Raw genomic sequence first — 72,089 nt, 5'->3', positions numbered from 1 at the left:
CCGAGGTTCTACAATAATATTTACGTATCCTCAAAATAATGCATACACATGTTCAGGAATAACAGCTTACATTTAAAATTTATTTATCTTCATCTATACAGAGAGTTTAAATACAAATTTGTTCGTTTTTATTAAATGTGACATGTAATGGAGGGTATTCGCGAAAAAAACAGTCTTGGGTCAGAAATATCCTCGCAAAGCGCCTCCATAACATGATACATCATTTCAATAAGAAAAAAAATAAAATTAGAATAAGAAAAAACGATTTCGGTGATCAACGCTACAAGTAAGAAAGTCCTATCACTTGTGCCACTAAGATCGATATTCAGAGTGTTGCTAGACTTCAACTAAACGAAGTGGTTGAAAAAATGGGTGGTAAAGAATGAATCAGAAGACAATAATACAGGATAAATCGCAAGAAATTTTTTTTCACTAACCTAATGAAGAAACATTAACTTTACCTTGTTTGAATACAACACTGGTGTCCTAAGTTATTATAGAAAAACAATGCCAAGTATATGAAAGTTACAAGGAAGCAAATAATTGTATAATATCGTCTATACACAATTAAACAGTTTTTTTCTTCACAGATATGTCTCACACCCTTATATACCGTATGAAATAATAGATTTCATGCCTATTGACTGTGTAAATATATATTCATGGGTGATTCAAAGTATATATTTTTTAAATGTGTTTGTATTTTCATTGCAAGTCGAAAATTATTATTATTTGGTCCTATTTGCAGTGTTTAGAATCGCTTCACTTAGTGAATTTAAAATCCATTCTTACAACATGAATAACATGTAGTTATTCAAATAATGATATTTGTTTAAGTTTTCAAAGATTGCAAGGTCATGATAGGGGAGATATATTTACACCTCAAAATACAAAATGTCTTAACGGTATACAATTTTTGTTTTGGAATAAATGACAACAGTCGTTGTTCAAGATATTGATATAATGAATTTCCAAAGGACTTTTTAAAAGCAATTAAACGTAAAAATCTTTCTATGTTAACAAATAACAAGAAATAAATGATATATAAAGGAGGGCCGACATATACCAAAGAAACAATTAAAATTAGACTGACAACGCCATGGCTAAACTATAAAAAAAGAAATAATAGTATACAAGCACACCATAGAACACTAAGGATTAAGCAACACAAGCCCCACAATAATTTGGGGGTGATCTCATGTGCTCCAGAAGGGTGAGCAGATCCTGCTCAAATTGTGAAATGATAACACAGATACATTGTTAATATATTTTATAGCCGCTATTTGTTGTTTATTTTCTGCATGTTTGTAATAATAACGATAATAAATAAGTTTAACATTTATATCATTTTAATTTTAAAGCTACAATATGCTTAGGACTTTTTGTTTATTCACAGTTTAAATCACGAGAAAAACCGACATTAGAAAAAGGAAACCAATTTTGGAACGTACGTACATACGTACAGACGGACAAAGGTCAAACTTAATGGCCCCTCCGTTATGGCCGGAGGGTGATTAGAAATAAATCGTCCTTTAACAGCTAACAAGGAATAAGACAATAACGCCTAACTGAAAACATATATTTTGAATAACAAAGAGTTCAATTGCCCAAAAAGCATAACAGATTAACCCGTTGTCCCCCCTTTACGTGTATCATTTAAGAAGTTGATAAGGAATAGTTATCAACAAGTTCTTGGTATCTTCCGATATTCATTTTTAGAAAACGGATTAGACCATCACATACTTTCTGTTATATTGTGAACGGACTGATCTAACATTCACGTAAAAGTAACGTTTTCCGGATATCTTTTTACTTAATGCTAGCGCAGCCACGAAATAACCAAATAAACCCAGGTTCTTTACATAAACTATATGGACCAGTTCTGCCCTGGACACTTTGTCACACTAGGGGACAAGTGTCTACAACAACCAACTAAACTTAAACTCAAATCTTTTATAACCTGCTATTTTTATATTTTGTTTTGTTAAATTGTGTACAATTGTTTCAAATGTGATCGGTAATTTTTCTATAAAGTCAACAACAATCTGAGTGCTATAAGAAAAAAAAAAAAAAAAAAAAAAACAACAACCAACATAACGGACAATTCTCTGGGAGGACAAAGCTAATATTTGACCGGATAATTATTTGGACAAGTATAAGCCAGCATTCTAGGAAAGGAAGTCTTAAAGAAATAATAACTAAATTATCATATTTATTTCATACCAAAATACACAATAAATATTCTAATAGTATGACAGTAAGTTGTACAACAATACTGAAGTTAAATAAAAGGGGAAAATGTCTTACTGTAAGTAGGGCTTTTAAATTGTACCATTTAAACCATTTTAGTCCAAAGTCCTAACGTTTAAACCCTAAATAGTGCCAAACAATTTAAGAGACGAATTAGTACAGAACAGTATTAGTAAACAGCATGAATACTGATAATTACCTTCGAGGAAAGTATGAATTCTGGACAATGTATTAAATGTGAATTCAGTATATAATTAATAACAAAATGACTTAACAAATGGTACTTTCTTGAAATAAGATTTGCAATTTAACCAACACAATATTACCTTCAACTATTAATAACCGGTTTAGAAAAGGAGTAAAGTTATTGTGTACATAAACACAGGTGAAAGTTTCCATGTAAACAATATTTATTACATAAAATGTAAATATGCTCAAACTTAAAAGGGAGCTAATAAATAACTCTTAATTCCAATATTGCCACAATATTATATTGGTCTCCACTTTAGTTTTGGATGACTGAAAAGAGACAACTCTGGGTATTGTGTTAATATACAACAGGACATTAATCAATGACCTGGGAGAAATAGTTATAATTCATCTATGGGTGTATGCGGATATCTTTTGTAAAATATTTCCTAACCTGTCTACTGTATGTTAAATTCATGATTATCATTTAGGTAATGATGGCATCAGAAAATGTATTTATAACACTAAGACTTTGTATTTACAATGTGCAACAGAAATCTCTCAGATTTAACAAAATGGATGTATCAAAATGTATTTACCAATACTCATATTTTAGGTTTGTTTTTTCTCAAAAAATAGGGTACATATATATAATCTGTCAGAGGCAAATAAAATTTGAATAAAAACTAGACTTTTTGGCTTTAAACTTGGATTGCTCTTGAGAGGAAACAAACCCGAGTTACATACTTAAACAACAGAAACACTGAAGTGCAACAAAAAATAAAACGACAAAAAACACACACAGAAAAGAACTATAAGATAACAACTGCCATTTTCCTATTGCTTATCGTATATACGAAACAAAATTAACCAATGCAAACTTGACACCAAAATGAGGTCAAGGTCAGATGATCCATTCTAGACATCTTACAATCATTCTATGCATTTGATAACGTTGACTTGTTTCTTATAGTATCAAAGAAAACACTTAACCATAAACACTTCTCATTGATCAATGAAACAGAAAAAGTGGGTAATATAAAAAAGAAGATGTGGTATGATTGCCAATGAGACAACTATCCACACAAGACCAAAATGACACAAACATTAACGACTATAGGTCACCGTACGGCCTGAGATCAGATGATACATGCCAGACAGACATATGCAGCTTACAATCCTTCATATATATAGGAAGATGTGGTGTGAGTGCCAATGAGACAACTCTCCATCCAAATAACAATTTAAAAAGTAAACCATTATAGGTTTAAGTACGGCCTTCAACACGGAGCCTTTGCTCACACCGAACAACAAGCTATAATGGGTCCCAAAATGTCATGTGAAAACTGTCTGATTGGCATGAGGAGATAGCAAGGTAGGCAAGTACCAAATATTGGTATCCTATTACTCATAATACGAAACTCATGCATGTACCGCTACATTTAAAGTCAATCTTTAAATGGGGTAGAAAACCCTTAGGGCTTAGTTAATTCAACTTTGAATAGACACTTAATTTGTTGACCCTGAACATATCACATGTATCAAACTTATTTCATGTCATTAAAAAACACAGATGACGATACACTTTGCATTATGCAGATTACAATATAAAAAGACTTCTTACTATATTTATCATGAAAATAATTCTTAAAGTATTGAGCTATGATTACAATATTGATTTCTGAATACAACAGATGTAAACACTGCAGGTTACATATGTCTTTCTGTATCATCTGTCAAGGTCAAAGCCAACGAAAGAGTCTCTGAAAAAAATTGAAACAACACGTTAAATAATTTTAATGCGTCCGAAACGCTTTTCTGGATTTACCACCATCAGGAACGCTTAAAGCCAAAAATTTGAAATCCGAGGATGTGTAAGTACCGAAACTGTTGACAAGCTATATGACAAAAATACCTTAAATTGATAACCAAATGAAATGTGTATAAAAGTTCAATAATTGAGATATGTATTCCGAATAGAAGGTTCATATGTAGATCATAGTAAAATAAATAACTAAGGTTTCATTTAAAAGCACGTCTTTCATATTATTTCACTCCTGAAGTGTATATTTCTAGCAGATCCTAGTACTTGAGATCCCCCGATTTTTTGTAGGATTGTGTTGTTCAGTCTTTAGTTCTCTATTTGATGTGCTGTGTTTATTGTTGCTTGTCTTTTGATCGGTTTTGCCATGGAATTGTCAGGGTTTTTTTTTTACTTGTGAGTTTGAATATCTCTGTTGAATCTTTAGTCTTTCTTTAAATGCAAGCTTTGTTTTCATTTTTTCTGGAAACTCCTGTGTAAAGTATGTTTCAAAGGAATCAAGTTCAACTCGGTAAGATGAGGGACACTGGTAATTGTAATAGGAATGCCGATTGTCTGTTGACATTTTCTGTAGGAAAAGAAACAGTATATTACTATACATATTTATGTATTATTTAAAACTACACATAATACGGAAGCAGAAGCCTCGTCAGTATCACTTCAGCCTTACAGTTAAGGGCTAATTATTACCAAACAAAACAGATATGAAAAAAACTAATGAGATTTTTAGTTGCAGTTAAGTATTTGACAAACTTATTATTCATCATTTTAAAGTTCGATACCAATCGATGTAATATATAATGTTCCTTGTCAAGAAATAAGAAACAAAATTAAATATGACGTGATCCAAAGGTCATAGTAGTAAACTGGTGTCCAAAAGTCATAAATCGGTTGCGAGAAAAACAAATTCGGATTCCAAACTAAAACCTAGACACATCAACTTTAAGATAAAAACAAAGGAACAACAGGAACACTGAAGTGCAAAACAAACAAACTGCCAGCATACAAAGAAACGACCTACTGATAGATTCCATTTACCTGACTTGGAACAGGACATGTTGAGAGAAAATGGTGGGTAAAGCCCGGTTTAATGACATGCCAAACATAGAACAAATAAAGGAGAAAATAGTCACGAAGTTATGTATAACAATATTCTATTATTAGTTTCATATTAGTTTTTTTTATGAAATATATACTAAACTGTTTTATTTAAAAGAACACAGTGGAGTTTCGCCACCTGCTTCCATGGTTTAGTTGTATGTGATTTGTTTTGTATATGTGACTCTGTACTTTAAAAAATCCCGTCAGTATGATATTTCTCTATAATATGTCATTATGATATATTTCTATTATGAATTACTATATACGTTGAACCACAAACGTCAAAATCAATCAATGGCGTAGTGGAATTGACAATTTTTGGATTCTCATAAATTCTATGTATAACTTTTGAACTAGTTTGAATCTCGGTCTATTTCTGTAATTTATTCTTACATACATTTGATTTTTTAACTCTGTATGCGTACATTGCCTATGAAAATTTTTTAAAATTGTTTGTATGCACATTGAACAACAAATTTATGTGACGTATATAATTTTTCTAACGTCAGACACTCAAATCAATCCATGTGTTCTTAGACAGCAGATGTTATTGTGTCCTGTTAAATTGTTCCCTTTAAAAAGTTTTGGATTCTCATATATTCTATGTATAATTTTTGGACTAGTTTGAATCTCGGTCTATTTCTGTAATTTATTCTTACATACTTTTGATTTTTTAACCCTGTATGCGTACATTGCCTATGTAAATTTTAAAATTGTTTGTATGCACATTGAACGACAAATTTATGTGACGTATATAATTTTTCTGACGTCGGACACTCAAGTAGATCCATGTGTTCGTGGATAGGTTTTTGTGTCCTGTTAAATTGTTCCTTTTAAAAGTTTTGGATTCTCATAAATTCTATGTATAACTTTTGGACTAGTTTGATTTCTGTAATTTATTCTTACATACTTTTGATTTTTTAACCCTGTCTGCGCTCATTGCCTATGTAAAATTTAAAATTGTTTATAATCCAGGTACTTTTGATAACTATTGTATGCACATTGAACGACAAATTTATGTGACGTATATAATTTTTCTGACGTCAGACACTCAAATCAATCCATGTGTTCGTAGATAGTAGATGTTGCTGTGTCCTGTTAAATTGTTATACGATGATGACTGATGTTCCCATATTTTGACTATTTTATTGATTGTGACTGTTTATTTAACGCATCATGTAAATGTAACGGAATTTGATGAGACTGTTATTAAAGTGAGAGGGTTAGCGCTATAGAACCAGGTTTAATCCACCATTTTCTACATTTGAAAATGCCTGTACCAAGTCAGGAATATGACAGTTCTTGTCCATTCGTTTTTGATGCGTTTTGTTTTTTGATTTTGCCATGTGATTATGGACTTTCCAAATTGATTTTCCTCTGAGTTCAGTATTTTTGTGATTTTACTTTTTTTGTATACGGGGATCCTTAGTCTGTAATGTAGGCAATTGAGCAATTTGTAAAAATTAAATGTTTTGGAATAAACAGTTATGTATCTTTAAAAACACAGATTCCTTTCTAGACTTATAGCCTTCAATTTAAAAAAAATATTATAAAGACAAAATGCCTTGATTTCTTTGCACGTTAAAGACATTTTAGATTAAATTAATTTCTTGTGACAATTTTTTTGCTTTGGGGAAGGTATTAATTAAACACTTGAACAGAGGATAATCCTGGTAACACGCAATGCTATCACTTGCATGTGTTTACAAAGTATGAAACTAGTGACAAATTAACTGTGTCCATCAGTCCATGTTTTTGCAACAGGCAATATCTAATTTTGAAACTTAAACAAATATATTACCTGCTCACACAAAACAGAATTGTAGAACCACCGATTCAATGCATCAAGGCCATTAATGTCCTTCCATATTTGCACACAGTCTCCCCCGACTGGTTCATTAGGAAGCCAGAGTGCACTATCAATTTGTTGTTGAGAACCATCCCAAAGGAAACCACCTAATTGTAGAGAACCACCTACATACACGTTACCTGTAAAAACACGAAACAGTAATTTAATTTTTTATGTAACGCGTGTTCTGGTTGGCTGATGTTATTTTGTTATGAGCCCATAGACATAATTTAGTCATGTGACCGTAACGTAATCGACGTTTTTTCATGATTTTCTATGGTTTAAAATGGAATTTAGAATTAAATTATAAGAAATGACTGTAATATATTTTCTGTCTATTCGAAATAACATAAAAAAATGTGGTGCACACTGTTAAATAATCCGCTACGCGCGTTATTCAATGTGCACCAACATTTTTATGTTATTTCTGCATAGCCAGAAAAAATGTTATAGTCATTCCCTACGTAATATCTGCACAGCCAATTTGAGAGCTAGTTTTTGTTTAATCTATATTTCTGTAGCGACGTATCAGACTTTGGAAATGTTTGTTTTTTAGTCGTTTCAACTACTGTATTCCAACTCTCTAGATTTCGTTGCCACTACAGAGTCTTGTGTAGAATAATGGTTGTCTTGCGTACTATAAATCTGGCTCATTTGATCACTTTGGTACATGTGTGTGACTTTTGTTTAACAGAACAATAAATCTTATTCAAATGGTGACCTACGATGAAATACAGTTAGCAAAACATGTCTTTTGACAATAGCCAAAATTAATGACGACCAACTTATATCAAATTTATTTATTATTTGCATCAATGACATTACAGTCATAAACTAACTCAATTATGCAATATTTAATCACAAAAGACAATATTTCATGTGAACGTAGTTCTGTTAAAGTATGAACACAGAAACTTCTGAATTTAGACAGATATTTAAACTCCTTGTGACAACCGTCGATCGAATGAATCGGAAAACTCCGAGACAAACATAATGACAGTTTCCTTGGGGTTTTGTATGACTTCAATCTGCTAGTAATAATTCGACTTGAAGTTTACCTTAACAACAATGGTCACGCCTCATATAAGTTTGTCTTTAAAATTATGCGAATTCTTAAATGCAAGGAATTGACAGGAAAGCGTATTTATCATATGCATGAATCAAAGGAATTACATAAAAAAAAACAATAAGATGTTGTCTATTATAGTTTTTGATATTCGGAAATTGTTTTTATTCACATGGTTCACATCTATATGCGGGCAAAGATAGTAATGCAATAAAAAAAATCTGGTACAAGTTTATTCTTCAATTGTGTACAGAGTATATTCAATTATAGCTATCAATACACACAGTTTTCCTTCTCGTTTTTTGATTTTCAAAATACAAAGTGTATCTCAAAAGAAAAATCACAAAAATACTGAACTTAGAGGAAAGTCCATAATCACATGGCAAAATCAAAAAAAACAAAACACATCAAAACGAATGGACAAGAACTGTTTCCTGACTTGGTACAGGCATTTTCAAATTCAAAAAATGGTGAGTTAAACCTTGTTTATTCAGTCCTACGTTACAATATTTTCACAAAACTGTGCATTAGTAATGTTTGAGTTTACCACTTGTTTCTTTGATGGACATGTTTATGTTTATATATAGCGAGTATGTAAAGGCGTAGACACACATAAGATATGTAAAGCACTTGATATAGAATACATTTACTTGTGATAACTGCTAGAGCATCGTTCATTTCTTCTGTACTGTGAAATTCCGCAGCGATTCCTCCCAAGTCCTGGCAGGATGTCTAATTAAATAAGATTGTAAATGTATCTACTAAAAGGAAGAATTATCACTTTGATATTTTGCTTACAACTTGCATTCATCGTATCTGTGTCAACTCCGAAAGGCTTCATTCTTATAGAATCAGTATTGAAGTATTGAATGTGACATTGAAACGCCTCTGTTTAATTTCAAATATCATATAGGGTCTATATATAAATGAAAGAAGGACAAAATGTACCATGGATTAGTCAAATTCATAAATCGAAAACATACTGACGTCATTCATTGCTAGAAATGGAAAAGACAATCAGACAATATTCGTTCACAAATACAACATAAAAAACTAAAGACGGAGTAACACAAACCCCACCATAACCTGGGGTGATCTCATGTGCTCCGGAAGGGTTGGCAGATCCTGCTCCATATATGGTACCCGAATGTTGGTGTGTGGTATATGCCAATGAGGCAGTAGCCCAAAGTCAGTATTTACAAAATCCCTGCCCAAACACAACAGTATACAACGATAGAAAGATGTGTTTACAATATATGAAGTGCCTATTCGTTCCGTGTAAATTAAAATTTTGAGTGAATTTAAAAGAAACATTAAATGCTCTGCCATATACTCCAAATTATCATATAACATCCTCATAGAATGCATGTTTTTATGTATAGCACAACATGTATAACATTATCAAAGATCTCAGAAAGCGAGAATACAGATTGTTTTTTGTATTTGTCAAATAATATAATTTAATGAGATACATATTATATATGTTATACAGATGCAAAAGCTCTATCGTTTCTTAATTCATTAATACATATATTACCTGTACGTCATTGCATGTGACAGTTTGCGTGGTCTGAATGTAGCATCTATTACCTTTAAGTGACCAACCGGCTTGACAAGCAACTGAAAGATAAGATCTCTAATTTTGCATATTGTAGTTTTAGTAAGTTAATACATTCGTTTATGTTTTCAAACTATAATATTTGTTTGTATGCATATATGATTTTATGATCACATATTTTTTTCTCCACATCACATAAAAATAATATGTCGAAATTGGTTTTTCTAGATTTACCAAAACTTGAAATTTATGTTCACAGATGCATACAAACGTAGCAACATGAGGAACTACATGTGTATAGGAACAAATTTATTATTTCATGGATGACAATTTCTACGAAATTAAAACTGAACACGGTTAAAAAAAATTAACATTTCTATAAATATACAATTCCTTAATTCAAACATGAGGAACTACATTTGTATATGAACAAATTTATTATTTCATGGATTACAATTTCTACGAAATTAAAACTGAACACGGTTAACAAATTTTAACATTTCTATAAATATACAATTCCTTAATTCAAACATGGAGTTTATATTTCCTTTTACTTCCATGATTGAAACAATGTTCACTGGGCGCTATGCAGTAAATGACAAATAACCTCAAAGTATGTTTTATATATCTTTATGTGAAATTGACGGCAGTTGAGTGCAGCAGACCTTTTTGATAGAGCCTTGCATTGATTCACAAATAAGCAAAACCCACACAAAATAACCTGCAACATAATTCAAAAGTGAAAACTATTGTACAAGTACTAAAATAAATAAACAAACAAATGCATTACAGACATTAACGCAAGACAACCAATGGATAGTAGATTCCTGGTGTGGAACAAATGAATAATGGGTTGGGTATAAACATGTTATGTTAGGCTCGACCCTGTCTATTACCTTGCTATGTATTACACATCGATGGCCACATAGATGGTTAAGCACAAAATTTAAAGGAGTTGGTCCAGTAAGACCCTTTTTTGGCCCCTTATATTGCAGTTTTACAAAATTGTTTAAATGTAAACCTTTAGTTATTTATTGGACAGTAAAAAGCTTCTACTACATAAATATGGGCTGTTGTTGACGATATAATGCACATATATTGAGTACTAGCACAACTTAGTCATGCTAAATAACTGAAATCTTCATAATTCTAGCATTTTAGTCAAATTTTAGACGTTTTTCGTGTAAGACGCATTCGTGTTCATCCTTAATAATAAAATGTAAGTTGTATTTTATGATAATACATAACATATATAAAGGTTGAGGATGAACCCGGATGCGGCCACTTTTATTTCTGAAACCATTCGAAAAGTGACATTTTCCGGCATATTTGGTAGATTTTTCATATTTCAGCTTGAATTAGTACGTTTTTTATTACTATATGGGTTAAAATCTTTCACATAAACTAATTGATTCAAATAAAATAGACACAAAAGTGTTTAAAAAGTGGTCAAAATCTTTTGTCAGACGAACCTGAAATTTAAAGAAAAAAAATCGGCCCTAACCACTCCTTTAATTCACTGAAACTGCAGTTCATTATAATTGTAACCTTAAATGCAAATTGTTTAGCATACGTGTCGAGGAACATATGAAACTGACATAAATATGCAAAGCCTTTTTGTTGTTCTAGAATGAAACGGTAGGCGTATATCGGCAATAAGATAAATTTACCAATATATAGACTATTCACTTTGTTTTCTTCCTTGAAATCGTTTTTCTTGCACTTCCTTAAAGTTAACATTTTATAACAAGACATAACATTATGATCCTTATTACATTGTGAATATTTCTTCGGCATTTATTTAGTACATTTATCCATATTGTTTGAATCATCACATCGTATATCAGTTTATGTGAAGCTGTACAAAAAAGTTTCAATAGTGTAAACAATTTATTTTCTTAAAAAAAGAACAATCTTCTCTTCTGTCGTAAATTTAGATTGCCATTGTTATATTATTGTTTGTTTCTGTGTGTGTTACATTTTAAAGTTGCGTCGTTTGTTGTCTCTTATTTTTGAGATTTTAAGATAAGACGTGGCACGGAACTTGTCTATCCCAAATTCATGTATTTGGTTTTGATGTTATATTTGTTATTCTCGTGGGATTTTGTCTGATGCATGGTCCGTTTCTGTGTGTGTTACATTTCAGTGTTGTGCCGTTGTTCTCCTCTTATATTTAATGCGTTTCCCTCGGTTTTAGTTTGTTACCCCGATTTTGATTTTTGTCCATGGATTTATGAGTTTTGAACAGCGGTATACTACTGTTGCCTTTATCTAGTTTTGAAAATCCCTTTAGAAATGAAAACTTCTTATTGTACAAAAGGACAACTGCTGTTGGATTTATCTAAAGTACTTTCGGCAGCACATTTAGAGATATAGATATAAGAAGATGTGGTGTGAGTGCCAATGAGACAACTCTCCATCCAAATAAAAATTTAAAAAGAAAACCATTATAGGTTAAGGTACGACCTTCAACACGGAGCCTTGGCTCACACCGAACAACAAACTATAAAGGGCCCCAAAATTACTAGTGTAAAACCATTCAAACGGGAAAACCAACGGTCTAATCTATATAAACAAAACTGTAACATCTCTTCAAGATAATGGTATGCATTATGTCAACCTAATGTAACAATGACGTGTCTTTACTGAGTTTAGTCATAAACTGTGATTCATATTAATGCAGGACAAAATAATCTGCTATTAACATAACTAAAGAGGTGCAATTGGTGCCATAGAAATACTTACTCCCTGTCGATATAATTTATCACCGAAACGTACATTAACGTTATCCAGGAGAACAGTTTCAATCATATTATCACATTTCCAGTACTTGTATTCTAGTACTTGTATTCTAGTACTTGTATCTAGCAAACTTTTGTTTATCGTTGTTGGAGTTACAGCAAAACATTTTGCAATGATTTTTTTTCAAATGACCATTTAAATAAGTATGACAACTATTTCTTGAGAACATTTTGTTTGGAAGTGTAGTATAGAAAGTAGAAAATCATAACGATCAACAGATGTCAGAGGACAATCAAAAGCACGTATTTCATCTAAAATCTCTTAAGAATTTTTACTCTCTTAAAATTATTTATACCATTATTTTCATATAATTTATTACAAAAATGTATAACAAGCTTTTTTTTTATAGAAGACGGAGAGGTAGTTAAAAACAATGACATTTTTTGACATGATTGGTTTGAAAATCTGAATGAATTTGATGGTTTGTTAGTCTTTTGTACTTTCTATTCCGATGGCGGAAAGATGTATACAATAAAACCTCTCCTGTGATTTTAAATTTCAACTTACGTTTTTTAAACATTCTCGTATTATGTATGCCGATCTCGTTACACCCAGTATTGCTTCTGTAATATATACACGTGTTCCCTGTCATTTTGAACATATCGCATCCACGTATACTATTGCACATTATACTCCCATATAAGACTGAGTCACAGCTGTTGGTAAACATAGGATCTTTGATAAATGTAGTCACTTCCGGTTGTTCGCATTTCGAATAGTATTGCCCATTGACAAGTATTTCTACTACATTCATCAATAAAAAGAAATGATATGTCTCCGCTTGCACTTTCATGGCCATGCTCTCTCTAGATATATAAATTAATATATATAAATTAATAAAATGTGGTATGAGTGCCAATAAGACATCTCTCCATCTAAGTCACAATATATCTAAAGTTAACAATTATAGGTACGTCCTTTGTATAATCAAAAAAGTTATAACACCAAGGCTTTCGAATCACAAATCTGTCAAAACTTTAAACAAAATTTTATCATCGGTACAAGGTCATAATCCGTAAATACAATTCAAAAGGCTAACATCATATGTGCATAGGCATCTATATTAATCGGAGTAAAAAATGGCCTTTATTTTTTCTTAATCTAGTGCAAATTATGTTTTGGGGACTGCCTGTGGGTATGAAATTTCTGACTGTGTTGTAGACCCTTTTGTGGCTGTGGATTGACTTGCATATTTTGGTAAGGTTGTTGACTCTTTGAAAATTCCCTATTGCCATTCTTTCTTCTATATTAGCTTAGTCGACATAGGTATCCAGATGTTTTCTCTCTGTAATGGTAGTACAGGTATTAACTGCGGTCTTCCGGAAAAGCCAGCCTTCAGTCTCACTTTCAGCGACTGTTTGTAGAAACACTCCCTTGATACCTTTAATAAGCTTATATAGCGGGAATTTCTCGCTACATTGAAGGACTGTTGGTGACCTTCTGTTCTATGATCGCGTTGTTGTCTCTTTGACACATTCCCAATTTCCATTCTCAATTTCATTAAACGTAGACAATGTTGATGCAATTGACACTTTTTATATAGCCGGGCAACTTTTAGTTGAAATTGAAGGAATCATCGACGCGCTAGGTTAATCATAGATGACGAAAATTTAAAACATTTTATGCTTTTGGAAGATAGCAATCGTCAAACGAACTACACTCTACTTGTAAATCTTATTTTATTTTGACAAAATGGTACTTGTAGAATATAAGAATTCAAATAAAATATAATGCGATAAAAAATTTATCTATACATATTTTGAATTATACATAATAACATATCTGAAATATGTACCCTTTTATGTATCTAAATTAATTAATACAATAGTGTAAGGAGAAAAAAAACCACATTACTCAATGTAATATGATAATTACAAACCTTGTAGGAGATAACAGTCACAATGTTATGTGGTAATTACTTTTGTCTCTCTTTGATTTGAACGAGTTAATCCATGGTTTAGAGGTGCACTGGTGATTTCATAATGTTATATTATTTATTACTAGTAAAATATTCTAGAAATATGTTTTTTTCATTCACTGTCATATAAAAGAATATAATTAATATCGTAATACTTTTTCTGGTAATACAGAGCACCTTTTCAGCCTTCTGCTTCCCGGACAGTTAGTTTTAAATGTAAATGAAAATCTCCCGTTTGCATCCCGGGCAAATGAGGAAATTATAAATATGTGGTTTTTTTTTATATATAAACAGGTATCCATTTGAAAAAAAATCACAACACAAAAACATAGAAATATTGATTTAATTGTGCATCTCCGTTGTACCCGGAAGCAGTATAGCGGGTATTCTTTGAAAAACTAGCCCGAGTTCTGTAACTTTAATACAAGTTTTTGATGACAAAAGAACGATAAGATTGATGGCTTCGTAATGTAATTGTATATTCTTGAAGACGTCCATGTATCTTCCAGTAGAAGACATTTTCTCTCATTAATTCCTTGTTGTTTATTGAAATAATTTCAATCGAAATAATGCAGTACAATTTTCTTTTCATTCCCCTTTTCATTCAATATTCTATTATCATTGTAATTTGTATTATGACAAGCATATATACTGATTACCTGAGCTATATTTAACTTCACCTACGAATTTTAAACTCCAAATATTGGCACATTTTACGTAAAACATATTTTATTTCCAAAATCATATATGTAACCCACACAATGTATATACATGTACAAAGGGATCCGGATACCAGGTTTCCATTCTATAAATTCCTCTCCCTGTAAAAAGAAAAGGGAATATACCTGTTTGGTACCACCAGTAACTATCACAGGTGCTTCAACTTGTACATTCTCTAGTTTATCGCTTAAATAATCTGTAATATTGTCCAAAATAATATCTGCATATTCAAATGATGTTCTGATAAAAACTTAAATATATAGTTTGGAACTGGTTTCTTTTCAATTTGAATTTTAATGCTAGAAAAACGTTATTTCTGGGTGTTATCTCATCAAATAATTTATTAACATGAGCATGAGACGATGCATTTTCATTAAACATTAATCCTAGGTGTTAATGGCTTTGTAATTCCGAAATTAACCTGTTGTTCATAAAAATGAATGAATGATAGGGTTTAACCGATTTCTTAGAAATTGTCTTAGATTTAGTCATATCCATCTTCAACTACTATGAAAAGGGACGTATCGTCAGGATAATGTTTTGTATTACAGTCTATGTAATAAAACATACTTATCCTGCTAGAAACAGCACTTCCGCGGCGTGCAAATGTAAGCAATAGCTAGACGGAAATGTGAGGTTGTTTGCACCTAAAATTAATAGCAATACAATGCAAGTAACTTACTAATGATAAAATTTTGACAACAACTCTGAGCATATTTCTTTAACATGTCTCTATTCCAGTAATTTAAGGTGCATATACCATTCCAATAGCAATCAAGCTATAGGGATAAAGACAAAGAAGTTACAAAAGGTGGAAATAATGATTGGATGAAAGAGGGACGAAAGACACCAAAGGGACAGTCAAACTCGTAAATCTAAAACAAACTGACAACGCCATGGCTAAAAATTAAAAAGACAAACAGAAAAACAATAGTACACATGACACAACATAGAAAACTAAAGAATAAACAACACGAACCCCACCAAAAACTAAGGGGGATCTCAGGTGCTCCGGAAGGGTAAGCAGATCCTGCTCCACATGTGGCACCCGTCGTGTTGCTTATGTGATTACAAATCCGGTAAATAGTCTAATTCGGTAGGTCAAATTCATGAAAGGGAAGGGGATTGTAGTTACGACGTAAGGAACATATCCGATATCATTTGTGAAACGGTTATTCCATAACGGTCAACTAACTCGTGATGGCGTCCGTAAAATTTACGAAGGGATGATTTCAACTTCACCATTTGGAACTCTTGGTTTAATAGCTTCCTTGTGAGCAGTAACCCTCTATCAAGAAAATCATGATAGGAAATGCAAGCACGGGAATATCGTATCAATTGGGAGATATATACCCCGTATTCAGGTGCTGCTGGAATGTTGCTACTTAGAAATGGAAAGTTCACAATTGGAAAAATGAAATCATCTCTTCTGTCGTAAAGTTTTGTCTTCAACCGACCCTCATTGTCAATTTCTAGATGTAAGTCAAGATATGAAGCCGACTTAACTGTATCTGTAGTATCCTTTATCTCCAATTCGATGGGATAGATGCGATCCACATAGTCACCAAATTTTGAATTGTTTAGTGAAAGAACGTCATCTATATAGAGGAAAGTAGAGTTAAAGGATATTGCTAACTTCTTATCTTTCTTCTTAAGAAGTTCCTGCATGAAGTCAGCCTCATAATAATAAAGAAACAAGTCAGCAAGTAGAGGGGCACAGTTTGTTCCCATTGGGATGCCGACTATGAACTATGTTGAAGAACTTGCAAATGAAGCTCATGATCAGTGTCGTATACAAAATATTTAGGCAGCTCTGTGGAAAGTCCATAATAATGACCCACCATTTCTATCCAAAGAGGGAAAGCTTCTTGATGTAATCCTAAAGGCAATAAAAATAAAAATAAAAAAAGTACCAGGCATATATAGATAACATCAGTGCATAATATCAAACAAGAACTATCTATAAAAAAGATATCCGACGTATTTGAATTGAGTATCATGTTTAAAACTATCATTTCGATAACCTTCAGAAGCACAATGACTTTATGATGCAGGACGTCTTTAATTAAATCTTCATCTGAATGTTACTGCAATAAACTTTTCTCTGTTTGTATTCAGTATTCTCGGTCCTCATATCTTTCTGATTACAATCACCAAAACCCCGCGGAAATATCACATGCGTAGGTGCGTTCTAAAAGTCATGTACGTTCGTACAACAAAGTTTACATTAAAAATTATATAATTGTCCCTAATAAACAGCTGTCATGGATGTAAAGAGCTATTGGAGAAACAATAATTTTATTAAAAAAAATATAAATCTTTGTAAGATTTAGTTCAAATATCCAACGTTTTTCACTTGTTTTCAATCACGATATAATTAACGAGAAGTTTTTTCAAACACAACCAAATCACCCACCATGACAGCAATTTTGACCAATCACAGAAGGGATTTTCGCGCATGCGTATTATGTTGCCATAGTTAAGCGTCCTTCATATCAAAAGGCACAAACCGAAACTATACCGACTACGTCGGGATTTTTTTTTATCTAAAATCATACATACAGTCAACAAGCGAGGTACTACATTATTTATTTACCAACATATGGATAGATGAAGAAGTAACAACTGAATGGGACAAAGGAATTATTCAAAAAATTCAAAAGAAAGGAGACCATGAAACTCTGTAAAAACTGGCGAGGAATATCACTACTTGCCATCCCTTGTTTTAAAAGTATTCCTGAGAGTCATCAAGTATAGAATTACTGATTCCATCAGCAGTAAGCTGCGTGAAAAACAGGCAGGTTTAATTATAAATAATAGAGGCTGCATGTACCGTCTATTTACCCTCTAAAACGAAATTCATATCAATCAACGACCAATAAAAAAAAAATCAAATAAAGATCAATAAAAATCGAGGAAATAGAAAACATACCTAGGCAGTGTAATAAGCAGTGACGATGGGACCACCAAAGACCTCAAAGCAAGACTAAGTAAGGCTAGAACATCCTTCTGTCAACTCAGACCAATCTGGAAATCGTCATCCCTTGCAAGAAACACAAAACTTAAAATCTACAACAGCAATGTCAAATCTGTACTGCTTTATGGCTCAGAATGTAAGAGAATTAAACAAACTAACTTCAACAAATTTGGCTGCATTCCACAATACCTGCTTGAGAAGAATATGCAAAATATTTTGGCCAAACAAAAAAAAAACACAATCAGGAACTATTCAAACTGACAGCACAAAGAGACATACGAGATGAAATAAAAACAAGCAGATGGAAATGAATAGGCCATGTCTTAAGGAAGGAACCACCAAACATCGATAAAGTGTCACTGAGGTGGACTCCAACTGGCAAGAGAAAAAGGGGAAGACCTAAAGAAACATGAAAAGAACAATGAAAAGCGAGATGAAGAAGTTTGGGGTGTCATGGCGAAGAAAACAAAAGACAGAGTAGTATGGAGGGAGCTAGTGTCGCCCTTATGAGCATCGAAGCAAGAAAAGAATTTAGCTAAACTAAGTACTATTCCATATATATAGGAAAATGTGGTTATAGTGCCAATTTGACAACTCTCCATCCAACTTTTTTTTTTATAAAAGTAACCCATTATAGGTAAATGTACGGCCTTCAACACGGAGCTTTGGCTCACAACGAACACCAAGCTATTAAGGGCCCCAAAATTTCTAGTGGAAAACCATTCAAACGGGAAAACCAACGGTCTAATCTATATAAAAAAAAACACATTCATTGAGTTCATTTATTGTGAAAGCTTGTCCATTTGATTAACAAATTAAACCTGATCACTTGAACAAATTAAAAAAACATCATCAGGGAAAAGACATTGTTGGAATATTGCCAGGCAAGTATGATGGGTTTTTGAAACTTTCAAAGAATCTTCAACAGTAGCCAAATCAATTGAAAGGTATAAATAACACGTGATTTTATCGTTGAAGTCATCCCTCCGTATATTTTACAGACGCCATCACGAGTTGGTTGACCGTGATGGAATAACCGTTTCAAAAATGATATCGGATATGTTTCGTACGTCGTAACTACAATACCCGTCCCTTTCAAGAATGTGACCTACCGAATTAGACTATTTATCGGATTTGTTATCACATATTAGTTGATCCATACGATGTGTCTCTGACCAAACTACCTAAGGACATTTTTACCACCTGTTAGATTGTGGTTTGTCATTACGTTGTCTTATCTTTTAATTACCAAACGGGACTTGTTCCCAAAAATGACTGTTTTGCTGAGTTTGAATTCGCATTGCATTGAAACGTGTAACGGTACTTGACTATCCCAAATTAATGTATTTAGTTTTGATGTTATATTTGTAACTCTCATCAGATTTTGTCAAATGTCTTGACGTCTTTTCTTTTATATTCATGTTTTATATTAGAGAAAATTAATCACCGCCTTTATTTGTTAGATTTGATTTGGTTCAATGTAATTTGTTAGATGTATTACGGTTGCCGGACAATTGCTACCTCAGTATTGCAATTTTCCTTGTTATTAAATGTAATATCAATATTTAATATTTAATCAATCCTCATTCTATCTTATTTTTGACACATAGTTTTATTCATTCAAATGTGACGTCATTTTTCCTTTTTGGTGTGCTGTTTTACAAATTAAAGTGTGACGTCATTTTTTTTGTCCTTTTTTACAATTTCCAATTTCCAATGTGATGTCAATCTTCGTTGATGCCTCGACTATAAACGTATTTACACTTTTGGAATTTAGATGTATTTCGGCTCCGAATGACCTTATATCACCTCCGAATAACCTTTTGACGTCAAGCAACAATCACTTTTTAGTTGTGACGTCAAATATTTTGAATTATGAAGTCAAAGATTACGGAAACCTGTGTGATGTTATGTAATGGTGGACAAATTTGAATACAAATCTAAATACGTCTATTTCGGGTGTGTCTATTTTTTGTGTTGGATTTTGTAGAGTTATATAATGTATCCGGTTGTGTTCTGTAATTAGTTAATACTTTTTTAAATTGATCATGTATATAAAATTGAGAATGGAAATGGGGAATGTGTCGAAGAGACAACAACCCGACTAAAAAAAAACAACAGCAGAAGGTCACCAACAGGTCTTCAATGTAGCGAGAAATTCCCGCACCCGGAGGAGTACTTCAGCTGGCCCCTAAACAAATATATACTAGTTCAGTGATAATGAACGCCATACTAATTTCCAAATTGTACACAAGAAACTAAAATAAAAATAATACAAGACTAACAAAGGCCAGAGGCTCCTGACTTGGGACAGGCGCCAAAATGCGGCGGGGTTAAACATGTTTGTGAGATCTCAACCCTCCCCCTATACTTCTAACCGTTTTAGAAAAGCAAACGCATAACAATACGCACATTAAAATTCAGTTCAAGAGAAGTCCGAGTCTGATGTCAGAAAATGTAACCAAAGAAAATAAACAAAATGACAATAATACATAAATAACAACAGACTACTAGCAATTAACTGACATGCCAGCTCCAGACTTCAATTTAACTGACTGAAAGATTATGATTTCATCATATGAACATCAGGCACAATCCTTCCTGTTAGGGGTTTAGTATCATACCATCATAACATATATGAGAAGAACATAACCCGTGTCATGCCAACAACTGTTTTTAGAATAAATGTGTTTAGTTCCGACGCAAATATATAGTCATTTCATAAAAATCACTGTTTGCAAAAGTATGAATAATTCTAAATAATAGGGATATTCTGGAACCAGAAAACCCTGGCCGTTTTTGACACAACCTTTGTTTTAACTTTTGGTCCTCGATGATGTTCAATTTTGTACTTGTTTTGGCTTTCAAACGTTTGTATCTGGGCGTCACTAGTAAGATAATACGACGTGTCGCGGTACTTTTCTTTCGCAAATTCATGGTTTCATTTTTGATTTTATATTTGTTATTCTCATCGGATGTTGTCTAATGCTTAGTTTGTTTCTGTGTGTGTTACATATCAATGTTGTGATTATGTTGTACCGTTGTTCTTTTCTTATATTTAATACGTTTCCCTCAGTTTTAGTTTGTTACTCCGATTTTGTTTTTAGTTCATGGATTTACGAGTTTTGAACAGCGGTATACTACTGTTGCTTTTATTTAACAAATTTAAACATTTCTAGAAACATGATATTCCTTAATTCAAATATGGAAGTATTACATTTCCTTTTACTTCAATGACTGAAACAATGTTCACTTGGCGCTATGCAGTAAGTTGCTTATAACCTCCACGTATGTGTTATTTTTGCTCTTTGTGAAAGTGACGTCACTTACAGTAGAAATTAGTGATTCGGTCACCACACCTTACAAAAAAAAGGTATAACGAATGTATCATATCCATCAGACACATTGCTTGAACATTGATTGTGGTGAAAGTAATATTATAGGAATTTGTTTCTTTGCCAAAGGACGATAGGGTGAATAGCTTGATGGATTGTTCAGTGACAACAAAACATGCATATGATGGCAAGAGCATGTTAATTTTATAGTATAAAACCTAATTCTTGATAATAGACTGACCTAAGCGATTTTTACAATAGCTCGGGAAGTGATACTCACATGATGAAATTATGTTTGTTTTCCTTAAATGCTTGTTTGCAAAAAAAAATTGTTACAAAATAATGCATGATACCGACGATGATTCAGAAAATGTGAGCAAGCAAATATAATTAACTCCCGACACGATGTCTCCAATACATCTGATAATGATCCTTTATTGAGTAGTTTTTGTTTACCAGAAATCGTAAACACCGGACTACAATCTTTGGAATAAAATATTTAAAACGGAACATTTCTTCAAAAAAATATAATCTCTTATGATCCTCTCCTAAACTATAACAAACCTAAGTCATTTTTTTGCGCCTGGGAATCAGTTGAGTGCAGCAGACTCTTTTAATAACCCCTTATGTTGATCCGCAAACAAGCAAAACCCACACATAGTAAGCTGTAAAAGAATTCAAAAGGGGAAACTATTCTACTTATACTAAAATAATAAACGAACAAATGCATTAAAAACATTATGCAAGACAACCACTGGAAAACAGGCTCCTGGCTTGAACAAATAAATAATGGGTTGGTGTTAAATATGTTATTTTCCTGTCTATTACTTTGCTAACCTTTAAGCTATATTTCATATTATTTTGTATGACATCTTTTATTTAACTTATAAATATTCGTTTGTTGTAAAGCATTCAGTAATTTCATTAACAAAAACATATATGTAACAAACGAGATGAATTACAATATGGTGATAACAATGTGAGGGACAAATTTGCCATTCCAAAAAAAAAATTTGCCAAGTGATAGACAATTAAAACAAATTTTCCGTATTTGTCCAAACATGTTACTGTTTTCACTGTTGTCACTACAAATGATTTGAAGTACATGAAATTCATGAATTCCTATGAGTATAGTTGAACTTCACATGGGAAAATGTGAAGTTCCCTTGGGGAAATAGTACTTTTCCCATGGCAATCTTAAAGTTCCCTTTTATACTACAATTTTTATAAAACTTTTATAAATTGTTTGCTCCACAGAAAGATTCTAAATTCCACAAGGAATTTTGTTTCCGAAGAAACTCCTTTTTCGTCCCATGGGAAAGTTTGTTCCCATACGAACATTTCTTTTTTCGATGGGAGTATATATGTTTGCCATTGAAATATATATTTTTGCCATTGGAATATACATTTTTGTCATTGGAACATTTAGTTTTCTTTTAAGATTTTTTTGGATTGTGTATAAAGAACTATTAAATAAAGACCGAATTGACATATACTTATAACTTAACGAGGTTTACAACATTTTCGTTTCGATAAAGTCTTTTTCTGTAGGTAAATGATTGATAAAAATACATTGATTGTATAGTATCATCGTAGATTAGTATTAATTAACGTCCAGCAGCAAGTATTACATATCGATAGCCACATAGATATTCAACTGGTTCAACACAAAAATAAATTTTGATTCAGTGAAACTGCATTTGATTATGCTAAAATTGTAACCTTTAATGCAAATTGTTAAGCATAGGTGTCGAGGAAAATATAAAAGTGACATGAATATGCAAATCTTTGTGTTGTTCTAGAATGAATCGGTTGGCGTATATCGGAAATTGGCTATGTCTACTGACATATTGACTATTCAATTTGTTTTCTTCTTTTTAATTGGTTTTCTTGCACTTCCTCAAAATTTACCTTTTATAACAATTCATTGCATTCTGATGCTTATGACATTGTGCATATTTCTCCGTCATATATTTAGTTTCTGTATCCATATTGTTTGAATTTGAACATCGTATGTCAGTATATGTACAAACTGTACATAAAAGTTTCAATAGTGTTAACAATTTTTTTTTAATCCTATTAAGATAATAAATCTGTTATGATGAAGTCTTATAACTACACTGTTTTAGTCAAATATTATGGATACCAGAATTTAAGATATGACGAAGAGAAGTGCACAGTGTATTTAGCACATTAAGAAAATGTATCGTAATAAAATGTAAATTTCAAGAAAAAGTATTGAGGTAGTAGGATCGTGAGTATCTAAATATATCATTAATATATTAAAGCACAAAGGTGTCAGTATTCACCTCAGAAACTTACAAAACTTTTGAATAGACTTATTAAGAAGGGATATGATTACGATACTGTTGTCAAGTCATAGCAATACAGGACTAAGTCATCTGCTAGTAAAGAGGCGCAAGAAGGGCCATAGAAAAAATACTTACTACCAGTCGATACACTTTATCGCCGAAACGTACATATATGTTGTCCAGGAGAAAAGTTTCAATCATATCTTTAGATTTATATTAATTGTATCTTGCATACTTTCCTTTTTCGTTACAGAAAAGGCTGTAATGTTGTGTCGTCATTCTCTTATATTTAATGCAGTTTCTTCGGGTTCGGTTTATGAGTTTTGAACATCAGTATACTACTGTTGCCTTTATAAGCAAACCAATCTGCTTAACCTTCCGGAGTAACCGATATCCCCCCTATTTTTTGGTGGAGTTCTTGATACTTATTCTTTAGTTTTCCATGTTGTGTCATGTGAACTTTTGTTTATCAGCTTGTTTTTTTTTTCATTTTTAGCCATGTCATAGTCAGTTTTTTTTCTCTAAACAAATATAGTTCAGTGATAATGAACGCCATACTAATTTCCAAATTGTACACAAGAAACTAAAATTAAAATAGTACAAAGGCCAGAGGCTCCTGACTTGGTACAGGCGCAAAAATGCGGCCGCGTTAAACATGTTTGTGAGATCTTATCCCTCCCCCTATACCTCTAGCCAATGTAGAAAAGTAAACGTCTAACAATACGCACATTAAAATTCAGTTCAAGAGAAGTCCGAGTCTGATGTCAGAAGATGTAACCAAAGATAATAAAAAAAATGACAATAATACATAAATAACAACAGACTACTAGCAGTTAACTGACATGCCAGCTCCAGACTTCAATTAAACCGACTGAAAGATTATGATTTCATCAAATGTACATCAGGCACAATCCTTCCCGTAAGGGGTTTAGTATCATACCATCATAACATATATGATAAGAGTACATTTTGTCACTCCTCTGGTTGATAGATCACATCTTCCTTCAAACTTCCCGATAAGTGTTGTCAGGGAAATACCTTCATATCAAATTTTGTTCAAATAAATAGGTTCCGCCATCGTTAGGGGATCGAAGATGTAATATGGCGTTGTCTAATTGTGACATTATATGTTACTCTTTCACCAGATCTGCCATAAATTTGAAGAAAACAAAAATCTGCCGTAGATTTGGCTTGTTTGGCGTTTGTAACGTCACATTTGTCATAGATTAGGAATCTGCCATAGATTTGGAACCCGTCATAGATGAGAGTCCTACATATATACCAAGATTAACTTCTTATCATATTCGAGATACAGACCAAAAACACAAAAACTACATCGGTGTTTAAACGATGTTATTTTAGCTTATTCAGTCGCCGGCGGGACAAAATGGTCCGTTTGGGAAACAGGAAACAACTACTTATAGGTACCAATTTGTTATTTGAACAGTTCTTTGACAAAAGAAGAGAACTGCGAATAATAGTTAAAAACTTTTATTTTTACAGAAAATATTACAAAAAATACTTGACGTTAAAAAAATCAGTGGTTTTTCGTTGGCTTTTTTTCTTTTCACAAACACATATATATATCCTTGAAGCTTTAATTGTATCGTAACACTAGTTTCGTGTGAATTATTGTTATCAATTATTTTATCATTATGAGACAACAAACTCATCTCTTATCAGAGAACAGGACATTTTTTTTACTGAAAATGTGTCATCAGATTTCAAAGGACGTTTTTTGTTATTCTTAGTCTTTGGTTTTTATGCATGTTCAGTTTGGTGCGTTTTCTTATTGTTCGCTGACTTGATGTATCTTCTTATTCGTTGGCTTGCGCATCTTTGTATTTGCTGGCTTATTGTTTGCTAGCTTGAGTCTGGTAACAGATTTGATGATCTCATGGCAGCCTGTTTTTGTCGAGTGTTTGGGTCGTGGTATCGACAATACGTTTTACTGCCTTTTTGCCCAGGATAAACAATTGATGATTAGGTAGGATGACATGTCCTGATGACTATAACATTGTGTGACAGCATGTTAAAATCCGGCTAAGCGTGTCTTTCCAGTACAATAAAAGGATGGTTCAAATGCATTGCGAAGTTCTTAGAATATATTACTATAGCTAGGTTCACACTGCGATTCAGACCAACTCGATTCAGCCCGATTAAAATAAATTGATCCATCGGGTAACTGGGTCTGACCCGCTCGTCAATAATGTTCTTAGTGGTCTGCATTTATGTCATCGCTATGACTTTCTACCCGACAACATTTGACTTGTCAAAAAATTTCTAGTAAGGAGCAAAAACCCAAGCAATCGAGAAAAGATCGAGTAAGCATCGAGTAGCAGTTGAATTGATAGGTTAAGGATTGTGTATATAACGAGTTTGGGTGAAATACAAATATTTTATGGATCAGTTCTCGAGTAATAAGTCTCTAACAAAGTAAGAAAATACCACAAATGCGTGCCGGGCATCATCTGGGTCCTAAACAAAATGTGAATTAATATAATGCATATAAAAACGATGTGGTATGATTGCCAATGAGACAACTATCCTCAAAAGACCAAAATGACACAAACATTAACTTCTATAGGTCACCGTACGGCCTACAACAATGAGCAACGCCCATATCGCATAGTTAGCTACAAAAGGCCCCGATAAGACAATGTAAAACAATTCAAACGAGAAAACTAACGGCCTTATTTATGTAAAAAAGAATGAACGAAAAACAAATATCTAACACATAAACAAACGACAACAACTTAATTTACAGGCTCATGACTTTGGACAGGCATATACATGAATAATGTGGCGGGGTTAAACATGTTAGCGGGATCCCAACCCTCCCCTAACCTGGGACAGTTGTATAACAGTAGGTATCGTAACTTCCTAACTAGGATTATTGTTAATGTTAACTATAACTTTAACTTTCTAAATGTGATAATGTATTGTGCATTACCACATATTTGTCATAACAAGAATATAAAAATGAGTTTTTAGCGTTAAGTTGACGATAACCATGCATAGGTCAATAACTTTTAATATTTATGATAATAGCGACAGGTCAATTAAATCTTTTTAATAAGATAAAGTTATATCTAATGTCGAAATTTCTGATAACGCGTGACCAATGTACACTTCCGTAGGTTTATATATATATTTATTACATTGGTTGCAACTAATTACATTTATTTCCCAGTTAAAAAAAAACGATAATTTCACATGTGAAATGAACGTGGTTATTTCACTCTGACGTCATACAACAATAGGCGTTGTCAAGGCGTCGATAACGTCGGATCAAACAAATTGTGAATGCGTAGGAAAAACATATAGTTCCTTACATTTTCTACATTAATTTCATAAAAAAAGGCCATTAGCCAATGTAATAAAAAGTATAACTAATCACACTATTTGAATATAAAAAAATAAGACAACTTGTGACCGAACGCCGCTATTGATTAAACTCATGCTGTTATAATATACATATATGCAGGACACAAAGGATTCGGTCTAATCAGAACAAAATGTAAAAAAAAAAAGATTTACAGCCTTAATTGCAGTTAAAACTGTCGATAAAACACAATATGCCTTTCTCTTATATTTGATACATTTCCCTCCGTTTAATTTGTAACCAGGATTTGTTTTTTATCTATTGATAAATGAATTTTGAGCAGCGGTATACTTCTGTTGCCTTCATTATGCAACACTCTCAATAATATTATATAATAAGATAAATCCACCATTTTCAACATTTTAAAATGCCTGTATTAAGTCAGGTATATGGCAGTTGTTGTCCATTCGTTTGATGTGTTTTATCATTTGATTTTGTCATTTGATGAGGAATATTGACTTGATCTACTTGATTCATTGTACAAGTCAGAAATAGTCAATACAATGGTGTTATCGTTATGTAGTTGAAATTGAAATAAAAGATAAATTGCGTCATTTGCGTTTGGAATCTCGCCGTGATTCGAACTAATGCTACTGAGATATCGCGACACCAAATCTCCTGCACTGTAACCGCCCCGCTAGACCACACGACCACGTGGGCTTCATAAAAACGAAGCTTTCGGTGGCCGGGTGTTACCTTTCCTCGTCAGTTTTTAATCTAGCGTCGTACTACAGTACATGATATATAAGGCATGAAGATGTTATTCTTACAAGCAGCTAAATTATCTATAGTAAAGGATCCTACAAATTAATGTAAGATACAGTCCCACAAAATAATTATATATTTAAATATCTATATAGTATAAATGCCGATTAATAGGTATCCATTATAAAAGTGTTACATTTCACAAAAACATGCGACGGTTCACTAAATAATAACATGACCATGTGGAAATAATTTGCCATTATGCATTCGTTTTCTCAATTTTATATTTAAATATAAACATATATACCGTCTTTCAAGAAATGTTTTCTGTATATTAACCCGTTCTAATCATCAAGGTATGAAGCATTATCTGTATGATATGTATTGCTGGTTTTTAAACTTACCGATTCGGTTGATGCACGCATTGAATTAAATATCTATGAATTATTTATTGACATGATTTCATGTTTCTAGTGGAAAGTTAAATCGAAAGATAGTGCTATTTGCAGCAGTGACGTCCCACACATGTGAAAAAATGTATAATCAAAGGGCTCATAAAAGTCTGAATTGGTCACACCTTTGAAGAAGAATACAAAATACAGAGACATCCGTTGGATCTTGTCATAAATTTATGCAAATCTTTTATTTCTGATCACTTGTGGTGTTACAGTATCTACACATCGTCTTAATGGTTACAATATCATACTTGTAGATTTTGTATTACTGATGTAACGTGTACACAGGGTAAGCGTGTCTGTTTCTTTTTAGAATGAATCCGTTACCAGTTGTTTGATACTTGATCCAAAATTGTTCTCTTTTCAAAATATATAGCAAATAGTCTTTATTCATATATAAACGTCAATGAACCTAAATATGTACAACAGTTACTGCTCTTTTTGTAATCTTTAATTAACTATCTATAAACTATTCTACTCAACATATACACACTGGTACAAATTTGTACTCTTACAAATTTGTCCTGGGTCACCCTACAAGTTTACACACTTGTCTTTGTTCCGTTGGTACAATTTTTACTTTACAAGGTGGTCACACAGACTCACACTTGCCCTATACAGTACAATACGGTGCAGCTTGTAAACGTAAAAGTCCGTATTTATAACATGCACCAACCTGTTTTTTATTACACTTAGTATTATTAACACAATATCTAATATATAAGAGACAGCGATCTCGAATATCTACGTACCTTACTTCAGGTCTTCGTCTTTAAACATGTGACAATCGACCCTGAGCTAGGATTCTCTTCTGCTTATATGCAACGATGGGAGATGTACCATTATTGCAGGAGGGGTGTTCTACAAAAGTGCCTTGTTACCAGTATTAGAGTTTGATGAGGAACGCCTCTTTACATTTGACCTGACCCAAAGTTTACCCGCGAATCATCTTTGTTCATTTAAGTGTATACGAATACATAAAATAAGGCTGCAGCCGAACTGTAACCGATGTAAACAATCTAAATTAGGGACAAAAGATATCATAGGGACAGTCAAACTCAAAAATCTAAAACAAACTGACAACGCCATGGCTAAAAATGAAAAAGACAAACAGACAAACAATAGTACACATGACACAACATAAAACCATAAAATAAACAACACGAAACCCACCGAAAACTAGGGGTGAGATCAGGTGCTTCGGAAGGGTAAGCAGATCCTGCTCCACATGTGGCACCCGTCGTGTTGCTTATGTAATATCAAATCCGGTAAATAGTCTTATTCGGTAGGTCACATTCATGAAAGGGAAGGGGATAGTAGTTACGACGTTAGGAACATATCCGATATAATTTGTGAAACGATTATTCCATAACAGTCAACCAACTCGTGAAGGCGTCCGTAAAATTTACGAAGGGATGATTTCAACTTCACCATTCGAAACTCTTGGTTTAATAGCTTCCTTGTGGGCAGCAACCCTCTATCAAGAAAATCATGATAGGAAATGCAAGCACGGGAATATCGTATCAATTGGGAGATATATACCCCGTATTCAGGTGCTGCTGGAATGTTGCTACTTAGAAATGGAAAGTTCACAATTGGAAAGCTGAAATCATCTCTTTCGTCGCAAAGTTTTGTTTGCAACCGACCCTCATAGTCAATTTCAAGATATGAAGACGACTGTATCTGTAATGTAGTATCTTTTATCTTTAGTTCATTTGGATAGATGCGTTCCACATAGTCACCAAATATTGAATTATGTATTGAAAGAATATCATCTATATAGCGGAAAGTAGAGTTAAAGGATATTGCTAACTTTTTATCTTTCTTCCTCAGAAGTACCTGCATGAAGTCAGCCTCATAATAATAAAGAAATAAGTCGGCAAGTAGAGGGGCACAGTTTGTTCCCTTTGGAAGGCTGACAGTCTGTTGAAAAACACGTCCTCCAAACGTAACACATATGTTGTCAATCAAAAAAGCAAGCATCTAGATAATTTCAGTTTCAGAGATTTTTTTTTGTTTGAATCACAGTGATCCTTTACAAAAAAGAATGTATTCCTTCCTAAAACAAAATACTTGTATGTACGTTGGTCATTCTTTTTTTATGAAGCAAAGTAATACCAACTCTTTCAATTTGTATTTTAGTTTGGAATGTGGAATACTTGTGTAAAGAGTAGAAAAGTCAAATGTTTTAATACTGTTACAAGATGAAAGAGAGTTAGATTGTATGTACTCTAAAAGATCTTTGGAATTTTCAAGTAGATATAGGAAGATGTGGTGTGAGTGCCAATGAGACAACTCTCCATCCAAATAACAATTTAAAAAGTAAACCATTATAGGTTAAAGTACGGCCTTCAACACGGAGCCTTGGCTCAGACCGAACAACAAGCTATAAAGGGCCCGAAAATTACTAGTGTAAAACCATTCAAACGGGAAAACTAACGGTCTAATCTATATAAACAAAACGAGAAACGAGAAACACGTATATATTACATAAACAAACGACAACTACTGTACATCAGATTCCTGACTTAGGACAGGTGCAAACATTTGCAGCGGTATTAAACGTTTTAATGGATCCAAACCGTCTCCCTTTTTCTGAAACAATAGTATAACATCACAACATAGAAAAACATACGATAAAATATCAATTGGCAGACTTAACTCAATCAAAAAACGCATGATTACACAATGAACGAATAAATTTGATCTGCGATATCTGAATACAAATGCACAGTTAATTACATATTAGAGACAAACATTCATGACCAAAAAGCTAACAAACAAATTCAAACACAGGACATCACTGAGAAATATTTTTTTTATAATCTTGAAGTTTATACAAATGTTGTAAGAATAAGTGAAAAATTAAAGATATTACAAATAATCAAAACTGGTGTACAAACAAGCTCCGTATAAATAAAAAAATTTAAAAAAAGCATTATAAATATCTACATTTGATTCACGCCACCTCTAGAATAGGCATTTTCACAATAACTTTGAAGCCCGTCTTTGATTGCTGTTAAAATAGATGTTAATAATTTAGAAAGAGGTTTCGTGGAGCACTTGGAAGACGCAGCAATATACCGTTGTTTGTAATGACACTTATGTAGTTTAGGTATCCAATACAGTGATGGAAGATCCAGTTCTTCATCTTTTGTTAAAATTCCAAAGGAACCGTAGATTCAAAATCATCACAATGATGTATAGGTTTTAACATAACATACCATCATATTTTAAGACATTGAATTGTCAGGTATAATTGATGTAGATCTTGTTCTGTGGATTAATTAATATATTTATTGTATACCAATTTTGGCGGATTCCGTGAGTGCAGGGGAACCACAGATTAAAATGTTCAACGAACTGCGAATTTCCTAAATGAATAGATGCAGACTTTATCAAAAGCACGAAGTTAAATCTCTTCGTGAGGAATTTCCTAGCATAGCAATATTTGAAAAAAATTTGGTAAACAAAGAAACATATCGGTTTTATTGCTTTACGATGATTACTGATGTACCCATATTTTTACTATTTCATTTATTGTGTCTGTTAATTTAACGCATCAATGTAAATATAACGTAATTTGACGAGACTGTCATTTCAGTGAGAGGGTTAGCGCTATAGAACCAGGTTAAATCCACCATTTTCTACATTTGAAAATGCCTGTACCAAGTCAGGAATATGACAGTTCTTGTCCATTCGTTTTTGATGCGTTTCGTTTTTTTATATTGCCATGTGATTATGGACTTTTCGAATTGATTTTCCTCTAAATTCAGTATTTTTGTGGTTTTACCTTTTATGTACGAGAAGCGACTTATATTAAATAAATTCAATGTACTCCCAAATTTAATTACACACGACGAAGAGCTAACCAAACAAACGAATGATTGAAAGTAAGCCAAACCCTGACAATTTATAAAGTTTTTGATTGAGGCATATATTAAAATTGGTATTATATAAGAATATAACATATGGGATTATATGTCACTTGACATCAGTTATCTGAACTGGTATATAAAACCTTACACAAACAGCCTAAATCTCTCACCGGAAAAAATCCTTTTGCATTTTTCTCTTTAACCAAATCTATCTTTGTGAGTTAATGAAACTGCCCTTTTTATTACTCATTACAGAAACCTGGTTAATATTTTGGTACGTCATATGCGTGTTTCGTCTACATAAGACCCGTCAATGGCGCTCGAATCAAATCATTTTTGTAATACCTTAGATTAAAACAGTGAACTGTAACATTTCACTCATCTATACTATGTGGCCTATTGCATATTTATTAAAAATCTTATCTCCAAAGAGTGGAATTCTAATTAATTATTTGAAAAGCAATCATGTTAGATGTATCATTTTATGTTGTATGCATTTGTACGTGTAAACACAAGAACTGCGTAACTAACACATAATTCAATATAATTAACTAAAAAATAATTCTGCTGGCAAATTCAGCGATTTATAGAAATATTTTCCATTCCAAAACAATGTATATAGATATGGAAAGATGTGGTATATTTCATTATACTTATAATTCAAAAGACCAATATAAATCTTAGGAAATGATTGTACAAGTATCATAAATGTTTACCACTTATTGCTGACGTATTTGTTTTCAAAATAGTAATTATAAGTTTATTGGTCGAAAGCACCTCAGATAGACCACTCGTTTTTTCTAATGAATTTTTGCTGTATGACTAATAAAGGATGCCAGTTTTTTTTTTCAAGATATCATATTTACTAGCGCTTTCAAAGATCTTGAAGTTTAATTTGACACGTATACAATTGTTACTTTAAGAAACATTGAAACTGTTTATATTAATACTGCCACTTGGTCGATGCCTCTGATGATGGACTGATAATCCACAAAGGTATCTCTATCCCAGGAGCCAGTACTCCGATATTGGCATAAAAATACGGATTTTGTGTTATTAAATTTTTGCGGTTACACATTTTTTTAAATTACTTTTGGCGTTATAAAAGATATATGTAGTATTAAAATAAATTTATTTGGCCGAAAATAAAAATCTTTGCATACATTTAAATAATACAAAGAACACATAATAAGTATTTACACAATTGGCATACAAAAAGTTATTCAGTTGAGCTAGGAAAATACATATAATGGCGGGCCACAAAAATTATATCTCCATCAAACAAGCCCGTCAGACAAAACCAAATAAGTGACAGGAGCGCTTTAACCAAAGAGATGAAACACTCTCTTGAAAGTTGAACTCCACGCTGGGAGAAAAATTTATTTCTCAAGCTGCTAGATCTTCTTAGGAGATGCTCACGGAAATCTATCATAAAAGTACCTTAAAGGGACATACATTTATTAATCCAACGGATGAAACATTCCCTTGAAAAATAAAAAAATGAAACACTTATTTTATGCAAGCCTATAAAGACTAAATAACAATTACGACATACATAAAGACAAAATCTCAATACTAAATTATTTACACATGATTAACGGCATGCTGAAACCACTTGGGAAATTCGTATTGCTCAGCTTATTAAGGTGAAGCCCACCATCTTTACAGGTAAATAATGAATTATTGAAAAGACCTTACATAACTTGCATTACTCTTAGAGAACATCTAGCTCAATTCTAAAGAAACACTTATTGCCTGTATATGAAAAAACAGGCCTTGTCAGAATAGAGGAAATAGAAATCTTCATACTGTATGAATAAGATTTGATAGTTACAATTAATTCTTTATAATCAAAAGAGATGTTAACTATATTACTAGTACCTAAGTGAATAACAATATGAGAATAGTCTCCTAAACATATTTATCTACCCTAAATAATGTTTCTTAATGAATTTATCCTGGCTCATCTGATCGCGACCAAATCCATGCAAAATATGTAATCCAAATATTTTCCTATAGATAAATATAGGAAGATGTGGTGTGAGTGCCAATGAGACAACTCTCTATCCAGTCTGTTAATACCAAAACCTTCTTAGTGGTCACAACTTCTGAAAGGCAATCCAACAAAATTTGCCATGTTTCTAACTAATGAAACTATCCTTAATAACACATTCTAAATAGATCTAAGAGGCATCGCATGTCATGTTCTTGTGTAACTGAATCAGATCCCTTAGCACGTGAGAGTTATATGCAAAAGTGACACCACTTCACCAAAACAATGTGATGAATATTAATTACGATCTCTTCCTGTCTTCTGAATAACACATTTAATTTATTCTGGAACTGTGCATAAGAAACTGGAACCAATGTTGATTTCTTACTTTAAAAAAAGGCAGGGGTGTCATAAGATGCAAGAATTTGAAAACACATACGATTATAGTTAGAAACAGACAAAGGATAGAGCCAGGAATTTTAACCAATGGAAATAGGAACTAAAAGGTGGAGTAAAAGCGAATCAAAATCAGTAAGCGAGAATATCAAAAGATCGACCAAAGGGGAATAACTAGAAAATGTTTCGTATCGTAAATACAAGTAATGGGTAAAAAAAACTGTAAATATTAAGGAAAGTGTATTTTCCTCATGCAAAACTCTGATTCCTTGCCCGGATGTGGCTTTACTTTTTTTTGAAAGCTCTTCATCCTTTTAATAAGTTTTAGATATTTAGATAGTTTGACCTCGGTTATCATTGGAGAGACATTAATTGCCGACATGTGAATCTGGTGCAGAAAAAATGGAACCAATTATGTTATACTTTTCTATGGAAAGACCTTTTGTATTTGTTTTCTAATAATCTTCCACTTTTTACCGCTTATTTTGTTCAAACATGTTGCCATTTGTCATATTGTATAGTATAGTAAATGGGCTTTTAAATTTCACCCTGCTAAGACGATTAATTGTCTTTTGTAAGAGTCTCTCTATTTACTGTTTTTAAGTGTGTGCATCTCCTTTGTAAACAAAACTAGATATTGTGAAAATTCTTTTTTTAAATTGTTCGTTCAGAAATGTTTGGCTACTTTTGATCGCAGCGATTCGATGACATTTTAAAGGAATTATCTACCTTTTCCAAATAAATTTGTCGGTATGTTTTTTAACTTATAAAACCGTTAACCGTTTGACCTGGAATGTTTTGTATTTGAGGTCAAAGGTCAAGGTCAAAATCTCAATTTTGACTTTTATTTGTTTTAGGCATTTTCTACAGCACTTTTAAAGGTACATAGAAAAGAACAGGTGCGAGAAATATTTGCTTTATAGCAATGAAGATATTGATAAATTTGGTCTGATACAATTTAATGGCATCATATAGGAGTAAGTGCCCCTGAAATGTCTTAATATAAGGCGATTTGATTTAAACTTCAATACTGTTTATTATAAAGCCATATGAACTTTTATTAAAGGTAAGGTGACATATGACCTTGAAAAATTACAACCAGACCTGACCTTGAAAAAAACAGGAAGTAGCTATTTTTGCACTTTTTTCATAAAATAGTACTCGGAATTCATATGAATTCCAATAAAGATAAATAAACTTATCACTCAAGTCTAGAAGTAACTTTCGAGAAAACGGAAGTGACCAATTATCTCCTGTTCTACATGCAAAAGTATAAAGAAATGATATGTTTTTGGAATCAGAGTGAATGCAGCTATAAATTCTGCTTTATTTCACTCAAAAGTATATAGAAACCATTTATTCGTCCTATCAGTATAAAGAAACTTTTGATTTGATACTAATTTTAGATTGAGTAAACAACTCCCAATTTCGAAATTATTTTTGAAATCCTACAAAATCTGTGCTCCCGTAAACATGTGTACGTAAAATGCATGCATGATCCAACATCAAGGGCCTGTAAATAATAAAACCAATAGTGTTCAAAAAGAGGGAAGAAAGATACCACAGGGACAGTCAAACTCATAAATCGAAAACAAACTGACAACGCCTTGCTAAAAAATGAAAGAAGACAAACTGTATGTACGATCAATACACATGTGCTCTGTTTAACGGTCTTTCCCGAAAAAGTATATCAATATTCCTATAACAAAGTTGAAGAGCATTTATTACTGACAATTATGTGCTTAATACATGAAAAGCTAAGATAATATATATCTGGGGATAGAACAATCTAAGTGTTTAGAATATTTCTATACTGTCAATATAATCCATGTGGGCACCTGCATATATATCCGATCTATTTTCAAGTTGTGCAAGTATTATTATTATTAATAGTATATACACAGAAAAGTATAGATGATATTTATGTCACCATAAAAAACTCAGAGAAGAAAAAACTATGCACTATGTACATTACAATATAAAAATATGTTCAACTATATATAAATAGGAGGACTGTGAACTGCGATGATCACGTTGATGTGCGATATTTTGACATTGAAGGGCGTTTTCGATCACAAAGATGCGATGGTTGCATTCAGACCCTCTCTTGAAAATAGCTACGCTGCAGCGATGGTGGTTATGCTGAGGTGCATCGGATTACATAAATCATTTTTTCAATGGTTTCGTGTCGATATAAATCTATTTGTGAAAAGAAGCTATTCAATTGCCTTTAATGTAAATATTGAGAGTTAAAACAGTCATAATAAAAAGACAGCCCTCACTGTTACGTTGATGTGTAGTGTACACTGAACTCTGTAAATTGTGTTGTCTTAGGCAAAATAATCAGTCGTTCATACAAACGTTTAGAGGTTCATTTATATGTTTATACTAAAACTATTTTCCTTTTCAACCAATATTAATTGAAAATACTTCTTTGTTAGTCAGAATGGGGAAAAAAGAAAATTTTCAACGGCGGATGTGAATGAGAACAAGAAATAAGATAGCTGAGCGATGTGTTATACTGCAGATGGAGATAATATTAAAATTTTGGTATTTTTGTACTAATTTAAAAAAAAAAATCAAGTTGTCATAATAAGTCTGTTGATTTCGAACTAGCATCATGCGTCTAATAAACCATTGCGCATCAGCCAAAGGCTCGTCACACCTCAGCAGGACCTATCGTACCTCCGAGTCCTGTACATGTATATATAGCATGAACATAGTTCTAAGTATAGCATTGATTAATGATAACAATTTTGATATATGAATAAAACAGACGAAACATTAATTTCGACAATTAAAACACTGGGGTTAAACTATTTCTTTCTGCATTATCCAGTCAAACGAAAAGTTAAAATTAAAACACAGTGGTGGAGCTATTTCTTTCTTTTAAGTTCAAACCCAATGAAACAGTCTCTGAAATATAAATAAAAGTAAAATTTAGTGAGATATTTATTCCGATTAGAAGAGAAAGTGTATAATAAAGCCGATTACAGAAGTTAAATTGGTTGATCGTTATCAAACATCTGTTTCGTTTATGACGATATCTATGTTTTAACTGTATTAACCATAATACTGTCCAGTTGTTTAAGTGCTTTGGGTTGTTAAGTCTTTTTTTTATCATTGGTGTTGTGTACTATTGCTTCAATTTTAATCTTATAAACTTTTACCATTGCATTGTCAGGTACATTTTAACTTCTGTGTTTCAATATTGTTTTGGTAACTTTCGCCTTTTTTTTCCTTTAAAAAAACGTCTGTTTGAAGTATGACTCAAAAGAATCAAGTTCAAGTCGGCAAGATGAAGGACTTACTTAACTCTATAATGTCGAAAATATTTTTTCAAGATGAAAAACTAGAGACTCTTAAGAGCCTGTGTCGCTCACCTTGGTTTATGTGCATATAAAACAAAGGACACAGATGGCTTAATGACAAAATTGAGTTTTAATGATAGTGATGTGTTTGAAGTTTTTACTTTTCTAAAGGTTCTTGCTACTTACAATTATCTCTATCTATAATGCACTTTGCCCATTAGTAACAGAGGAAATTATTTTGTAAAAATTTACAAAAATTTACCAAATTAATGAATATGTTAAAATTTTTCGAGGGTAATAACTCCTTAAAGGGTCAACTGACCATGTTGGTCATGTTAATTTTTTTGTAGATCTTACTTTCCTGAACATTATTGCTGTTTACAGTTTATCTCTATCTATAATAGTATTCTAGATAGTAACAAAAAACGGCATAATTTTCTTTAAAAATTACCAATTTGGGGGCAGCAACCCAACAACCGGATGTCCAATTCATCTGAAAATATTAGGGCAGATAGATATTAACTTGATAAACAAATTTACTCCATGTCAGATTTGCTCTTAATGCTTTGGTTTCAGAGTTTTTAGCCAAAATCTACATTTAACCCCTATGTTCTATGTTTAACCATGGCGGCAATATTGGTCAGTCGGCCGGGTCATCGGACACATTTTTTAATCTAGATACCCAATGATGATTATGGCCAAGTTTGGTTACATTTGGCCCAGTAGTTTCAGAGAAGAAGATTTTTGTAAAAGGTAACGACGACGGACGATGAACGCCAAGTAATGAGAAAAGCTCACTTGGCCTTTTGGGCCAGGTGAGCTAATAAGTTCATTGAAAACACTCAAAATTTAACGTTTATATACCAAATATATATAAAGAGACACATATTCCAAGAACATATTTCTAGAATTCTGTATTTAGAATCAATATTTTAAAAGAGAACATTCTTGATTCCTTTTTCAAGATGAAAAATATTAAGATATGACTGATTTCGCATAGCTCTCTTTATTGGTGATTACTGTCAGTATTCTATTAGTACTTGACAAGATAAATCCTTGTGACCTGTGTAAATAACACTTGTTTGTGTGTACAACTCATATAACTGGATGAATATTTTTTCCACTGTTCCATAGAAAAAATCTTATATTGTTTGAAAAAACTGTTTTTGATATTGAGATAAAACTTTACATTACCTCTTCACACAAAGCACCCCTTTTGAACCTCGATTCTAAAGCGTCAAGACCAATACTACCCTCCATTATTTGAACGCAGTCTCCTTTTGAATCTGGTTCATTCGGAAGCCAGAGCGTGCTATTAATCTGTTGCTGAGAACCATCCCATAAGAAAACGCCATTTTGTTTAGAACCACCTACATAAAAGTCATCTGTTAAAACACAAAACAAATATATATATGCGCATTATGTTTAAGAACTTGTTAATGAATAACTATTTTTGTGTCTAGTGTCTTACGCTGTTTTTGAATGTTTGTTTTCAATTCTTTTCAGCTTAAAAGTTCATTTGGTCTTCTAACTGTCTTGATACTAGCACCACTTAGCTTCTGAACATAGGACCTGCTTGGTTTCAAACCAATATTCATGCGTACAATATAAACGTTGTTATTTAATGAGTCCTGTAAGAATGTTGTTCAATTGCACACGAAAAAAATCTATAAAGATTACGAATAGTAAATAACAGAGATGAAATGGTAAAAAAAACGGTTAATTAGATGTCAGCAATATTTTGTATTTTTATATTATAGCTGGTTAACTGTTATTTAACAAACGTTTCGCAGTTGACAACGGATTTGTTCCAATCGTCTTTAACTATAATCCAGTCCCCTTTTCCTGAAGGTGACCTACTAAATTAAGTGTTTTTAGTTTTTTGTAATGGCGCTGTCAGTTTATTTTTCGACGTATGAGTTTATAACAAGACGCTAAAAAATTATCAAGAGTATAAATTATTATTAATTGCTTATCATCAGTCAAGGGAGAGTGGGATCATGCACGGATCGAAGATTGTTATGATTAATTACGAAAACGTTCGTACCCCAAAAATTGTACATGTGTGAGAGATAAACTAGTTCTAAATTAAATGTAAGAATATAAAAGCTGACAATGGGTTCTTCAGAGATATTCTCCAGTTAGATCAAGAGAAAAATTGAATCGAAAAGTCCCTTATTCAATGGCAAAATTAAAAGCTTAAAACATGAAACAAGTGAAACTGCGAGCTACTGCTCACTGATGATACCCCGCCGCAACTGGATAATATTAATAGTGTAAAAATATGCAAGTATTCGGTAAACAGGAAGTTGTCAAGTGATCAAACAGAAAACGCATCACACGGTATAGCTGACTTAGATAAACCCTGAAACCAAATTTCAGAAATCCTTGTACTGTAGTTCCTGAGAAAAATGCGACGAAAAATATTCATGGGACGGACGGACTGACTGACGGACTGACGGAAGGACAGACAGAGGTAAAACATTATACCCCCTCTTTAATTTTTAAAGCGGGGGTATAGCAATTGAATAACAACTGTCACATCCCTGACTTGCGAAATGAAAATTACCGAAATTGAAATATAATCTGCATAATATATTCTTACAAAACAGTTCATTGAATTAATAAGACTGTATCTCAGATTTAATGGATGACATGTATGTGTGTATATCGACAGAGATATAGACTCGAAGACAAACAATCTGATACTCAAATATAAAATATATTTACCATTGTTTAGAGCATTATTCATTTCTTCGGTACTGTAAAATTCAGCTGCAATCCCTCCAAAATTCTGGCATGCACTCTAATTATAAAAAAAAGGCAGGTTTACATGTAATTGACATTAGATATTTCTATTGATCATGCCTTCGCTTAGTCAATGATCAGCGCCAACAAACTATAACACCAGCCCAACAGTAAAAAGTAAAATCACAAAAAAATTGAATTCCGACAATTTTTAAAATGGAAGGTCCCTGGTCGAATGGAAATATCAAAAGCAGAATCACATCAAACGAATGGATAACAACTGTCATATTCCTGATTTAGTACAGGCAATTTCTTATGTAAAAGATGGTGGATTAAACCTGGTTTAATAGCTAACTTGCACTCTCACTTGCATGACAGTCGCATCAAATTGCATTATATTGACAAAACAAACAGATATAATAGGTAAACATGTCAAAATATGGATACAGCAGTCAACATTGTGTTATAATCTTTCTCATTATCAAAACAATCATTATGTGACAAAGAAACAATGAAAAGGCATAAAGACAAAGCACAGTTGCAAAAAAAGAAAGACACAAATTGAAAATAGCGCAATAATATAATGACGGGATGTATAAGTACGGAGTCCCGTGATATGCCAAAAAAACACAAAAAGTCATTTAGTAATTTTGTATTATTAACGAACTTTCTTCTAAAGAACACAAAATATAAGAAGATGTGAATAATATAGGTAAATGTCTAACTGGTTCCGTGTCTATTCAAGTTGAAAATAATGCATTGCTCTGTCATAAATGCACACTTCTACAAATAAGAGCTTCTAATTATGAGCAAGATTTCAATATCATAATTTGCTTGCATTTCATATCATGATTCTTTTGATAGAGGGTTGCTGCTCACAAGGAAGCTATTAAACCAAGAGTTCCAAATGGTGAAGTTGAAATCATCCCTTTGTAAATTTTACGGACGCCATCACGAGTTGGTTGATCGTTATGGAATAACCGTTTCACAAATGATATCGGATATGTTCCTTACGTCGTAAATACAATCCCCTTCCCTTTCATGAATGTGACCTACCGAATTAAACTATTTACCGGATTTGTAATCACATAAGCAACACGACGGGTGCCACATGTGGAGCAGGATCTTCTTACCCTTCCGGAGCACCTAAGATCACCCCTAGTTTTTGGTGGGGTTCGTGTTGTTTATTTTTTAGTTTTCTATGTTGTGTCATGTGTACTATTGTTTTTGTGTTTGTCTTTTTTATTTTTAGCCATGGCGTTGTCAGTTTGTTTTAGATTTATGAGTTTGACTGTCCCTTTGGTATCTTTCGTCCCTCTTTTACATGATCAACGATCGCAGATCACGCGAATACAGATAATTGATTTTCATATGATACAATTGATTTTAGGGCATACGATACAGTTACAGGGGAGGTAATGACGTTGTTAACGTAAAATGTTATGTACGCGACGTCAAACTGTCAAAAGATGCATTTTTCGACTGATTTTTATCATTCAAACTGATTTAATTTAAAAACGAGTTCATGGACCCCTATTTTTCATAACAGCAATTTGTTTTATTTTGCAGGGAGATTATGTGACCAAAATTTTTTAAAACTGTAAATAGAGGATTTTTTTAAATTTTGATAAACATGCAACAAAAAATGACGTATTTTCCTCAATTCATAACATTTGATAAATATGTGTTATTTCTGAATCAAAAAATGCATATTTTTTTAGAATACTTATAAAATACAGAAATTATCGATTATTTAACAAAAACAATTTGTGTTTATCTTTTATAACAAAAAAGTCATGTCTTTCTTTCGAAAAAGAAATTACGGCCGCAAATAAGAATTTTGAGCAAATATACAAAATTTCGACCTCCTTTTACTGAAAAACTAGCGCATGAAGGTATATTTTTTATTACATCTTTGATTTAATCAAGCAAAAAATAGCATATATGCAAATTTTTACGAACTTGTAAATACAGGATCAAAACTGTATCGTATGCCCTTAAATACTCGTTATTAAGTTTTCTAATCTACATGTCTATATATTTATATATATTACCTGTATATCAATGCATTTGACATGCATGGTCTGACGATAGCATATATTATCTTTAGGTGACCACCGCACTGGACAGGAAACTGAAAGAAAAGCCTGATCATAAGATCTTTGATTTCACATTTTGTGAAATTATATAGTTTTAAAATACATTCAAAATTTTATTATCATTTTTTGTTTGATAAATTCTTTTTTTTATTTGACATCATACGAAAACTAACATTAATGAATATCGTTTTTCGGCATTGTTCTTTTTTAAATTTACCTATCTTGAAATTTGTATTCATAGATGCATGATGCATAGATATATGAACACATTTATTATTAATTGGCTCTACACATCAAAACTCAACATGGTTTATAAATTTTTAACGTCTTTGAATAAAACATTACGTATTTCAAACAGTGTTTCACTTATCGCTATATGATTAATGAATGTATATCCTCCAATTCCGAGTATGTATTAATTAGTCATGTAAACGTGATGCTTTTATAGAACAAATGACAGATTTTATCGTCAGACGTCAAAAAGAATAGCTTAAAGGAAGTATCAATTTTTAAAGAAAAGATTGATTAATATTTATTGGAATGGTAATAAAATTAAAAGATTTTCTTTTCTAAATGGAGATAGGTGCACTTAAGCTAAAGATGTTGGCTTGATTGGTGCTGTGGCATGTTTCTAATCGATTAACCCAACCTTAAACCTTAAACCTATTAACCCATAAACCCAATTAATATATTCTTTTTATCAAAATTTAAATGAAAAAATACTGAACTTCGAGGAAAATTCAAAACAGAAAGCTGAAGGCCCTAATCGAATGACAAAATCACATCAAACGAATGGAAAAAAACTGTCACATTCCTGAATTGGTACAGACATTTTCTTATGTGGATTTAACCTGGTTTATAGCGCTAAAACTCCCACTTGTATGATAGTCGCATACTTGTTGTTTTGTATTTAAGCATTCAAAGAATTCGTAACTTTACACCTGTCTAAAACGAGTTTTTCTTAGAACCATTAACCAACTAACTAGTCACATAAAAGATGTAATAAAAGATATAAAAGGTGCTATCTATTTGTTGAAAAATGTACTGGCAATGTAACATTTGACCGTTTAACTTACGCTTTTTGAATAGTTTCGTGTTATGTGTCCCCATCTGAACACATCCAGCATGGCTACTGTAAAATATGCACATGTTTCCATTCTTTTTGAACATATTACATCCATGTATTCTATTACACTGTATACTTCCATACATTTCTGTCCCACAGTTATCAGATAGAATAGGTTCCCGGATGAACGAAACCACTTCCGGCTGTTCACATGTAGAATAATACTGCGCAATGCTTCCCATTACGTGTATCAGTAAAAGGTAATATCTCTCCACGTGTGAATTCATAATTTCAATAATCTGTCCTTTATCTAAATAACCGGATATGCAAATGATGAAATAATATTTTATACTGTATCATGTGTATATAAAATGAACATCAAAAAGGATCAACACTAAAACACGAATACTTCATAATAAATGATTATAATACTATTTCAATTTTAAAACATTGTCTTTAAATTCTAGTGTACATGCATTATGTTTATAATAAACTCATCAAAGATACCCAGGACTAAATTGAGTATATACGCCAGACGCCCGTTTTGTCTACAAAAGACTCATCAGTGACGCTCAAATCCAAAACAGTTAAAAAAGCCAAATGAAGTACGAAGTTGAAGAGCATTGAGGACCAAAATTCCTAAAAGTTTTGTCAAAGCACGCTCAGGTAGTTTATGCATAAAGTAGATGCTTCAATGTAAGTACGATAACTGTGAGTGATATGATTGAGAATATCATAAGTTTTCAGTGATATTTTTATGAAAAAAAAGTATAATATTAATATTCAAAATTCAAATTGAAAATTGCTGTAAAAAATCATTTGACTTAACACAAAAACAAATATCATCATTGCGATTAGAAATTAAACGTGAAAAGACAAAAAAAAGAAAAAATATAACAAGTTAAAGCTGTTTGTTTTAGCAGCTTTCAAAGAAGTGTAAACACTTTTCTAATATTAATTTAATTGTTGTTTGAAATGTTTTAATAAAAAAATAATGACAGCAGTAGTTTACCCCTGTTCAATTCAAATACATCAACTATGAGAGAAAAATAAGAGAACAACAACACTTTTAAACGGCTGAGATATGATTCAAAAGTAATTTAGCATTTTACTATATGAACAAATATGAAATGACAATTTGTCAATTTTGCCTGCCTTTATATTTTATGTAAAACTTTACAATACATACCGTTAGTAGAAGTTCGAATTGTCATCTGACGGTTCTAGCTACCAATATATAAAGCATAGCCTTAGTCACGGTAAATATTTACCCACGAATTGTGTATTAAAGGACATCATGTATCTGAGGGGACTTAAAATTAAAGGATGGTGTTTGATGTTATATTGACATGCCATTATCTGTCTCCTCATTATAAATGTAAAGGAAATGTGTTTCCTTCACGGTTTATAAAACCATCTTAACTATTTATAAACTAAATGATACATCAGAAATTCTTTGCTTTTTATAGCTTATTGTATAAGAAAAGGGGAGGATAGGACCTTTATCGGGACTCCAGGATCGAGTGTTTTTAAGCTCGGGATTTCGGGATTGAACCTTTCGAGATTCGGGAAACTTTTTTTTTAATTTCGGGACCTTGGGATTTAGTGTTTTTAAGCCCGGGAATTCGGGATTTAGTGTTCTTAAGCCCGGAATTTCGGGATCAAGACCCCCTATCCCCCCTCAGAAAAAGGTGTTAACAAAAATGTCAAACTTACAAGGTCAATAAAAGTTATCTTATTCAAACGTAAGCCTGTACAACTAAAAACAAATGTTATATTTCCGTCTTGGAACAATCATTTGTCAAAGAAAATATATGGCTCTATCTGATTTATAGATAGTTTGACTTTCCACTTGCTGTTTATAGTTTCGCTTTCAGTGGTAACATTGACATAACTTGCAAGCAACCCGAACAAAATTGTTAAAGTGACAATATTTTGTATCCTGCAGCCACAACTACGTAAATAAACATTACAGACATATAACATAGCTTATTAGAAAATTTCAATACAAATACAAATGATTCTAACAAAAACAGTGTAAAAGAGGTGTGAAAGATTCCCGAGGGACAGTCAAACTCATTGATCGAAAATTAACTGGCAACGCCATTGTTAAAATTGAAGAGACAAGCAGACAAATAATTGTACACGAGACACGTACCCCACCAACAACTTGCTGTGATCCCAGGTTCTCCAGAAAGGCTCTCATTGTGTTGCTCATGTTATTACAAATCCGGACAATAGTCTAATTCGGTAGGTCACATTCATGAAAAGGGTAGGTGATTGTAGTTACGACGTAGGGAACACTTCCGATATTATCTGTTAAACTGTTATTCCATAGCGGTCTACCAACTCGTGATGACGTCCGTAAAATGGCGTCTGTAAATTATAGTAAAACAATAGTATCGTTATAGTATAAAAAAAAATGAACTAAACACGTTTAGTAATATCTTGAGTCCGAAGCGCTTTTCTGGATTATAGCTGACTATGCGGTATGGGCTTTGCTCATTGATGAAGGCCGTACGGTGACCTATAGTTGTTACTGTTTGTGTCAATTTGGTCTCTTGTGGATAGATGTCTCATTGGCAATCATACCACATCTTCTTTTTTGTATTACCTTTATCAGGAACGCTCAAAGCCAAACATTTGTAATTCGAAGATGTATAAGTACCGAAACCGTTGAACTATCATGTTTTAATGTACAAATCTAGTAAAATATAGATACAAGGTTAAAAAATCTAAGTAGGACAGTTGAAAACTATCGCGTTCTGGTGGTACCACTTGACCACATGTAGCAAGACCGCCTCAAGCTATTAAGGTGGCTTCTGGGTACAAAAATTTCAGCACAAAATTAAACCTTTATTTTTTTTATTACAAGATTTAATTATTACACTACTAGTTATTACTTTATGGTATGGTTCAAAAATCAACCCAACAAATTGATTCGGTTTGTCCCCAGATGACTTTTTAAATGATTATATCATTAAAAAAGCTCCAAAGTATTTCCATTTGATGCAATAATGTCATTTGGGGCATTACATTTTAAATATCTTTTTTAACTCATCGGTGACCTATACTTTTTATTATCGTTTTGAAATAAGTTGTACATAAACTAAATAATTGTAAAATTTAAGCCATTTCTGTAATTTGGTTATTTATTTCGATGTTACATCTATTTCTCCTATTGGTTCAACACAAAAAAAAGACATAAATGAAAATGTATGCTTCTTCCAGAGGCAGATTGTGAGCTTAAATGAACGGTGACCCTTTATGTGCCTGTTGTCCAGTGGTTTTCGATTGTTCATGTTTGTTAAATTTGTTGTTCGGAATTATTATTTAAAAAAAAGGGGCGGTAGATACCAGAGGCATATTTTGTGAGTATCATAATTCAGACTTTGTTTACACCTGTAGTTAAACATATACGCAAGAAGTTGGCATAATGTTTTAGGTTGTTCTGTTAGACTACTGTTCGAGGTAAATCATCTGATTTGAAACATATAGTATTAGATGTTTTATGCGATGCTGTTACACCACTGTTAAAGGTAAGGAGAGGATAAAGTAATCAAACACATGTTTAATCCTGTCACATTCTTTATGTGCCTGTTGTCTACTTGTTTTCGTTGGTTTATGTCTGTCATATTTGTTATAAAAGTGGGGCAAAAGACACCAGAGGGACATTCAGACTCCTATCTAAGATAAACTTGAATCGTCATGGCTTAAATAGAAAAAGACAGACAAACAAAAGTACACAGGACACAACATAGACACAATTAAAAGATAAGCAACACGAATCCAATCAGAACCTAAAGGTGATCTCATGTGCTCCGGATTGTAAGCAAGGGTAAATCTTATTGATAATGCCGTTAGTTTTTGGTTGATAATATTAGTTGTCTCATTTGTAGTTATATTACATCTACTTATTTTTATGCGAACTCTAAAATTCAAAAATTTATATCACAACCTCAGTCTATGGTAGAAGCAAATCGATAAAAACGTTTCTTATATAAAATACTAGTATTGTCTTATATCAGTGAGTTGTATTCGGCAAAATTTCAGACGCATGTTTACATTTGTATACAGGAAGGAACATTTCACGGTATACATTAAGGACTAGTTCTTAAAACAGAGTGACGTATATAAATGTACCATAACCAGTATGCGATCTTATGGTTATACTGACTAATTCTACTTGTAATGATGATGCAATAGCGAAATTTAACAATTGAAAAATAATTTTAAAAATTTGAACAGAGAGAGGAATTAGTTGTTTTGAGATTGTAACACAGTGTTGACTGCTGTAAAATATTTTGACTATTTTTCCAATTATGTCTGTTTTGTTTACGCATCGTTGAAAAAATAACGAAATTTGATGAGACTCTCATACAAGTGAGAGGTTTAGTTCTATAAAACCAGGTTTAATCTACCATTTTCTACATACGAAATTGTCTGTACCAAGTCAGGAATACGACAGTTGGTATCCATTCGTATGATTTTGCCATTTGATTAGTGACTTTCCGTTTTGAATTTTCCTCGGATTATGTGATTTTACTTTTTTACCATAGGACAACGAAAAAGGAAGTTCATTAATAAAATTCATTTTCAACTCGTTTACATTCAATGAGGAAGATATCATAAAATATAGCAAAATCTTTATTCTGTATGTACATGTATAAAGCCGATAGTAGACAATAACATTATTTGGTTGTTTTTTTACTTGTTTGGAATCGAGCGTCACTGATGAGTCTTTTGTAAACGAAACGCGTGTCTGGCGTAAATAAAAAAAAAATCCTGATATCTATGATGAGTTTATTATACACCTCTTCACTTTTTTCGTTTCAATCAGTTATCTCTCACTTCCTTAATATTTACATTTTTAACAATACATTTCCTCATGTTGCTTATAACACTGTGCATTTTCAATCGTCACATCTTTATTACCTGTATCAAATTAAAAAAAATCTGTATTTACTTCACTTCATCAAAATTGATTTATTATCTAAATAGTAAAATCATAAAAATACTGAACTTAGAGGAAAATCAATTCGGAAAGTCCATAATCACATGGCAAAATCAAATAACAAAACGCATAAAAAACGAATGGACAAGAATTGTCGGACTTATTATATTATATTCAACTATATTCAAATAGAGATTGTTCACACTGTTATTTTTATTCTTGTACAGCTTGTTATAGAAGTTCCATAAACTTACATTTACCTCATGGAATTTCATCTATAAGTGATTCAAGTAAACAAACCTATAGGTGGGTATGCAAAGTTTTAACGATGCTAACGTTCTCATTATTTCAATACAAACAGGTTCTAGCCACAAAACCAAGTCCAACCAAACAATTATTCTTTTAATGTCCTGTATCAAGTCAGGAAAATGGCAGTTATTATCTTATAATTCGTGCCTGTGCATGTCTAATGCATTGTCATTTTGGTTTTTAGTTGAACCTCAGTGTTTCTGGTGTTTGGTTGTATACCTCTTATAATTGATGTGTTTACCTAAAATTTTAGTTTGTAACCCGGATTTGTTTTCTCTCAATTGATTTAAAACTTTTGAATAGCGGTATACTACTGTTGCCTTTATTTATATTCTCTACCGTGATATTTCATAAAATGTATATACAGTTATCAAAGGTACCAGGATTATAATTTAGCACGCCATACGCGCGTTTCGTCTACTTAGGACTCATCAGTGAAGCTCATATCAAAATATCTATGAAGCCAAACATGTACAAAGTTGAAGAGCATTGCGAATTCATAATTCCAAAAAGTTGTGTGCAAATACGGCTAAGGTAATATATGCCTGGGATAAGAAAAGTCATAATTTTTCGAAAAATTCAAATATGCGTTTGTATTACCTTCCATTATACAGTCTGCTTTGGGTAATACAACTGAGGTGTATCATGTTTAGAAACGTTTTTTGTCCATAGCATCAGTTTGGAGAAGGACTTTGTTTAACCATCGGCGCGGGACAAAAGGGCTTAACAAAATTTTAAAACGGTATATATAAACTGTAAACTTGTTTCTAATTTTTAGAGAATAAAGTATCTATCTATCTATCTATCTATCTATCTATCTATCTATAAAATTCGGAAATACAAACAATTACCAGTATCATATATATTAGATTTACGATATATTAATCGTGCAATACAATTCTCTAAACAAATAACAAAACACCAACATTTTTTTATGTGCTTTCAAGAGAGACTATTGTTTTCCCTAAATTGTATTAATCATTGTAACAAAAAGTAAAATCACAAAAATACTGAACTCAGAGGAAAATCAATTAGGAAAGTCCATAATACATGGCAAAATCAAATAACAAAACGCATCAAAAACTTGGTACAGGCATTTTCAAAACAAGTGAACACATCAATAATTCTAAAGGTTTATATTATCATCTTAAAATCAAAAGCCTACGATTCAAAAACCAATTCGTTTTTCCAGTAATTGTATAAAATTAAAATATTTTACTTTTGTAACTTTAGCAGAGTCATTGGTCTGAAATATTGATTCCTAATGTCTAGACAAACTTCATCTAGAGGAGTGCCAATTAGACAATTCTCCTGCCAAGATACAATTTGTTAAGATTAACTATTATAAGTCAAAGAACGGCCTTCAACACAGTGCATTGGCCCAAAATGAACAGCAGGCTAGAAAGGACTCTCAATGACTGACCAATCTGCTTGTATTCATTTCACTTTGGAGAATAAGGATATGATGACCAACGTTTTATTACATTCACCATTTCATTGATTTAAAGCTGTTTTTTCCAACATTTCTATATATTTTTAATGTAAAATAAGATGCATTATTATCTGTGTATGCACTGACTTGATGTGTTACATATATTTGAGATACTTCTGTGATGAATATTATTTTCTAATCTAAAACTGATTCAGAACAATACCAATAAGAGATTCAAACTCGTATTACGAAAATAAATGCTGTGGCAATAAAGGAAAAACGTTTAAATCCCGCGAATAGATAAGGAAGAGGCAAGTCCAAGGGCGTTGGTTTTTGTTTTCTTCGCTAGCTAGTTAGAAGAAAGTCCATTTTTAGTGGGGGTTTTCGGGGGAGCGAGGGGGTGTTGTTTTTTGCATTGGGCCTGTGTTTATTCTTCAACGTGTTCGCTGTGATCATTGCATTTATTTTCGTCATTATATCTCTTAGATAGTTGTCTTATTTGAAATTATACCAAATATACTCATTTTGGTTAGTATTTTTACTGTGCATGCATCTCCCGCCATTCGAAATAAAGTTTTGGTCAATTTGTTGAGTTTGCATATCACTTTAATATCAAATTTTAAAATCTCCAATATAAAAAAATCACCCATAAGGGCAAAATAGAAACAGCTAGTTCATAGTACACTATATTGTATAAAATAAATCTTATTGATCTTTTTAAATGTGTATCAGACCATGTGGGAGGGTTTGATCATAAAAAAAACTAGTTAATCCCGCCACATTCTGTCAGTATCTGTCTCACGTCAAGAACCTGTAACTCGGTGGTTGTCGTTTTTTCCTGTATATCATAAATGATTTTTGTTTATTATTTTGTACATGCATCAGGCCGTTAGTTTTCTCGTTTGTATTGTTTTATAATGGTCATTTCGGGGCATTTCATAACTGATTATGAGGTATGGGTTTTACTCATTGTTGTAGGCCGTATGATGACCTTAAGTTGTTAGTTTCATTTGGTCTTGTATCGCTCATTGATAATCACTACGCAGTTTCACATTATGAAGATAATACAGGAACTAATATTTAAACTCGTCTTTCATATTCATAAATTCCTTTTGACCGTTACTCTGAATACTTTATATCACTCTTTAATCTTTTACCTTCTCATGATTAATCAAAGTTAATATATTCCATAAAACACGTATTGATCGACGGACAAGAAAGAGTGACATTGCAATCGGAGTTTCTAATCAGAGAGATTGACAAATATTTCCATTTTAAATCGTTTAGCAACTTAAACCATGATTTTAACCTTTTCGTATGTTATTTTAAGTTATAAAATATGAAAAAAATGTGTCTAATGCATATTGATACGTCCTACGTTAGAAGATACATGACTCTATTGAAACCAGAAGTAAACGTCATGTATTAGAAGGAGTTTTCTTTTTTGTACTTGATCGAATCGCTAGTTATAAATCCAGGTGTAGCCCATCATGTACTTCTGAAAATGCATGAACCAAATCAGGAATATAAAATCTTTTTTTTTTTTTTTGCTTGTTAAATTGATTGCTAGTGTTTGATTTTGTATTTGTTTCTTTATTGCCTTTTACATCAGAATTGTGTTATATATTTTTATTGATAGCGTTGTGAAATTTATGCTATAACAGATTAAAAGTTTTATAAATAAACATCGTTTATAATAAAGTCTTAGCATAGCATCATTATCAGATTTTACATAGAATTAGTGTCTCGAGTTCTGTTTTTGTGTCTAGAGTTCTGTTTTGATACTGCGGAAATTTAACAAACGAAATTTATTTGAAATAACGCGTATGTAGTATGACATCAATGTCCCTTTCTTGATTTCAATATTTAAGTTTTAACATGGGAAACATATATAAAAAAATAGCACATTTTCGTTATTTTTTGGAAAGTTTATTTTTTTGACGGAATTGTTAGCACTGATCCGTCAAAACTGGCAAATACGTCTTTTTTTACATCCGTTTCTTTAGTAACTTTAGTACGTCACTCAATGTTGCCTTCTTTAGTTTAATTATCAAATTAAAAAGGCGAAAGGCAAAACATGGCATATACAGCATGCACAACAACGGGCTTCTGTAAATTGAAGCATATGTGCCTTCTTTGTAGATTTTGAGGACTTTTATAAAATGCATGATCAAACAAAACAAACAAAACAACTAGCAAACAAATCCTTTACTTGTCAATAACGGAGCCCAAATCTATTTCTATTTCTATAAAAGTAAGTTTTGGTTTATCTGACCCCTGTTAATGAATATCTAACTATCGAAAGTAATATATTGTGAAAATTTATGTAGACCTATATTAAAACAACATGAGGAACAGATGTAAACTATTTTTAAATCTAGTTATGACTATTTCATGGCAGAAAAAAACACACAAGTGTTATCACTTCCTTTCGGTGTCATCGTTTTCTGTCAAACCCATCGAAAAAGTCTCTGAAATTCAACAAAATAATATAAAGTATTCAATCAATATCTTCACTTCATTGTCTATTGTACATTATTGAATATTTATGTCAAAGATTGTTTTGCTCGTTAACAAATAGACCAGATTTAAAACAGTTGTTTGTAAGACATATATATAATAACGTATAGTGCAATTAAAATAATCATTATATCTAACAGGAATCGTTTTTTCGCTCTGATTTTTTTTTAACTTTTGTTCGAAAATGAGACTGAAGATACTTAAGATATATTCAAACTCGTTATAGACAAAAATAAACCTTTGTTGATATGTTTAACTATCACTCATAGTTATGAAAGTTACCAGGCTTATAATTTGAAACGTTAAACGCGCGTTTCGTCTACATAATAATAATTAGTGAAGCTCAGATAAAAACAGTTAGAAATCCAAACTTGTACAAAGTTGATGAGCATTGAAGACCCAAATTTCATTAAAAAAAGGTATGTCTTATACGGCTAAGTTTTCCTATGCCTGGGATAAGAAAGAACATGAAAAACATCGTTAGTATTTCAAATAATTCATACCTTTGCAAAAAGTAAATTTATAAAAACGCCTATGAAATTGATATTCATATCACCACCAAAGTGCTGACTACTGGTCTGATATGCAGTTTATGCAGTTGTGTCTTATCGGTTAAGAATGCGGATTTTCGTAAATGACGTCCTTTTAGCTGATTTTTTTTTCATTTTGCCATATCAGCGGAAGGTTTGGGTTGTCATGAAAATAGGTTCACCCAAAATTGTTCCTCAAATGTACAATACCAAGTCAGGAATATTTTTTTATGTTTAATGGCGTTTGTTTTTTGTAACAGTTCAGTGTTTTTGTTGTTCCTCTGTTTTCTTTTTATAGTTCATGTGTCTTTCTCGGTTGTGGTTTGTAACCTGGAATTTTTTGTAGATACATCTATTAATACCATTGAACAGCGGTATACTACTGTTGCATTTATTCATTGTAATTAATCATCAAAGATACACGCCCTGCAATAGTTATCTATTTTATGTGCAATCTGAAATAATAGTGGTTTCAAATTACCCGAATTAATTACCTGCTCACATAAAACGGTAACTTTGTGAGTTCCATCCAAAGCATCAAGACCCTCATAATCCCTCCATATTTGAACACATTCACCATCCGTTGGTTCATTAAGTATCCAAAGGCTGTTATCAATTTCTTGCCCTGTAACATTCCAAATGAAAACACCACCTTGAAGACTACCACTAACATACACATTACCTGGAAGAAATTATTTGAAAATGGTTCAGATTTTCTGAGGTAAAACGTATTGTAAACACAAGAACAATGTAAAGCATGGCATTCTGTGCAGTCTTTTGGTCAATATTATAACACTCTTTTGACATCAACCTGGCATAGAGCAAAATATTAAAACCTCCAAACCTCGTGGTTTTGTCTACTTTAGACATGTAAGACACAACAGTGGCCATTGAATAAAAAGATTTTTGTTTTAAAAGCCAGATGAAATACGAAGATGGAGAGTTTTATATGATTCAAAAAGTTGTGCGACATGTGACAAAGGCAATTGATACCTAAGGTAGAAGAGTTAGTATATCAATAATTCAATATTTTATGAATAATGACTTTCCAGGAAAATGAACATATATAGACCGTTGGTTTTCCCGTTCGAATGGTTTTATACTAGTAATTTTGGGGCCCTTTATAGCTTGTTGTTCGGTGTGAGCCAAAGCTCCGTGTTGAAGGCCGTACTTTAACCTATAATGGTTTAATTTTTAAATTGTTATTTGGATGGAGAGTTGTCTCATTGGCACTCACACCACATCTTCCTATATCTATATCATTGATTACACTGTTCGAATCAATGTCACGCATCTTGACTGGCGTTGTTAATACATTTACTTGTGATAACTTGTAGAGCATTGGTCATTTCTTCTTTGCTGTAAAACTCAGCTGGATTCCCTCCAATGAACAGGCATGCACTCTAAGTAATAAAAAAAACTTGTAAGAAATTAATTAATATAATGCTGATAACATCATCTAAGTAGATGAAGATGTAGACAAATATTCCTCAATTAAGTACGTAAGGGAACATATATGTATTCAATGAGCTTCCTCAAGGCATACTTGGAGGATGCTCGGAGCGTTTTAGAGAAGCTTATATCGTTAATACACATTTTTTTCTTTAATTAATGTCAATCAAATAGAAAAGTTATAGTTAAGAGCTTGTATGAGCTTTTTGTGAGCCTTTTGTACGCCTGTAATAATAAAATTTTACTATGTTGCTCTAGAAAATTGGTTAATTGACACAAAAAAAAATACATCAAAACTTGAGGTTAAACAGTTTAGTGACATTTCATCAACATGTGAATGTTAATGAGAATGTAATGGTGCATTCACGATATTAGCTTCTCTAAAATGCTCGGAGCATCCTCCAAGCATGCCTGGAGGAAGCTCACTAGAATAAATATATGTTCCCTAACATTCACATACAAATGATACGACAAAAATCTTTTGAACCTCTTGTCATGAAACGCTTTTACAATGTAATTTTATGACGACGTGTTGCTTGAAACTAAGGAATCATCCATACGAACTGAACCAACAAACAAGGTGAAAACAAGCAAGAAGTAGTTTGCATTTGAGGTGGACCATCGGTATATTTCCTCAAATGTGTTTTCTTCAATCAAAATTTTACTATGCTTTTGTTCAAAAATATTTTAAAAAGTAAAGGGCATCGTGCTATTTTTCATGGTACAAGTCGAGCAAAATTCCACACATTTGCATAGACTATTAATACAACAAAAAAAATGCGAATAAAAAGAATTCCAAGAGATAGACTTTTGAAATGAAAAATTAAAATATTACTTTCATTTTACAAATATATGTATATGCTTTATATACATAAAACTGGTTGTCATCGAATTTCTTACTTTTCTTTCTTTTTTTCTTTGTGTCCCTTTGTTCAAATATTTTTCTTTTTGCTATGGTTTGTTTTAATCACTCAATAACCTAAATTTTAGACATCAACGAACAGTCTGATATAGAAAGCATAATGTTAGTTACATGGTGTGTTTCTGACCCAATATATATCGTAATAGGTCACTAGCACGCTGTGTAACGGATTTATCTTACCGACTTTCTTCACATGTGGTATTTAGACCATCAAAGTGAATTAAAATACTTCAATTATTAGTTTAACATGTTAAGAAACTACATCCATTTGTTTATACAAAAGAAATGCTAACATTACCAACGTTCCACTTATAAATTAGTTTTATGAATATATTTTAATCGTCTATTAAGGGTTCTAGCGCCTGTTTAAACCTTTTATATGTCATTTTTTGTTTTTAAAGGGATGTAACTCCTTACTTACCTATATGATTGCTAACCTTATATGATAACTAACCATGTATTTTTTATTACATTCTATATGAAATATATGTAGTCATCACGTGTAGTCGATAAACCAATCATATCCCCATAAATCTATAGAAGGTTAGATAATATGTTTAATTTATGTGTAACTATCCCTTGTCATGTCAAACATATATAGTACGTAGCTGTAAAGTTTTAATTCTAAAAACCTTACCTGTGCATCTGCGCAATATTCCTGCTGTTTGGTTTGTAGATAGCATATTTCATTTGATAGTGACCAAACAGCTTGACATACAACTAAAAATAAAAGTAATATTTGAAGTCCATTTGTAGATGAATGTCAGTTTATAGTTTATACATTACTATATTAAAAATTCATTGCTATTTTTTTCTCGGAAATCTTTTTTCCGATGGTTCTTTGTATTTTTCCTACAGAATTGATCATTACAGCATCGAGGTCTAACAGTATTATAGTGTATTCATAAAAATGGCTTTTTTAGTTCATATAGTTCCCCAAATGTTAAATATTTATATATTGCCGGCTTCATTATTTTTCTGATTGTGTCAATTTCGCCTGCTTGGTTTAGAATGATAATTGCATCATATTCAACTTAATTGAATGTCACCATAATATAAGGATATAATTTAATTTTGGATGTAACGCGTCTGATTGGCTGAAGTTATTTTATTACTTAGTCATGTGATCGTGACGTCATCAACGTTTTTTTCATGGTCTTCGCTGGTTTAAAATGGAAATTAGAATTAAACTATAAGAAATGACTTTAATTTGTTTCTGTCTATTCGAAATAAAATTTAAAAAAATTGGTTCACACTACGCTCGTTATTTCACAGTGTGCACCAAATTTTTGATGTTATTTCTTCATAGACAGAAAAAATATTTCAGTCATTCTTTAAATAAATAGAAGATGGATACGAATGTAACATCGAATTGTATGATTTTTCGGATTTTACTGATGTAACCGTTCATTTCAATACACATAGATTTAGATGTTCCTTTTCTAAACTACTTGGCAAGAATATTTATTTTCCTTACATTTGAAAATCTCCTGATGATTTTTAATTCCTTTCACTAAAAATTTGTTTAATTTTTTTTTTTTATATTCATGACGTTAATAAATAATTTAATGATCCAGCTATTCGATATATGGATCATCTGAGCGGTATTATTTCTAGGTATTATAAACGCTGTTTTGCAATAAATTTTCTGTACCCGTGAGGTTTAACGTAAATAGACAAGATAATTATGTTTTGGAAATAAATTTACAAAATTTAGTTTTGAATTATATATGGATGTAAAATTATATTGAAGTAGTAGAAAGTTTTTTATGTTTTATACATGAAATGCTTGGTGTCTTATCTGTCGAACCAAAACTGAGTGTTAGCTGTGATAATACGTCGTCGTGCTTTTATACTTATATAGAAATGTATAAGCAGTCATTCTCGATTTGATACACGAACTATTGAAAACAGGATTATTTCGTAATGCAGTAATCACTTGTTACTTACTGTGATTACGGTCAGATGAAAGACATTATTATTTTTTTATTTACAATAGCTTGGAAATCTTAAGTCAGGAAATAAAATCTTCTTATTCAAGAAGGATTTTAAAATGACGCCACATTTAATTGGAGAAAAAAAATCAATTCTAAAAGAACCATACAACCGATCTTAATCAGGATATCCGTGGATAAGTAAACATATTATGTTACAAACAAATATTGACATAGCTATGCTATATAGTATAAAGTAAAATAATAAATACGGAACTCCAATGAAAATTCAAAACGGAAAGACTTTTAAAAAAAAAAGGGTAAATCAAAAGCTCAAAGAAATCAAACGAATGAAGAACAACTGGCAAATTGCTGATTTTGTAGGTTTTTTTCGTTATATTGAGAACATTGTTAAACCTGGATTTATAGCTAGATAAAATCAATTTCTTGTATGAGAGTCGCTTATAATTCTGTGATATTGAAAAAAACATGTGTTTTGGTCTTTTATGGAGAATTCTCATCGGCAATCATATCATATTTTCTAACTTTCATGTAAGCCATAAAGTAGGGTGGTCAACTTTTTTCGGGACATCGGGGACGGGTTTTCGGGATCTGAGATTTCTTTTTTTGAATTTCGGGATGTTGGGATTTTTTTTTTAAATCGGGACCTCGGAATTTCTTGTTTTTAAATCAGGATTTGGGAAAAATATTAAGACTATAATATGATTGGTTTGAAGATCCAAAGAATGTAATATAAGTGTTTTATAAATCTAAAGGTTATTATACGATTGTTTTACAAATCTAAAGGATGTCATAGGATACATTTGTTATACTTTGTTACTCTCAATTCAAAGAGCCAAACAGTGTTTTTAATTATACTCTCTTCTTTTTTAAGTAATTTTAACTTACGCTTTTTGAACATTCTCATATGATGTATGCCAATCTCATTACACCCAGCATGGCTTCTGTAATATATACATGTGTTCCCTGTCTTTTTATACATATCGCAACTATGCATATTATTGCAAATTGTACTTCCATATGCTACTGTGCCACATTTATCAGTTAGAACAGGTTCCCGGATGAACGAAATCACTTCCGTTTGTTCACATTTTGAATAGTATTGTCCATTGACAAGTTTTTCTACGACAATCATCAGTAGAAAAAAATAATAAGTCTCTACCTGCGTTTTCATGTCGATGTTCAATCTTATATCTATAAAATAATAGGAAATTGAAATACTTATATAAAACATAAGGCTCTTCATTGAATTCCGTAATAACTAATATTTAAGAATTATGAGATGTTCGGGAATGGTATAATTTGGAATTTAATTGTTTTATTATACATGTGCAATATCCAAACCATGTCGCATTCTTGTAAATGCTGAAAAATAAAGTAATTCACTATTGAGGATTGTATTTAACAATTATTTCAAATTAAAAAAAAACTATGAAATTTCATTAGTAGAGTATAATCTATAGGTAGTTGAAATCAAAATTAAAGATCAATTGCGTATTATCTATATCGAAAATATTATGCAAGTAACTAAAGCGATGTATAGGAATGTTCTTAAAAATAAACGCACTCCTTGCGTTGCAATCAATAAAGAATAAAGGCAACAATAGTATACCCCTGTTTGTAATTCATAATTCATAATACAAACTAAAACTGAGGGAAACACATCACATATAAGAGGGGAACTACGACAAAACACTAAAATGTAACACACACAAAAGCGAACTATAAAATAACAGTAGCCATTTTTCTGATTTGGCACAGAACATTTTAAGAAAAAATTGCTGGGTTGAACTTGAAATTATTTCGGGGATCAAATATGCGCATGTCCATTAAATATATTGCTCTTTTGAAGCACCTGATACTCAGTTCAGGATGATACCAGGAAATGGGCTAAACGCGGGAAGACAGACGTAGGTATTCTTTCGGAAATGTTGATAAAAATGAAAAACCTAATGGGTATATGAATACATATACTACATCAATATTTATCCCCAATTGTTGAAAAGCACTTGTATGACCTCTATGACAATTATGTAGTTATGCCTTCAAATAAAGCCCCGAACAACATTACTTTTGTGTGTAAATCACATTACATAAACTGATAATTAAAAATTGTGTATTGACAATTCACTTGGAACCTCGGCATATACTCCCACAACGCATGCCAAAGAGAAAATTCTTAATAATCAGAAGTTTGTTCAACTTTCCTTTGTAATCAACGATGAACTAGACCTTTATATACTCTATTGGATACATAAATAACATAAGTATTTCCATACAATAATTGTTGCTTGGTCATCTGTGTACTCTACCAAACCTCTTTCAAAAAATTTAACATAATTGTTATTAACAATTAAAGCCGGCCATCAAAAAAGTAAAAACACAAAAATACTGAACTCCAAGGAAAATTCAAAAAGGAAAGTCCCAAATCAAATAGCAAAATCAAAAGTTTAAACACATCAAACGAATGGATAACAACTGTCATATTCCTGACTTGGTACAGGCATTTTTATATGTAAAAAATTGTGGATTGAACCTGATTTTATAGCTAGGTAAACCTCTCATTTGTATGACAGTCGTATCAAGTTCCATTATAGTGTCGACGATGCGTGAACAAAACAAACAGACACAATAGGTAAAAATGCAGTCAATATTGTGTTTTCATCTTTATCTAATCAAAACAACAAAGTTATTGGGATATTTCCTTTTCTAGAGGACTTGTGAATCAGATGAAAATACTAAACAATTCGAACGATATTTTAGTCTAAGACTTTTTGAACTTGACGTATCAGTATAACATTTGTCTTTTCTACCATATAAAGAGGTAGTTCCCAATCTACTTAAGCGAATGTCTGTAGTATAATCATGTTTAATATGTATCCATATGTTGATATCGTCGATATCGTCAATGTCTAGACGATATCGAATTGATATCGATGTTTCCTTCAAACATCCATGACACATAAAGACATACCCAGATGGCGATATCTTATTAAGTCAGCAATATGACAGTTGTTTTCCATTTGTTTGATGTGTTTGAGCTTTTGATTTTGCCATTTGATAAATGATTTTCTGTTCTAAATATTCATTGGAGTTCGGTGTTTTGTAATTTTACTTTTCACGTTATTTCACGTTAAAGAAAATGTGGTTTTTTGTCTAGTGAAATGTGCGTAAATTTGAAAAAAAAAGAGAAGCCATGATCGTTTTGAATAAAGCATATGACAAATGATCAAAAACTTTCTTATAAGAATTACGTTTAAAACAAGAATCAAATAACAAGTGATAATCAATGTTCAAGTGTGTAAACAGTAGACTGTGTATCTTCATTCTTTCTTTAAATAAAGGACATCTTTTCTCATATATGTTTGGATAAAAATAGTTGTATATATAAATTCAGACATCATATTAAAAGGATTTAGTTAAAATAAGCTGAGTATCATGACTATCTGCATTCTACGTACTTAAACTACCGTAGTGTGGGTGAAAGCTGGGATCATGAATATCTATATAGCATACATTTGGTTTACCAAGTATCAATTAAATATTCGAAAGTATTATTTTTTCCAAAAAACGTGCGAAGCATTTTGTGAATAAACATTATTTTCTCTATGTAATATTTAAAATTATTAACATACATACCGTCTTTCAAGAAATTCCTTATTATAATATTGGTACCTTTGATAACTAATTAAATATATTTATTAGTTATAACCATCAAGGTATGAAGCAGACTTAATTACAACTGTACTATGTTTATTGCATTTTCAAACTTCACAGATTCGATTGATGCAAGCATTGAATTAGATATCTATGAATTATTTATTAATAAAACATCATGTTTCTAGTGGAACGTTAAATCAAAAGATAATTTGTAACAGTGACGTTCGACACGTGTGAAAATATGTATAAACAAAAGGCCTGAATCGGTCACAACAATTCGAAAATAGAGCTGTTCATATATGCATTTTCATTCCATAATACAAATATACAAAGTAGTGCTGCAGTTTATTTTTATGTTTACTTTTTAGACAAAAAATAAGGATTCATCTGCTCAATAGTATACTTACTAATGATATTAAGGGTTAATACACGTTAGTTGTTCACTATAAGACTTTTCACATTGGTTTAAAATCAGCATGTAGAAAGGTGATACATGTGCAATTCATGATGTTTCTGGTTTTAATGAAATAAAACTTAAATTAAAATATTTAGAATATTGTAAAAAAAAAATGGATGAATAGATAGGATTTCAAACTGGTAGTCCGACACCTTCAGCAATTTATTATGTTTTTGTTGTTGTTTTTCTTCTTGTTATTTAGTTTTATTTCGTGTTGTTTTAAAGAATAGATTTATTTGCTGTATGTGTTGTCTTTAGGACAATAAAATAAAGCTGCCAATGTTGTGCATCATTAGTGGCATTGAAATTATCATTGGTCCAACCCGAAAGATTAATCGATTTTTACCCATATGTGTAAAGAAAGGGTGAAAGATACTAAAGGGAGATTCCAACTGCATGGATAAAAAAGAAAAAGACAAACAGACAGATAGCAGTTCACAAGACACAACATAGAAAACTAAACACAAGCAACACGAACCCAACACTAAACTTGAATGTTAAGGTACATTTCTGTTGAATGTTTAGGACATAACTTATATTTACAACGAATATAAAACAATACAAGAAAAATTGAAAAAAAAAGATATACTTGACGACATGAAAATATTATGCTAGTGTAACACGTTTATGTTAAAATATGAAGCATATAAACGGGTCAGAATAGCCTTCTTTTTGCAAGATGATGAACACAGTACTATACTTGATGTTATCTGTTTTTTTAAATATTTGTATAAGGATTTTGCTCGTTTAAATGTTATGGCCTCAACCTTCATTAATTGTTGAAATAAGCTTTTGGCTCAATAACATTGGTACAGTCACTATTAGAACCAAGCTGTATGATCATATAATACTTTACATCAAATATCTGAACGGGCATACAAATCTTGATACAAGCAGCTTTAACCTCAGACCTGACAAAGGAACTTTTTTTTGTCATTTTATGAGTTACCAAACCTATCAAGGGGAGGTAATGAGACTGTCCTTGTAATAACCTGGTTAATATGTTAGTACGCTATACGCGCGTTTCGTCTACATGCATGAGACTCATCAATGGCGCTCGAATCAAATAATAGCAAAAACTTATATTCCAATAGCGAACTGATATATTGTACTTAATGTCCTATTGAATATTTGTTAAAAGGAGTAGAATACTAATAAATTATTTTCAAAGCAATCATGTTAAATGTATCATTTTCCATTTTATGCATGTGTACGTGTCCACACGACACTGCGTACCAAACACATAATTCAATATTTACAACTAAAAACCATTTCTGCTGGCAAATTCAACGATTTATTGATATTTCATTACCAAACAATATATAATTCCTCATACTAATATTTCAATGGACTACTATAACGCTATAAAAAAAAGCATAATAAAGGTTTACCAATAATTGTTGACGTATTTGTTTTCAATATATTAATTATATGCATATTGGACGAAAGCACGAGAAATAGAACATTCATTTTTCTAAATTCTTTATGCTCAAATTTATAACTCTGTTAAGGAGAAAATTTCACTTTTACTAGCGCTTTGTCTTTTTGGGATTCGAGCGTCACTGATGAGTCGTTTGAAGACGAAACGCGCGTCTGGCGTATACACAAAATTGTTTCCTGATATATGATGAGTTTATTTTCAAAGATCTTCAAGTATAATAAGACACGTATACATATGTTACATTCAGAAAAATTGGTACCATTTATGTTATTACTACCACTAAGTCGATGCCTCTGCTGGTGGACTGCTATTCCACTACCAGTAGCCAGTAATTCGGTATTTCGATATTGACATGAAAATACTGATATTTTGTTTGTATTTCCCTCATGTAAAGCTCTGATTCCTTGCCCGGCGTCGGCTATACGTTATTTTTGTCTTTTTATGTTTATAGCTCCTCGTCCTTTTAATTATCTTTTGATTTTTAAATAGTTTGACCTTGGGCATCACTAAAGAGACATTGTTTGCCGAAATGCGAAATTGGTGCAGAAAAAATGAAACCGTTTATGTTTTAGAAGACGCTAAAAGGGGGTGTAACTTTTTTTATTAAACATGGCAACAATATGAACTACCAAAGTAAAAGAAGAGGGGCCAAAGATACCAGAGGAACAGTCAACCTCAAAAATAGAAAATAAACCGACAACGTCATGGCCAAAAATGTAAGACAAATTGATAAATAGAAATACACAAATAATGATATTGAAAATTAAAAACTGAGCAACACGAAACCCATCAAATACTGAGGTGATCTCAGGTACCTGGAAGGGTGAGGAGATCCTGCTCCACATGTGGCCCCTGTAGTGTTACTTATGATATTACAAACCCGATAAATAGTCTAATTTGGTACGTCAAATGAATGAAAAGGGAACGGGATTGTAATTCCGACGTGAGAAACATATTCTATATCATTTCTGAAATCTTGATAGGAAATACAAGCAAGGATATATCCCAATATACAAATTGGGAGATATATAATTCGTATGCAGATGCTGCTCGAAGGTTGCTACTTAGAAATTGAAAGTTCCCAATTGGGAAGCTGATATCATCTCTTTTGTCGTAAAGTGTTGTCAACCTACCCTCATTGTCAATTCCAAGATGTACGTCAAGAAATGAAGCCGACTTAACTATATCTGTTGTATCCTTTATCTCTAGTTTGATGGGATATACGCGTTCAACATAGTAACCAAATTTTTGATAATTTATTGAGAGAACATCATCTATAAAGCGGATCGTAAAGTAATAGGATATTGCTAACTTCTTATCTTTCTTCCTAAAAAGTTCCTGTATAAAGTCCGCCTCATAGTTATAAAGAAACAGTCGGCAAGAAGAGGGGCTCAATTGGTTCCCATTGGAATGCCGACAGTGTGTTGAAAAAATGTCCTGAAAACGTAATAAATATGTTGTCAATCAAGAAATAAAGCATCTTGATAATGTTAGTTTCAGAGAACTTTTTGTTTGAATCGGTGTGATCCTTTACAAAGAAGGATTTGTCCCTCCCTAAGACAAGATACGTGCATCTACGTTGGCTATTCCTTTTTATGAAACAAATCAATACCAACTCTTTCAATTTGCATACGGAAAACATATCGGCTTCGTCTTTGCTGGAAGCAAGCAATTAAATAAAGGTTAACTTCTTCTTAATTTTGACAAATTATAGAATTTTCTTGAAAAAAAAGTATATAGACATAAGTTTTATAATAAAAGCTAGCCATTAAGTTATAAAAACATATGCATATATATTTTTTTTTTTTATTTGAAGTTTCATATGACTTTCGTTCTTATGTTGTACTGTTATACCACTGTCCAAGCTAAGGGGAAGGTTGTGATCCCGCTTACATGTTTAACCCCGCCAAATTATTTATGTATGTGCCTGTCCCATGTCAGGAGCCTGTTATTCAGTGGTTGTCGTTTGTTTATGTGTTACATATTTGTTTTTCGTTCATTTTTTTTTTTTACATAAATAAGACCGTTAGTTTTCTCGTTTGAGTTGTTTAACATTGTCTTATCGGGGCCTTTTATAGCTGACTATGCGGTAAGGGCTTTGCTCATTGTTGAAGGCCGTACGGTGACCTATAGTTGTTAATGTTTGTGTCATTTTGGTCTTTTGTGGATAGATGTGTCATTGATAAGACTCTGAGGTGAACAGATGTGTTTTCATGAGCTCCATCTCGTTAACAAAATGGAGCTAAATTTCTTATTGTATATGTGAATCAAAATCATATAAACATTGTTTATTGGAATTATTAGTTATTAAGTCAAAATGGATTTCAATTCTACATTTGTGAACAACTTATTTACATCTTTTTCTGGTGAATTTTCTGGATTTGAAAGTGATGAATATAATTGCTACATAAACACCTGTGATTTATACACAATAGAGGACTGTACTGATAGAACATTGTCAATTGTTGTAAACTTTAGTAGTGAGAAAATATACTTTATTTTTGAAAACATTATTTTTCAAAATTATGACAGAAATTTATTCATTCAGAAAGACAGGAACGGATTTGTATATAATTTCATTTATGAAGGGAATAAAGTTGTGATTACACTATACAGTTCGTCTGCAACACTTCATATTCAAGGAAAAGGATGTGGGAATTGGTTTAAGGAAGAATTTAGTGTTTTAGGAAAACAATTACACAATGAGGTAACATATTTCCAAACTTCTTTAATAGAAAATAACAGTGACCAGATGTCTACTGGAAACCTATTATTAGAATCCATGATAAGCTTTGACACTTCAGAAACAGACCCAAAGTTATTAGTAACAGATATGTCAAACACCTTGTTAACATCAACCCCAATGAGATCATCGTCTGTGAATAGTACTTTTCATAATCTACAAAATCTAGATCATTACAATCTAGATTTGCAACAAGAAGTAATCGATTTAAAACAAATGGTTGAATCAATTATCAATACAATCCATTCAAACAAGCAGGATCAAAGTCTCCCTCTTTCAAAAACTGTTAATTCGTCAACACAAACTGTTAGTGCTCAGACAGAAGAACAGGAAAAGACACTAAAGACCCGGCATACTTCGATGCACATTGAATATAAAACTGTTTCCACACAGATCTACAAACCCATTGGATCTGAAGAAAAATGTTTTGACCCTCCTCCACATAATGTAGTAGACTACCAACCAAAACCAAAACCTCAAAAACCTGAATTAAGTAAAACAGAATTTGGACCAACAGATTACTCAAATGACAATACTGTTCCCATTCCCAATCGTATCAATGGTGAAAACAACAAAACCACACTAATAATTGGGAGTTCCATTTTAAAGGGTATTCAGCCCCGTGGACTACAAAACACTGAGGTATGTACCAACAGAGGAGCCAACATAAATAGACTGATAGACGTACTACAAAAGAAGGATATGTCAACATACAGAACAATTATTATCCATATTGGTGGAAATGACTTAGATAATGGTGACAATCTCCAAAGCATAAGAGATAATTACGAATCTCTTTTATATTTACTGAATATTAAATGTCACCCACATTGTAAATTTGTAGTTTCTGGAATTCTACCCAGAAAAGGACATAATATGCATAACCCAAATGAAATGCTGAAAGACCTATGTGAACAGTTCAACATACAATTTATTGATCATACCAATATGTTTTATGATAAGAATTACAATCTTTCTTATTCTTTTTTTCATCATGATGGGATTCATTTGTCAAGAAAAGGGACATCAGCGTTCCTAAGATCAATCAACTGGCATGTTAGTATACTAAAGCATACAGATCAATCAGATAGGTATTGTGTTCACTGTGGTGAACCAAATCATAATTCAAAATCATGTAGACATGGTAGAAAGGTTCTATGTCACTCTTGTAACAATTTTGGTCACAAAGAAAAATTCTGTGAATTTTATAATTAGGGTGATGGCAAAGAGGACAAAGCCCTACAAAATCAAATTTTGAAAAATTCTTTTGAAATTTTAAACCACATATGTCAAGAATGTAATAATATTTCCTGCACATGTTTCTATAGTATTAAGGATTTAGTTAATCAGAAATTTGAATCCAGCTGTTCAAAATCTTTTAACCAATTATCTAAGCATAAGGATGTAATTAATAACTCTGATAAAATGATATCAGCATTAAATCAAGTTGATACAACCTCTCAGCAGGTGCCAGACCTATCCCTATCTTTGCCATCTCAAGTTTCTCAAGACATAATGTACACAACAAATACTTGTGTAATAAAAGTCACTGAGGACACTTTTAGTATTGAGGATTTTTTTATATTTTTATTTACTTATTATATAATATGTGTATCATGTTTATGTGTTATTGACAATACTTATTTTATTGATAAGGATACAGAAAATGATGATCTTGTAACATATGGATTTAACAAATGCAAAGGTCTAAAAATATGTTCCCACAATGTGAATAGATTGGAATGCAAGTTTGATGAGATTAGATACAATCTAATGTCTACTCAAAATCCCCCAGATATAATAGGTTATTGTGAAACTTTTTTGGGTAAAAATACTTCTGATAGAGAAATAGATATACCTGGATATATTTTACAAAGGAAAGATAGATTGACCGATGGTGGGGGTGGCTGGGCTGTCTATTTAACAGAGAGCACCTCCTTTTCTAGAAAAAATTATTTTGAAATAAGTGATATTGAAACCATGTGGTTTGAAGTTAAACCCAGCTATAAGAAATCTTTTTTATTGTGCTTTGTTTATAGGCCACCCAAGTCACTAATTGGTTGGATAGATAAGTTTGAGGATGAGATCAAGATTGCAATGAAATATAATTCAGACATAATACTTATGGGAGATTTTAACATTAACTGTTTACAACCCATTAAAATACCACAAAGATGGTTAACTGCTCTAGAAACTTATAACTTTCAACAGGTAATTAAGGAACCAACTAGAGTAACAAATGAATCAAAAACTTTGATTGACCATATATATGTCACCAGTTTAAGCATGGTTAAAGAGGCTCATGTTTCTAAATATTCTATTAGTGATCACTACCCAATATGTATGACAAGACAAGAGAAATTGTATGATAAAAAACATTCTCATTCAACAATCACTTATAGAAATTTTAAGAATTTTAATGAACAACATTATTTAAAAGATTTAAAAAGTGCACCTTTTCAACATATTGAATTTGAGAATGACCCATCTGTTTGTATTGAAATGTGGTACAATATTTTTAATAACATTTTAAATAAACATGCCCCTATTGTGAAAAAGAGGGTAAAAAAAGACAGACAGCCTGAATGGTACAATGAAGAAATCTCATATGCAAGAAAAATGAGAGATAAATATCACTCACTGGGAATGTGGGCTGAATATAGATTCTGGAGAAACAGAACAAAATATATCATTGATATATCTAAACAGAAATATTATAATGATATGATAAAAGACTCAAAAGATTCTAAAACACTATGGAAATGTCTTCATAGCTTAAATCCATCTAATCCATCAAAACCATATGAACTTATTACAAGTGGAGACCATAAAACAACCGATCATAAAGAAATTGCTTATACGTTCAATACTTATTTCACCTCATGTGTTGAAAAATTAAGGCATAGTAGGGCACCAAGCAACTTAAATTTTAATACTCTGACAAACTATGTACAAATGAAATTCTTGAAAAAAAGGCATAATAAATTCATTATTCCACCAGTAAAAGTTTCAGAACTATTTGCTGAAATAACTAAACTAGATGTTAAGACATCTTGTGGTTCTGACAATATAGGTCCAAAGATTTTAAAACTGAGTGCTCCTTTCATAGCATCTTCCTTAACATACATTTTTAATCGAATAATTGATACTAGTATTTATCCATCTGTTTTAAAAAATGCCAAAGTAGCTCCAATTTTCAAATCAGGTGAAAAAAATGTATCTAGCAATTATAGACCAATATCTGTTTTGCCAACATTATCAAAATTAATAGAGAGACATGTATCTAAACATCTGTATAAATATTTGACAAAGTTTGATATTTTACACCCTTCTCAGTCTGGTTTTAGACCCAACCATTCATGTCAAACTGCCCTCATTAATATTATTGATAAATGGCTACATGAAATGAATAATGGAAATATCAATTTGTCAGTCCTCTTGGATTTTAAGAAAGCTTTTGATGTTGTTGATCATGAAATTCTATGTAAAAAACTTCTAATTTATGGCTTCCATGAAGATACTGTTGATTTTTTTAAATCATATTTGAGTGAAAGAACACAGCAAGTACATATAAATAATCAGTTTTCTGAAAAAAAGTTTATAAATTTTGGTGTTCCACAGGGCTCAATACTTGGTCCAATTTTGTTTGTTTTGTTTATAAATGACCTTCCATTACACATCAAAAACTGCCATACAGACCTGTATGCTGATGACACAACTATGCATACATCAGGAAAGACTATTGCTGATATGCAATTAAAAGTACAAGATGATCTCCAATGTGTTGAAAAATGGTGTCATGAAAATAGCATGTTCATAAATTCGGAAAAGACGAAATGTATGGTTATAGGTACAAGACAAAGGCTACGTTTAAATCAAGCAGAACCAGTACTAACTATTGAAAATAATATTCTTAAAAAATCGTCAATTGAAAAACTTTTAGGTGTTAGAATTGACTCTAATCTGTCCTGGACAGGCCATATTAATTACTTATGTTCATCAATTTCATCTAGACTTTTTTTACTCTCTAAAATCAAGAAATTTCTAAATATTGATCTAAGAAAATTATTTTATAATGGTTATATTCTCCCACTGATAGATTATTGTTGTATTATTTGGAGTGGTTGTGCTAAAAATGAGCTAGTCAGAATAATAAAATTGCAGAAAAGGGCTGTAAGAATTATTTTAGATGCTGATCCACTTTCATCATCAGCTCCACTGTTTAAACAGCTTGGATGGATGACAGTAGAGAACAGAATCTTATACCACAAATCAGTTTTGATGCAGAAATGCCTTAAAAATGAAGCCCCTGTATATCTCTTTGAAAAATTTAAAGAAATGCCAGAAATAAAGCAATATTGTTTGAGAAATGCCTCTTGCAAAAATTTACAAATTCCAAAAGCCAAAACAGAGCTTTATAAAAAATCTTTTATATATTCAGGATCTATTTTATGGAATAATTTACCAATATCCATGAAAAAATCAACATCAAGTACAAGCTCATTAAAAAAAGATTTAAAAAATTACTGGTTGGAACATTAAGAAGCTGTGTTTTTTATATGCATAATTATTTTCACACACTTACTCAAACTTGTTATTGTTGATGTTATTACTATAAATATATGTCATATGTGAATTTGTAATTTTTACCTGTTGTGAAAATTGTATACTTCATTTTTTATTTCATTATTCATGTATGTGTGTCTGTTTGATATTTTGTAATTGTTTGTTATATTTCATTGTATTTCATGAGGGCCTCAGGGAAGATTAGCTTTATAGCTAACTGTGTAACCCTCTTTAAATAAAGAATTATTATTATTATTATTATTGGCAATCATACTACATCTTCTTTTTTTATATTAAGCGTTAACACGTAATGTGTGCCGAAAGTAAAAGATATGCAAATTGCATCAAAAGTTAGATTAAAATCAAATATTTTATTGAAACCTCGTACTATGTTAAGGCCAGTTGCTGTCAATAAAAGACAATCCTATAGTAATTGTTAATGAAATTGTACAATTTCTCACATAGTCTAGCGTTAATTCCTTGCAATAACACGGAAGAACATGTTTTATGTAAAACGTAGTGCAGCATTGATAGAATAACACCATTACAAAAAGAAATATAAATTCCATTATTAAAATGCAAAAAATCAAATGAAAACTCATTTAATGTTACAAATGCATATCTTTTTTTAATTAGAAAAAAATCATCTTTGCAAATCAGAATAAAGTTGCTGAAAACGATACTGACTTAGGAAGAACTGAAATATTTAAATCGAAAATTAATAGAGAATTAAATATAATCCAGAAGTTTTTGTGCTGTAATGTACTGAACCTAAAAAAGTTTAGTTACAGAAATTAAAATTTCATTTTAAAACAAAATCATAACAACATATAATTTTAAAAATAATAAAATGGAATTATGACATGTCAGAAGCAACATGCATGTTTATCACTCACATTCGCTGGAAATTTCTTTGTATGGACCGTAGAAGGGTCAACATGCGGAAATGCGATCCATGGCGTATTTGGCAAGCACTCCAGTAGTTACCCTTAAACTCTGCACTATTTGTGTGACCGGTGACGTAAACCGAAGATAGGTTTCCTTCTTTGACGTTAGTTTATACTGGTCTATCATATCTCGACCTATCCTGTGCAGTTGCAATTTGTCGATGTCTATTTGTTAGTCTCTAAATGTTGACCATGCACGTTTAATCGAGCAGCCACGTCAACAACACTCATCACAGCCTAAACCATCCCACGGTCATTTTAAACAC

Source organism: Mytilus trossulus, chromosome 12, assembly GCF_036588685.1.
Source record: "Mytilus trossulus isolate FHL-02 chromosome 12, PNRI_Mtr1.1.1.hap1, whole genome shotgun sequence".
Classification (NCBI taxonomy): Eukaryota; Metazoa; Mollusca; class Bivalvia; order Mytilida; family Mytilidae; genus Mytilus; species Mytilus trossulus.
The sequence above is the reverse complement of the archived record's forward strand: the minus strand, read 5'-3'. Positions refer to the sequence as shown.